Source organism: Schistocerca gregaria, chromosome 9 (genome assembly GCF_023897955.1).
Source record: "Schistocerca gregaria isolate iqSchGreg1 chromosome 9, iqSchGreg1.2, whole genome shotgun sequence".
Classification (NCBI taxonomy): domain Eukaryota; kingdom Metazoa; phylum Arthropoda; class Insecta; order Orthoptera; family Acrididae; genus Schistocerca; species Schistocerca gregaria.
In genome coordinates, this window is record NC_064928.1 from 168,396,080 (window position 1) to 168,468,168 (window position 72,089).

Genomic DNA, 72,089 nt, shown 5'->3' on the forward strand with positions numbered 1-72,089 from the left:
ACACTGAGCCGTGTTTATTTCCCCAATTCCCACGCCGCTGCAATCACCCACATAAAAGAAACTGCAACAACCCTCACACCACACCCCGGAACTAACAATCCTACTGCAAGTCGTAGACTTCTCACTCATGGCAAACAAATTTTAGCTTCAGTCAAAACAGGAATAACTTTGTATACTGCTCAATTAATATATTAAATTTCTTAGCCAATTTAGGCCTAAGGTTAGGATAATAATTCAAAACTTCTGGAGAAACAAAAACGATATAAGCTGCATTGTTTGCGTGAAGAAACAAAAACTAAACAAAGAACTGAGCCTACACTATACAAAGTTTAAACTTATTTCGGTACTGTTCACTTCGATTACTTGCTAGAGAATGAAATGGACAGCTTATAAGAAGGCACTAACAACACAAGCTTTACTTCATTGAAATAATCACGTAACTTACAGTATATCACAACGTAAACAAATCCTAGTCCAAAACTCGCGCCTATAAAGTGTCTTTTTTCAGAAAATACGCAAGAAAATATGAATCCTTCAATTGATAGCTTACAATGGGTATTAATTTACTTAATTATGATGTAATATTGCCTTGATTAATTAATTAATTCCTTCCGGAATTGGAAACTGTGTTGGGAGCGGTGTATCAATTGTGGAGGAGAGTATTTCGAAGATTATACACAATAAGTGGAAAGTAAGCGTTGAAAAATTATGTGGGCAAAGTTCTGGAATTTTTAGAACAGGCCTCGTACGAGGATGTGCTGAAAAATAGCGCCTAAGAATTTATTATGTCAAAAGTTGTGAAAGTTTTTCTAGTAAAATAGATGCTGTTAACATTGTACATCTTTACTCTTCTTATTTACATATTCGCAGCCCTATGCCACTAGAGGGATCGGAATTGTGGCGTATAACATGGCGGTCTGTAACGCAACTACTGTAAATCGGTACGTGAGAAGCAGCGCACAGTGAACGGATTTCGAATACGAAGAGTTCTTCCGTACGTGCAGCACCTCTTCTTCAACACGCCAACGCCAGAACACAAACAAGCGCTGTGACATTTGCAACAATCCGATTCCTTGGGTCCATTGTCGTTGATCATCCTCCATACAGTACCGACTTGCCCGAATCCGATTTTCATCTTTCCCCGCAACTTATAGAACACCTGCGAGGACTTCACTTGGACAGTGTTGAAGTGGTGCAAGCAGAGGTAAAATTGTGGCTCCGTCAACAGAGTTAAATGTTACACAGTTACGGTACGAACAAACTAGTCTCTCGTTGGGAGAACTATATCTGTTAACAGGGTAACTATGTCGAGAAATAAATATGTAGGAATGAAGACTAAAGACGTAGAATGTCAATATCCCTTGTATTGTTTACGAACATATAAGAGTTTTCACGTTAAGAAATATGGTATCATAATTTTTCAGTAAGCCTTCGTATCTTTAAAACCATTGCTCTGTGTAGTGTCTCAAAATTTCATTCCTCCTCGATTACATAAAATATTCAAGGCAGTCGCCGAAGCATGAATTTCTTTTGTAAGAATCTTCCGCCATTTGACTGTTAATTGTTCATTTATTTTACACAGCTATGATTTCGGTTTTATAGCCGTTCTCAAGTGCGTGTTGAACTGAAAGTTAACACTGCACCGTACAGGGCATGAACAAGAAGTCGTTATGTACTTCAAAACCTTCTTACATGTTAAAATATATCTGACCTGTCTGTGACATGTCATCATAGTAAATACGTATTTCTGATCCTATACACCAGTTGTATTACAGGAAATGAGTATACGTCGAATATATGCCGTATTTGGTATGTACTCGTATCCTGTAATACGACAACTGGTCTTTAGGACGACATGCCACAGACAGGTAAGATATATTTTAATGTGTAAGTAATGTTTTCAAATACATAACGACTTCTTGTTCCTATGCTCTGTACTGTTATGACATGTACACTATTAATTGTCAGTTCACCATGGAAACTATAAGCGAAAATCATGATTGCGTGAAATAAATTAACTGTCAAATGGCAGAAATTCCTTTCAAAGAATTCTAGGTGAGTGAAGTCTCCCACGCAGGAAAGATTATCAGATGTTTTGTTCAATTTTTTTTTTCTTTAATGTCACTCTAGATACTAGGAACAGGAAAAACAGCATCCTATCTCCAGATATCTCATACCATTAGACTGTCTTTTATCTCCTACTGAATCATATGACGTGACACTTTTTTCTGTGCTTCGATAAGTGTCTGTTATCAGTCGAACTGAAGATTTATCAACAAGCAGGCAGTTTGCTACCCGAACCCGTCTGCTGCACAAAATATTGGCAGTAAGGAATTTTGTTACATTTGCATTCGTTTTAACATCCTTATTGCAATTTTAGCTCATGCCACCTGAAAAAAGTACAGTAATGTGAACTTGTGTTTTGGGAAATTTAAGAACAGTGGACTGCTTTTGACACGCGCAACATTGGTGTGCTTCAGAGAATTTTTGCGCCGTTTTCGGGACAAGGAACTGCACATCAAAAGCAGTGCTGAGGCCGGAGAATACAGCATCTGAGCCATACGTAATCAGAGGTGATTCTGGACTGGAAAACGACTCACTAACAGCCGGTCGTGAAATAGGGGTAAGGTAAAACTAACAAGAACTTTTTATATATTTTTCATGATGATTGGGCTAGCAGTGAAATATATATCATGAAAGGACATTGTAAATAAGGTTCCAGTGTGACAGCTCAAAACATTTAATGATAATTACGACAGCTGTTACGAAAGATTTCCTATTCAAGTGCGTCTACGTTGTTCTGACGTGTATTTCACCTGAAATTATCGATTTCACATCGATTTTATGCTGTTTTATCCAGTGTGTGCGTAATAGTTTGAAATGATATTATAGATATTTCCTGTCATTTTTGACAGGATACTTCCTGTAAGCCTTTTGACAGCAAATATCTACAATATTATATAAAAATATTACACCGCACTGTAATATTTTGATATAATATATTTCCTGTCATTTCTTGAGAGGATATTTTCTGTAATTTTTTGATAGGAAATATCAGCAATATTATATATCAAACTATTATGCCACACTGTATAAAACTGCACTAAATCGACTTGAAATCGATATTTCAGAGCTTCACTTGAAATATAACGAGAACAATAACCAGATACAGTCACATCAGATGTTAGATATGCGTCAGGAACAAAGTGAACGTACTAGAAAGTGGAAATCTTCAGAAATAGCTGTCGTAAGCAGCTGTGTTAAGCGGGGATACTGGAATATTACTTACTTTTTATATGCTTTCAAATCCCTTTGTGTTGCGTGTGTAGAAATGATTCAGACTGCCGAGTTAGGAACTGAAAATGTTTCACTACCGAGCTGTTATCGGACATAGCAGAATAGCTCCAGGCAATACATCTACATCTCCCTCGAACAGTTATTTCTGTACCGTTCCAATCTCTAACAGCGCGCGAGAGAAACGAACACTTAAATTTTTCAATGTGAGCTCTGATTTCTCTTACTTTATCATGATCGTCGTTTCTGCCTATGTACATGGGCGCCAACAAAACATTTTCGCACTCGGAGGTGAAAGTTGGTGACTGAAATTTGACGCGAAGACTCCGCCGCAACGTAAAACGCCTTTGGTTTAATGACTATCACCCCAATTCACGTATCACGTCTGTTGTAGTCTCTCCGATATTTTGCGATGATACAAAACGAGCTGTCCTTCTTTCAACTTTTTCTATGTGCTCCGTGAACGCTATCTGATGTGGATCCCGCGTCGCACAGCTATACTCCACAAGATTGTAGACAAGCGTTGTGTAAGCAGTCTCTTTAGTAGACCTGTTGCATTTGCTAAGTATTCCGCCAATAAATCGCAGTCTTTGGTTTGCAGTCCCCATAATATTACCTATGGGATCGTTCTAATTTAAGTGATTCATAATCATAATCCATAAGAATTTAGTTGAAGTTGCAGCCTTTAGATTTGTGTGATTACCGTGTAACAGACATTTAGCGGGACCCTTATTGGTACTCATGTGGATGATTTCACTCTTTTCATTATTTACAGTCAATTACCAGTTTTCGCTGCCATACAGGCAATACGTTTAAATTATTTTGCAATTGGTTTTGATGGTCAGATGAATTTATGTGATGAAACAAGGCAGCAGCATCTCCAAAGAAATGTAAGAGGACAGTTTTGATTGTCACCTACATCGTTTGTGTGGATCAGGAACAGCGGAGGGCCTATAGAACTTCCTTGGGGAATGCCAGATAGTACGTCTGTTTTACTCGATGATCTTCCGGCAGTTACTACGTACCCTGGCTTTCTGACAGGAAATCACAAATCTAGTCGAACAATTGAGACAACATATGTATATGAAGGTGGTATCTGTACTTTCGGACATGTCTGAAAGAACAGTTAACATCTTCATATACAGGGCGTTACAAAAAGGTACGGCCAAACTTTCAGGAAACATTTCTCACACACAAATAAAGAAAAGATGTTATGTGGACATGTATCCGGAAACGCTTAATTTCTATGTTAGATCTCATTTTAGTTTCTTCCACCAACGCTGAATGGAGCATGTTATCATGATTACGGGATACTCCACCTGTGCTGCTAGAACATGTGCATTTACAAGTACGACACATGTGGTTCATGCACGATGGAGCTCCTGCACATTTCAGTCGAAATGTTCATACGCTTCTCAACAACAGAGTCGGTGACCGATGGATTGGTAGAGGCGGACCAATTCCATGGCCTCCACGCTCTCCTGACCTCCACCCTCTTGACTCTCATTTATGGGGGCATTTGAAAGCTCTTGTCTACGCAACCCAGGTACCAAATGTAAAGACTCTTCGTGCTCGTATTTTGAACGGCTGTGATACAATTCGCCATTCTCCAGGGCTGCATCAGCGCACCAGGGATTCCGTGCGACGGAGGGTGGATGCATGTATCCTCGCTAACGGAGGACATTTTGAACATTCCCTATAACAATGTGCTGGAAGTCACGCTGGTACGTTCTGTTGCTGTGTGTTTCCATTCCATGATTAATGTGATTTGAAGAGAAGTAATAAAATGAGCTCTAACATGGAAAGTAAGCGGTTCTGGACACTTGTCCACATAACATATTTTCTTTCTTTGTGGTGAGGAATGTTTCCTGAAAGTTTGGCCTTACCTTTTTGTAACATCCTGTAGATAAGGCTTACCGACCAATGATCTTCTTCAGTGCGGATGCAGTCAGATTGCCCGAACTCCTTACGGAAAACGGTAGACTGACGTTTGCGAGTAATGAGTATAGTGGGCAGAGACACTACAAGTGTAGTGTGTGGACAGTAAGTTGGAAGTGTGGGTCTCTCGTGGAGCGTGCCAGAGATAAGTCCCTACAGTCGCACTATCCTCTGTATCCTCGGTGGCTCAGTAAGATAGTGTTTCTGCCATGCAAGTACGAGATCTCGGGTTCGAGTCCCGGCCGGAACACACATTTTCAACTGTCCCCGTTGATACGAGGGTGGGTCAAATGAAAAGCTTAAATATTTTTTTAAATATTATTTATTGTGCAGAAGTGGTACAAAGCTGTTTCACTTTTCAACATAATCTCCCCCACGCTCAATGCAAGTTCTCCAGCGCTTACAAAGTGCATAAATTCCTTTAGAAAAAAATTATTTTGGTAGTCCGCGCAACCACTCATGCACCGTGTGCCGTACCTCTTCATCAGAGCGGATCTTCTTTCCTCCCATTGAGTCTCTGAGTAGTCCAACATATGGAAATCACTTGGGGCAAGGTCTGGTGAGTATGGTAGATGAGGAAGACACTCAAAATGCAAGTCTGTGATTGTTGCAACTGTTGTACGGGCAGTGTAGGGCCGTGCATTGTCATGTTGCAAAAGGAAACCTGCTGTCGGCAGTCCACGTCGCTTTGATTTAATTGCAGCCCCCAGATGATTTTTCAGGAGATCTGTGTATGATGCACTGGTGACAGTGGTCCCTCTAGGCATGTAATGCTCCAAAATGACGCCTTTTTCGTCCCAAAAGAGAGTCAGCATAACCTTCCATGCTGATGGTTCTGTTCGAAACTTCTTTGGTTTTGGTGATGAGGAATGGCGCCTCCTTGCTCGCTCTCTTCGTTTCTGGTTGGTGGAAGTGAACCCAGGTTTCGTCCCTAGTAACGATTCTTGCAAGGAAGCCATCACCTTCTCGTTCAAAGCGCCGAAGAAGGTCTTCACGAGCATCAACACGTCGTCCTCTCGTTTCAGGAGTCAGCTGCCGTGGAAGCCATCTTGCAGACACTTTGTGAAACTGGAGCACACCGTGCACAACGTGGTGTGCTGACCCATGACTAATCTGTAAACATGCTGCAATGTCATTCAGTGTCACTCTGCTGTTTTCCTTCGCTTCGACTTCAACTGGTGCAACGTACTGTGGATTCACGACTCGTTGTGTCTGACCTGGACGATTAGCATCTTCCACTGAAGTCACGCCATTTGCGAACTTCCTACTCCATTCGTAGACTTGCTGCTGTCACAAACATGCATCACCGTACTGAACCTTCATTCATCGATGAATTTCAATAGGTTTCACACCTTCACTACGCAAAAACCGAATAACAGAACGCTGTTCTTCCCTGGTGCAAGTCGCGCAAGTGGGGCGGCCATCTTTATACTGATACTGCGCCGGTACGTGTGCAGCTGCACTACGCTGCCACCTACAGGTTATTCTGCGAGCTGTTTCTAGCACGCTTACCAACTTACAGGATAACGGCGCGAAATTTCGATTTGTCATAACAAATTTATGGTTTTCATTTGACTCGCCCTCGTATTTATCAGCGCCTATAAGCAGCTAAAGGTCTGGATTTCATTGTAATTTCAATTGAGGCGGCAGACCGTAGGCACGCAATTTGACTGGAAGTCGCTTGTGAGGAATCGTATCAAAAGCCTTGTGGAACTCTAAAAACATGGAATCCACTATCGATGGCACTAACTCTAAATGCGAGCCCGTTTCTATATTAAAGACCAGTGATCATTTGAAATTCAAACTAGAAGCAGACACAAGGATAGATGTGTAGGCAATAGGAGTATGTCCAGCCATGACATAAGATACGTAAGATTCCAGTAGGTGTTGTTAGCTATGAAACAAATTTTGCTAGTACTGTGCAAAACTAGTACCAAAACTTTTCTGCTATGAACCGAATATTTGTTAGCAGTAAGCAAGACTCGGACCGAAAGATTTCTAACATTAAACAAGACTGAGACGTAAAGGTTTCTGCTACAAAACCAAACATCTGCTAGTACTAAACAAGTCTCAGACCAGACAGTTACAAATCTGGCAGTCCACATAGATCATAAAATGTCTTCAGTGACAGACAGACACAATAAAACCTCTTGGTGTGATGAGCTAGAGCATGATTTAGAAAATCTGAGAACTAATTGGGAACATTATGGCTGAAATGATAAAGGATCATTATAATGGACACATAAGAAAGATTGGCGATATCGTAGCAGCAGGCAGAGACAGATACAGGTGCCGTGTGTAGAAATTAATTCATCTCCAGAAGACCAGTTAATTCAGGTGCAGTTGCAGTATGTGACATAGCATTAATGTCTGGAAGCTAATTATACTGAAGGGCTGAATGACTTTAAGCAAAATACGGAGCAGTGTGTCAGCATGTCAGAGTCTGAGTAATGTACTGGTGAGAGTGTAGCTGAGGAAAATATTCGAGTTAAATTTTAGAATTTTTAGAAATTTGACCCATTGAGATCAATTCACCCTGTAGATTTTTTAGAAAATTTTACATACATTTCATCAAGTTACTGGAACGAAAGGGAAAAGATATTCTTCATCAAGAGTCATCTGAGTGGCGAGTCATTAGAATGGGGGGCCATAGCTGCAGAGGCATCTCAGACAATAAAAGAGTTTGAAGCAAAATTTCTATTTAAGTACTGGTCAAAAAATTGCGAAGCAGTTGTACTGAGGTAAATTACAACAGTAGAGAAGCCAATGGCACTGTTTATGGTAAGGGGGCACAATTAGTTTCTACAATATTTCAGAAGCACAAGGAAAATGGTTTATGTGTTCAGATCTCTGTGTACCTTCTGCATAGTAACATTATTGATAGAGTATTGCAACAAATAACAAGTTCATGCAGTATACACTGTAACAAAATATATTCAGCTTGGGCTATATTCGTTTCTTTGAGGAAAGTATGAATAACCTGTGGTATAAACCCACAGGATTCGCCCCATGTGGCCTACGTTAAATGAAAATAAACACAATTTTGTTACGGAGGAGGTACAGTTCTCACTGATTAGGGCAGTGGACTTTGAGCAAAACAAGAAGTCTACGGAAAAGATAAGAAAGAAAGCGGGAGAGATGATAACGAAACACGACAAGAAGGTCAAGCTTATCGGCTTCGAAGTAGGAGACTTAGTTTTGATAAAGACTAAAGAGAAAGCCAAGTGAATAAATACTGCGGTAAAAAACTTTTTGGTAGTTTATCATAGTTTGTTGAAGGTGGTAGGTAAAACTTGTTACAATACCTATAGGCTGACATTTTTCAAACCAGAGAAACACTTTGGACTCAAAGCCGGAGCCTTATGTGTATAGAGATAGAGATGAAATTCCTAGAGAACATACCACTCCATCACGTATCAATGAGTAGGGGTTCTCGGGTTGACAGTGGACTTCCTTACGTTTCCTGATATGCAGACATTTTCCTTTTACTGTCCTACCAAGATCTACTATCTCATTGATTAGTGAGTGTGCATTATTATGAGCCAAGAAGATGTAAGTTAAAGGAAAGGAAATATTTTTAGTATGATTCCTTACATTTGTGCATTCTTATGTCACTCATTTCTGTGATTCCGTTGTGTAATGACAGTTTTTTGCTGTTTGTGTTTGAAAGTCTTTATTGTGAGAGGGTGTTGTTTTACCAGAGAAGTATAATACGTTGGCTGTCATGCGCTTAAGTCGTCATTACTTGCAATTTAAAAGACTGGCCGCCTTGAGGTTCAAAACTGGTTCAAATGGCTCTGAGCACTATGGGACTTAACATATATGGTCATCAATCTCCTAGAACTTAAAACTGCTTAAGTCTAACTAAGAACATCACACAACACCCAGTCATCACGAGGCAGAGAAAATCCCTGACCCCTCCGGGAATCGAACCCGGGAACCCGGCCGCTGGACACCTTGAGGTGTTGCGGCACTTCTTAAGGTCGGTTTGCAGCTCTTTCTTCTTCATTTTATTAAAAAATGGGAGATTAATTTTAGTAATTTATTTCCAAGACGGCAATCTGATATAAATGTTACCATTTGCACCTTGTGAAGTAATATCTGTGACTCCTTCAATACTATAAATTCTGTGTTTATTATATTGTTCTTTTCTTTCTCATGTACTGGAAGTTACACTCCTGGAAATGGAAAAAAGAACACATCGACACCGGTGTGTCAGACCCACCATACTTGCTCCGGACACTGCGAGAGGGCTGTACAAGCAATGATCACACGCACGGCACAGCGGACACACCAGGAACCGCGGTGTTGGCCGTCGAATGGCGCTAGCTGCGCAGCATTTGTGCACCGCCGCCGTCAGTGTCAGCCAGTTTGCCGTGGCATACGGAGCTCCATCGCAGTTTTTAACACTGGTAGCATGCCGCGACAGCGTGGACGTGAACCGTATGTGCAGTTGACGGACTTTGAGCGAGGGCGTATAGTGGGCATGCGGGAGGCCGGGTGGACGTACCGCCGAATTGCTCAACACGTGGGGCGTGAGGTCTCCACAGTACATCAATGTTGTCGCCAGTGGTCGGCGGAAGGTGCACGTGCCCGTCGACCTGGGACCGGACGGCAGCGACGCACGGATGCACGCCAAGACCGTAGGATCCTACGCAGTGCCGTAGGGGACCGCACCGCCACTTCCCAGCAAATTAGGGACACTGTTGCTCCTGGGGTATCGGCGAGGACCATTCGCAACCGCCTCCATGAAGCTGGGCTACGGTCCCGCACACCGTTAGGCCGTCTTCCGCTCACGTCCCAACATCGTGCAGCCCGCCTCCAGTGGTGTCGCGACAGGCGTGAATGGAGGGACGAATGGAGACGTGTCGTCTTCAACGATGAGAGTCGCTTCTGCCTTGGTGCCAATGATGGCCGTATGCGTGTTTGGCGCCGTGCAGGTGAGCGCCACAATCAGGACTGCATACGACCGAGGCACACAGGGCCAACACCCGGCATCATGGTGTGGGGAGCGATCTCCTACACTGGCCGTACACCTCTGGTGATCGTCGAGGGGACACTGAATAGTGCACGGTACATCCAAACCGTCATCGAACCCATCGCTCTACCATTCCTAGACCGGCAAGGGAACTTTCTGTTCCAACAGGACAATGCACGTCCGCATGTATCTTGTGCCATCCAACGTGCTCTAGAAGGTGTAAGTCAACTACCCTGGCCAGCAAGATCTCCGGATCTGTCCCCCATTGAGCATGTTTGGATGAAGCGTCGTCTCACGCGGTCTGCGCGTCCAGCACGAACGCTGGTCCAACTGAGGCGCCAGGTGGAAATGGCATGGCAAGCCGTTCCACAGGACTACATCCAGCATTTCTACGATCGTCTCCATGGGAGAATAGCAGCCTGCATTGCTGCGAAAGGTGGATATACACTGTACCAGTGGCGACATTGTGCATGCTCTGTTGCCTGTGTCTATGTGCCTGTGGTTCTGTCAGTGTGATCATGTGATGTATCTGACCCCAGGAATGTGTCAATAAAGTTTCCCCTTCCTGGGACAATGAATTCACGGTGTTCTTATTTCAATTTCCAGGAGTGTATTTTTCACTAGCAGTTCCATTGAAATTCACGTACTTCTGTTGTAACTGGAGTGATGGAGAAATGTGAAAATAAGAATTGTCTGAATAGAAATATTATTTACTTTTGTATAAGAGATTTATATGGAATTGGTGTCTTTTAGTAATGCATTTTCACATATGGAACAGTATATTTCACCGGTTGAAGATTTATGAGTAAGTGAACACTTTACCAACCGATTGCAATTCCAGACTTTGACGGTAGGAGTTTTGTTAGATTTCTATTTTTTAACCTGCTTGTAGGAAATGGTGAATTGTTATCACAACATTATAAGATGTAAAGGCCAGCTTGTCGTAGCTGATACAAGAATTCTGAAATAGGCACTGGATTCAGGGGCAAATTATGTTAACAGAAAAAGTGTGTGTTATTCTTGTAACTTAAAAAAAAGATTTTCTAGTTCATCGTTGAGCTTCCTACATGCACTGTATGTAACAGAAAATTCGATACTGAATAAGAGAATCAAATACCGGTAGGTAAGAACTTATAAAAATTTTCGTTAATCGTTAGCAAGGTCCTTACCAAACAAATATCTATAACTGTCGCTTTGCATTGTGGATTCTTCCGTACTAAGAGAGTACAAGTTATTTTCTTCTTCGATCTGCGGAAGTTCTCCTGATTTAAATTCGAGAATAGTTCCATTTGTAGCCGACCGGAGTGGCCGAATGGTTCTAGGCGCTACAGTCTGGAACCGCGCAACCGCTACGGTCGCAGGTTCGAATCCTGTCTCGGGCATGGATGTGTGTGATGTCCTTAGGTTAGTTAGGTTTAAGTAGTTCTAAGTTCTAGGGGACTGATGACCTCAGAAGTTAAGTCCCATAGTGCTCAGACCCATTTGAACCATTTGAACCATTAGTTCAATTTGGGTTCTCCAATACTGCGAACTATGCCGATAAACAGTTTGTATCCATGCCAGATTCTGTACCTTGAAAACCATTGCTCTGCACAGTACCTTCAAATTTTACTGGCCGTTGAGTGCGAAAACAATTGAGAAGTACAACGAAACATTTTGTGGTGTCTTCCACAATCTTGGGGAAGACACTAAAACGTCGATAGTAGTGTATCAATGGTGACTTTAATACGCAGCTCAAGTGGCTGCCATTAGTCCGTACAGCATTCATTGGTAGTGGCAGAAAATTACGAACTGCAAGGTGGTCGATGGCAGGAAATTCAATAATACGAGGTGGTGCTGATGGGAGATTTAAAAATACAAAATGAGGGGGTCTGGAAACTAAAAAAAACATAAAACAAAAATAAAACTGGAGTGAAATTAAAATAAAATTAAGAAAATTTTTAAAAAAGGATGGTTTAACTAGCTCAGTTGTGGTTTACAGCTATATATCCCTCCCCTTCATCCTGACCCTCTCCTCCCCTCCCCATGCCTTCCCTCCCCTCCCATCCAAGCAGCCTAGATTTTACCCAGCATTAAAACGAAGCAGCTAATCACAGCCTAGTATCTTAATGAACATTAAAATAAAATAATGCAAGTTATGACGACTTAGGCGTATGACAGCCAACGTATTATACTTCTCTGGCAAAATAGCACTCTCTCACAGTAAAGACTTTCAAATAGAAACAGCAGAAAACTGCCATTACGCAACGGAATCATAGATTTAACCCAGCATTAAAACGAAGCAGCTAATCACAGCCTAGTATCTTAATGAACATTAAAATAAAACAGACAATTACAATGTAGCCCCCGTGTAGCTATTTTGACCATGCTCAAGAGTATCCAAACGAACTACATTTTTTGGGCAGTTTTCGAAAGCATTTATCCAAAAAATTACTTAAAGTTTGAATTGGTCAACAAAAGCACGGCATACATTACTATAGCCACAGTAAACACAAGTCAGATGGAAACATGGCATCCTGGGCTCTCAACCAACCAGTGTCGATATCACCAATGGCCACCCTCTCACTCACTACTGTAACCTTGTATGATGCAACACACCTGATGTGGGTATGTGTGGTACATCACAGTCGCTTTGAATCTGTCACTCTCGTTCTTTCCACCAATTCTCTCATTATTTTCTTTTCCTCATCCCAACTTAACTCATTCCTAACTAGGAAAAATAGTTTCTCCTCCACAAAACATAAAGCTCTCTCACCCTTCATAATTTCATAAGCAGTAAATTCCATTACATCATAAGATATTCTATTTATTACATCCTCCTTGTTCTCCAGAATGTTTATCCATGAGCTACGATCGTTGCTGCAGTATGAGGAGAATTTTCCTCGTGTAATATGCCAGATGATAAGGTGATGTGCATATCACTGTATAACATCCCAGCTTCCTCAACCAAATTATAACGTCCCAGGACTTTCTGCACCAAATTATAACATTTCAGCTCCTCAACACCAAATTAAAATGTTGCATTAGGAGGTGTCTGCTTCGTGCAAAAGGTCTTGAGTTCATATTGACGACAACAAGTAATTCTTCATTACAGACGTTTATTTACAAACAGAACTGACAGACTTCACAGACTCAACAACTGACTGTCAGAGCTAACCGCACTGCATATCCGCACTGGCAACTGACAACTCCTAGGTGTATTAATATCTTTCCAAACAATGAGAGTCTTTGACAATGTTTTGTTTACAATACGATAGCAATTCACGACTTAAAACTAAATTAGACATTACAGAATTTTAGTACAGATTAAAGTAAGTAAAAGGATCTGTACATATAAATTCTTACAAGCATAATTTCCAAATAGATTTTATAACATTTTTCTACCAGCTTCTGGATAACCTTCACCAGATTTGTACCGATGTTTCCAGAAATATCTTGACATTTGATTCTGGATATTTCTTGAGTGATTTAGAACAACTATTTATATGTAAAATGATTTAAATCGCGTTTCAAAACGCAAATAAATCTTTTTAGCAATATTTCTTGATACAAATCGTCCTTCGAAATTAGGTTATGAAACAGTTTTCACAAGTTTTCGTATTTTTGCGATCATAATATAAAACTTCTCCATAGAAAGTTCCAGAAGTGGGCATCAAACGCTCATTCACAGACTTTCTCTTTAGCTGGTGAGTTTCTAAAAGTATCTTGTCCATATTATACGAAATAATTTAGCTCAAAACTGATAATTTATACAATTAATCAGAGCTACAGCAAACAGTGAGTCTTTCTTTTACAAAATGAAATATAATTACAATTGAATGAAAATAGGTTACTAACACTAATATATATATTTACATTAATTCTGTTTTTGTTCTTTCTGTGCAAAATGTCCTAATATTGACACAGTACAATATTTAAACATCACCAAAGTTTCCCTTTACATTTTGCATATCTGTATCGACATCCCCTAAAAGTCTACAGTATCGAATACTTCAATATGTCCCAATATGTCCTGTAATGTTACAACTGGTACTCCCTGATTGGCAATACCAAACTTCCATATTTCCATGCAAATTGTGATCTGTTATGGAAATATATGGCTTTAGGTCTCCTAAGTTTTACAAAAATATCTTAACTAAATATTCTAGGTTAGCCAAAATGGTTTTGCCAGGTGACGTCTCCACCGGATAAAGCTTTATAAATCTAGAAAGCACCTCCAGCACTAGAAAACTATAGGCAGAACCTCCCTTCTTCTTCGGAAAAGGGCCATAGAAATCCACGCTGGCACATGACGATCACCGGGCACTCGCCATACCCACACCCTGCCATGAGATCTGCACATTGTGTACCGTGATTCGTCACAACGTTTTTCCGCAGTTCAGTCGTCCGATATTTACGCTCCTTACACGAAGCGAGGCACCGTTTGGCATTTACCGGCGTGATGTATGGCTTATGAGCAGCCGCTCGACCATAAAATCCAAGTTTTTTCACCTCTCGCCTGTCATGGTACTTGCAGTTGATCCTGATGCAGTTTGGAATTCCTGTGTGATGGTCTGGACAGATGTCTGCTATTACACATTACGACCCTCTTCAACTGTTGGCGCTCTCTGTCAGTCAACAGACGAGGTCGCCTGTACGCTTTTGTGCTGCACGGGTCTCTTCACGTTTCCAGTTCACAATCACATCGGAACAGTAGACCTAGGGATGTTTAGGAGTGTGGAAATTTCGCGTACAGACGTCTGACGCAAATGACACCCAGTCACCTGACCACGTTCGAACTTCGTGAGTTCCGCGGAGCGCCCCCTTCTGCTCTCTCGTGATGTCTAATGTCTACTGAGGTCGCTGCTATGGAGTACCTGGCAGCAGGTGGCAGCACAATGCACTTAATAAGAAAAACGTTGTTTTTGGAGGTGTCCGGATACTTTCGATCGCATAGTGTATCCGTTCGTCGTCGGTGCTACAAGACTTCAGCAGGGACTCATTGGTGCTAACGGAATAACTGAGCTGACTCCATCAATTGTGTAATTGCAGCACATATGTCCGCATGCTCGGTGTGTGTTTCTCCTGGCAGTAATTTTATCCTCCTCTTGTCACAGACCGATCGAACATAATTATTGCCGTATATGTCCCAGATCGTATGTGTAAGCCTAAAACGTTTGTTGCACACATGTTTCAGTAATCGTGCTGTACACGATTTTGAAACGGTATGAAGTTCGCTTTACACCGCTGATAGCGAAGTCATATTCTGTCCGCTTTTAGCGCGAGTACCACGCTCGCGAATTCGTAGTTCCATCGAAAACGATCCTCACATAATGAGCAGCTTAAATGTTTCCACAGGGGCAGTTAATGCTTTAATGCTCACGGCTACTCATTAAGTTGCAAATAAAAAAAAGAATTTTTTAAAGTAAATTCGTCTGCGCAGTTCAGTTAGATGCAAACGGTTTGTTTCTGACAATAACAATTGCTACTCACCCACATCTACTGTTTCACTACTGTCCATAACATTCTGCAAATTAATCATTATTTAAACACTCATCCTTTTGTTTCGTCATGATGACGTCGAAAATTAATTCTGTGTCAAAAAAAAAAAAAATGCTCGGTGATAAAGCTTCGAGTGTCTTCGTCTGATGGACTACCAGCACAGTTCACAACAGAAGACCAGTTCTGTAGAGTACGTTTAGTATTACTCGGTGCCTTTAACAAAAGTGTTACTAAGACGATGAGACGTAAGCTAACGTTGTCCATACGCAGTTAATAACAGATTTCTTGTAGCAATATGTACACCGAAGAGCCAAAGAAACTGGTACACTTGCCTAATATCATGTAGGGCCCCCGCGGGCATGCAAAGTGCCGCAACACGACGTGGTATGGACTCGACTAATGTCTGAAGTAGTGATGGAGGGAACTGACACCATGAGTCCTGCAGGGTTGTCCATAAATCCGTAAGAGAATGAGAGGATGGAGATCTCTTTTGCGCAGTCCTCCCCGATAGCTGAGTGGTTGCCGACACGGTAGCTCAACGTGTTTGGCCTCTGAACACAAAAAAACTGAGTTAATGTATCAACGACGAACTTGAACAAGCGTCATTAGACGTCCACCCCGAACTAGTACAACGACCAATAACGAACAAAACGAGATTTTTTTAAAAAAAGTGGTCAGTGCGAGGAACTGTCATGCCAAGTGGCCCGGGATCGATTGCCGGCTGGGTCGGAGATTTTTACCCTTAAGGACTGTGTGGTGTGTTGTCTTCATCATCATCATCTCATCCCCATCGACGCGCCAGTCTATGAACGGGCGTCAAACTCTGAAGACTTGCTCCAGGCGACCGGTCTACCTGACGGGAGTCCCTAGCCACACAACATTTCCATTTATTTCTTTTGCACAGCATGTTGCAAGGCATCCCAGGTATACTCAATAATATTCATGTCTGGGGATTTTGGTGGCCAGCGAAAGTGTTTAAATTCAGAAGAGTGTTCCTGGAGCCACTCTGTAGCAATTCTGGACGTGTGAGGCGTCGCATTGTCCTGCTGGAATTGCCAAGGTCTATCGGAATGCACAATGGACACCAATGGATGCAGGTTATCACACAGGATGCTTAGGTACGTGTTACCTCTCAGAGTCGTATCTAGACGTGTCAGGAGTTCCATATAGCACTACGACTGCACACGCCCATACAACCATTATAGAGCCTCCAGCAGCTTGAACAGTTCCCTACTGACATGCAGAGTTCGTGGATTCGTGCGGTTGTCTTCATACTCGTAAAAGTCCAACCGCTCAATACAAATTGAATCGAGGTATTGTCCCGCACTACATTCGTAGAGCCCCCACCCATTATACTCATTACTCGTGGCGTGTTGCCGATACCCGTGAGAGTTCAGGCTCTGTTTGTGCATTCGCACAGAAGAAGAAGATGGTCAAGTGGCCGGTGAGGCGTCACTATATATATACCAAGATGGTATCTGTTCTTTCGGACATGTCCGGTGAGCCTCAACTATATATATACTATGATGGTATCTGTTCTTTCGGACATGTCCGGCCACTTGACCATCTTCTTCTTCTGTGCGAATGCACAAACAGAGCCCGGACTCTTACGGAATCGGCAACACGCCGCGAGTAATGAGTGTAATGGGCGGAGTCACTATGAACGTAGTGCGGGACAATACGTTGAGAATGTGGGTCTCGCGGGAGGTGTGCCAGAGATAAATCCCTGCAGTCGCGCTATCCTCTGTGTCCTCGGTGGCTCACAAGGGGAAGGCCTCAGGCACGGGCAACCGATTCGGCTCAAATTTGGCAGGTAGCTTGTGTACAGCCTAAAACGAAGGACTCTAAGATATTCTGGGTCAACACCCCCCGCGTTTTTGAGAGAATCACCCCTAAAGGTTATGACGAGCAATCGACTCAAAATTGGCGGCATCGATAGATAATTGTAAATAGAGCATTTTTCATCATCAGGTATAGGATCCGAAAACGCATACGTTTCCAGAAATCGAGGTAAGACTCTTATACAACTGCCGCTCCTATCAATCTGGAACGCCGACAAACATAACTGCCTGCTTCCGGCAGTGCATTGATAATGCATCTGTCTTGCAACACTTTTACAAAACAAAACACAGCGTCGGTGACTTACCGTTTGCTATTGTTTGTGACAGGCTCCCAACTATATATTACAGCGCTAGTCAAAGGGTGTACATCCTCCATTATTCAGATTGTGTTCCTGAAAGATATGACACAACAAACAGTAACTAGTTACTACGGCATAAACAGACGAGCTAATTACTGCAAAGAGCTTACAGTGCTCGTCATATGTTACTTACGGAAGAACACTGTATTCATTCACAAAACGTATTTCATTCGGCGCATTAACGGTGGAAAAATCACTACATGTATCCGCGCGGCAGCCTAATGACGGAAAACAACTCTTTCCGATTGACTTCTATAAGGCTCGTGCTGGACACCTTCACTCTTCCAGGTTCACAACTATGATATGACGAAGAGGCAACCGGGCCAACATAACTCTGTCCCGTGCCTTGCTGTAAACAAGCGTCGCGCGGTTGGCTGTCTGTGATCCCTCGTGAGGGATTCGCAGCTCTCTTACTCGGAGTTGTTTTCATGTGACAAGGCTTAAAAGTTTAACACTTTACTAACTCACGGCGTTTGAGAAATTAGTTTGCCTACCTTATTATCATCATTCGTTATTGATTTACTTACCTTATTAACCCTCCTATCCATATCAGTGGAGATATGGAAAAATACAAACCAAAAGAATAACATCAGCTAGGTTTCTTTGAGATTCGAACACGGGTTCTCCGATTCCCAGCCAGTTACCTTGGCCGTTGCTCTATCTATGATGGCAACGAGACGTGTTTACAGAAAAGCGGCAGTTGTAAAAGATTCTTACCTCGATTTCTGGAAAAGTTTGCGTTTGCAGACCACATACCTGATGATGAAAAATGCTCTATTTACAATTTTCTATCGAACCGTCCAATTTTGAGTAAGCAGCTCAGGGTATTCATTTCATTGTAATTTCATTCTAACGAGCTGATGGTCACCGATGATATCACTTCTTTCGGACACGCCCTAGAGACTAGATACCCTCTTAGTATATACAAATTGAATCGAGACTAATCCAACGAGGCTACATATTTCTATTCATCAACAGTCCAGTGTCGATGTTGACGGACACAGGCGAGGCGTAAACCTTTGTGTCGTGCAGTCATCAAGGGTACACGAGTGGGCCTTCGGCTCCGAAAGCCCATGTCGATGATGTTTCGTTGAATGGTTCGCACGCTGACACATGTTGATAGCCCATCGTTGATATCTGCAGTAATTTGCGGATCGGTTGCACATCTGTCACACTGAACGACTCTCTTCAGTCGTCGTTGGTCCGTTCTTGCAGAGTCTTTTTCCGGCGGCAGCGATGTCGCAGATTTGGTGTTTTACTGGATTCCTGATATTCACGGAACACTCGTGAAATGGTCGTACGGGAAAATCCCCATTTCATCGCTACCTCGAAGACGCTGTGTCCCATCGCCCGTGCGCCAACCATAACACCAGGTTCAAAATCACTTATATCTTGATATTTTGCCATTGTAGCAGCAGTAATCGATGTAACAACTGCGCCAGACACTTGTCTTATATAGTCGTTGCCGATCGCAGCGCCGTATTCTGCCTAGTTACATATCTCTGTATTTGCATGCACACGCCTATACCCGTTTCCTTGACGCTTCAGTGTATAAAGCAAACCATAGTGACATTTCATATATATATATATATATATATATATATATATATATATATGTGTGTGTGTGTGTGTGTGATGGTTTTGATAGCGACCGGGCCAAATATCTCACGAAATAAGCGCCAAACAGAAAAACTACAAAACTCGTCTAGTTTGAAGGGGGAAACCAGATGGTGCCATGGTTGGCCCGCTAGATGGCGCTGCCATAGGTCAAAGGGATATACACTGCTGATTTCCTACGTAATGTTCTACCGATGTCACTACAAGATGCATGACAGAATGGCGATGTACTTCCAACATGATGGATGTCCGGCACATAGCTCGCGTGCGGTTGAAGCGGTACTGAATAGCATATTGCATGACAGGTGGATTGGTCATCGAAGCGCCATACCATAGCCCGCACGTTCACCGGATATGACGTCCTCGGATTTCTTTCTGTGGGGAAAGTTAAGGATATTTGCAATCGTGATCCACCGACAACGCCTGACAACATGCGTCAGCGCATTGTCAATGCATGTGCGAACACTACGGAAGGCGAACTACTCGCTGTTGAGAGGAATGTCGTTACACGTACTGCCAAATGCATTGAGGTTGACGGAAATCATTTATCATCATTTATTGCATCAATGTGCTATTTACCGGTAATCACGCTGTTACAGCATGCGTTCTCAGAAATGATAAGTTCGCAAAGGTACATGTATCACATTGGAACAACCGAAATAAAATGTTCAGACGTACCTACGTTCTGTATTTTAATTTAAAAAACGTACCTGTGTTACCAACTGTTCGTCTAAAATTGTGCGTCATATGTTTGTGACTATTACAGCGAAATCTATCACAAAGCGAAAAAAGTTGTCCAACTAAAACATTCATATTTCTTTACGTACTACACGAATATGTGATAAAAATGGGGGTTGATATCCGTTTGACCTATGGCAGCGCAATCTGGCGGGCCAACCATGGCGCCATCTGGCTAGACGAGTTTCGTTCTTTGTAGTTTTTTCATTTGACGCTTATTTCGTGAGATATTTGGCCCGGTCGCGATCAATGGACAACCCTCTCTCTCTCTCTCTCTCTCTCTCTCTCTCTCCCTCCCTCCCTCTATCTCTCTCTCTCTCTCTCTCTCTCTGCGTGTGTGTGTGTGCGTGTGTGTGTGTGTGTGTGTGGGTGGGTGGGTGGGTGTGGGTGTGGACATTTCATTGTTCATATCTTCCTTTTTTTCAGAATGTCTGCACTACGGAACATAGCAACTGCAGTGGCCTCTGCTCGTGATGAGTGAGTATTCCGTTTATTATTTAAAATCATTCCCAAAAGCTCTCTTGTACTTAATAACAGGTGATTAACTTCTGCAGACATTCTCTGACCTCCACCATGAAAACACTGCTTACAAAGTAAGATTCTCTAACAGCATGCACATCCCTGTGGACGAGCTTGTTTACACATTGCTTTGGTATTTCACTCGTCTCAGAGATAGGCGATTCAAATCCTGATAGCGGAATAAACTTTCTTCACAGATATTTGGCCGATAAGGCGAGAAAATGGAGTGAATTGTTTCGGGTCACCCGACTTTTCTCCAGTGTCCTGCATTAAAGCTACTAACTCAGCCAAGTGTTTCGTGGTGTGTGGTGAAGTTGAAGGGTAACATTAGATTCAGAAGCTGTCTTGATGTCGTTGGACACATTCAGACAATGGTTCTCACTGTCTTCTGTAACAGGTTTTTATTAGGTCGCTTCTTTCTCTGTCTTAAGCTTAAAACTGGATGATCGGGTAATATTAACTCGCTGTTTGGTCGATCTTCTCGACAAAGGCGGGAAGAGTGAAGAAGTTCGGTAATACCTGTCACATGAGTTGCTGTCCAGGACCACATGTTGTGCGGGTCGTATCAGAATGCATTTCAGGCGATGTATGAGCGTACAGACAGGACTGAGTGGGGTGAGAAGAGAAGAGCAATGGACAGAGAGAGAGGGGGGGGGGGGGAGGAGGTGTGTGCTATGTATGTGACATACACGTACGTAGGCAAAGCTGTGGGTAAAAAGCTATCAGAAATTATATATATCACCGAATAATGTAGATAGAGAGGTACAAATTAACACACATACTTGGAATGACATGGCTGTAACCACGCCACAACACTTAGGCACGCCAGTCCACAACAGCTCCCGAGCCGACACAGTGCGACAGCATATTTGGTAGCTATGGGACGGCCATCGACTTGTGTCAACAACTTCAATGTAAGACGAGGACCCACAGTCCAATATACTTTTAATTCTGTTTTACTCTATGGACTTCCCAACCATTTGTGATGGTATTTTGTCTTCTTAGTCCGTTTAATTTCATGACATAGACTTTACAACCTGATCATGAGAGCATTGTCTCTTGAAACGCGTTGTAAAAATATATGTATAACAATCGCGGTTGAATGCTAACAGTGATAACCACGGCTCAACGTGTTCTTGGCATCAAAATCAGGTGATTTATACAGTTGAGGAGTCGTAAAGTGGCGCCAGCTTGGCAGATTGTGTCAGTATGTGGGTATTATGTTGACGAGTTGCGCATCTGATTGATCTGACAGGTACCCTTTGGCTCCTGCAAGAAGCAATTTCCACCCCACACTACTACAGAAGTCAGACATACGCTCCTAACGTACCAAAAAGAAATGCCTGAAAAACTTTCAGTAATAAACATCTTCTGGAGTCGTCCGCTTTAAGGAAAAGACACAAAAATATTCTATTTTCTTGCGTAACTAGTGGGTTACTTGGGTACTGGAGTATTGCTAGTTAGTGTAAGAAAAACATTAAAAGAATGGAAAATATTATTTATTGCAAAATCTGAGAAAATCAAGTGGAACTTTAATCTATAAACCGATACATAAATTTGCAGGCTCTTTTCGGAATAGGAGGTTACCTCTGATGGTTAGGAATCCGGTTCGTGAAATTTATGTAAAAAGTGTGGGAAAGCTGTTTTATCTCTTTTCTTTAAGAATGTTATTTACTCAGCAGAATGGCTGAGAGCCACGCCTACTCAACTTGAATAATTATCCGATTCAATTTCTCTAAGTATGGTCGAGGCTGTCGCATGAGAAATTTAATCGAGTGACGTGAATGAAGTATGTTATTTGTAATGGTGGGGCTCGCCTATGCTGTAGCGCACAATACTGCGAGCTGAGACGACTGCTGCCTGCGTCGTTCGCCACTGAAAAATAACAAAACTGTCTCTTTCTATCTGGATTGACCTTCGCCAATTGAACTCTCACTATGGATGAAACAGAAATGCGACGAAATAGAGAAAATGGAGAAAGAGGGAAAGTATGAAATGATGTATAGACTGGCTAGTGAGATAGTTTTTGAACGTAAAAGAAAGAGAAATAACATGGAAATAGAAAGAGCGGATGGTACTCTAGCAGAAGAACCACAGAAGGTTTTGAACAGATGGAAAGAATATATTGAATGTCTGTATGAGAGGGATGAAATGCAAAGCGAAATTAAGGTTGAAGAGGAGCAATATGTGCCGCAAGGTGGAAAGGGATTTACCATCTTGGAAGCAGACGTAGAAAAGGCGCTGAAGGAGATGAAGAATAGGAAGGCATGTGGAATAGATGATTTGCCAACAGAACTGTTGAAGAGTCTGGGAAACAAGGCAAGAAAAGAAGTAGTCTACCTCTGTAACGAGATATATGACAAAGGGGAATGGCCTGAAGACTTCTCTGCAACAGTTATGATATCAGTAGAGAAAATGAGAAATACTAAAAAATGTGAAGAGCACTGGACCATCAGTCTAATTTCTCATGCAGCTAAAGTCTTGCTGATAGTGTTGAACAGAAGGTTATATGGCAAGCTAGATAGAGGGATTGCAGAGGAGCAGTTCGGATTTAGAAGGCAAAAAGGAACAAGAGATGCTATTGGCTTGCTAAGAACTGTAGGGGAAAGATATATGGAAAAGGGTAGAGAAATATTTGCTGTCTTTATAGATTAAGAAAAGGCTTTTGACAGAGTTCAGTGAAACAAGCTGATGGATATCTTAATGAGGAAAGGAGTAGATTGGAAAGAGAGATGACTGAAACAGAATCTATATTTACACCAGAAAGTAAGGATAAGGATTGGAAATGAAATGTCAGAAGGAAGCAGTATTGGACGAGTTGTTAGAAAAGTTTGTTGCCTTTCCCCACTGTTGTTTAATGTATACCTTGGAGAGATTATTGTGAAAAGTTTAGATGGGAAAAGAGGAATATGTATTGGTGGAAAGAGAATAGAATGTACAAGATTGGCTGATGACATGGTATTAGTTGCAGAAAGTGAGCGGACAGTGAATAACATGCTCAAAGGTCTGAATGAAGCTTGTGTGAAATATGGGATGCAAATAAACACAACAAAAACAAAGAGTATGGTCATCAGTACAAGACGCAGACTGTCCAATATTAGGGTAATCTACCGTTAGGCAAGTAAGTCAATTTAAATATCTCGGAAGCACAATAACTGAAGACTCGAGATGTCACCAGGAGGTGAAAACCCGAATTGCCATAGCAAAGGAGGCATTCAAAAGAAAGAGGAGACTCTTGTGTGGCAAATTAAATAAAGGACTAAGGGAAAGGCTTGGCAAATGTTTTGTCTGGAGTGTGGCACTATATGGGGCAGAAACATGGACACTGAGACGAGAGGATGAAAAAAGGTTAGAAGCATTTGAGATGTTGATGTGGAGGAGAATGGAGAGAATAGGCTGGATGTAAGGAGTGAGTAACGAAAGAGTATTGGAAAGGGTTGGTGAGAGAAGATGTCTGCTGAAGTTTGTAAGAGAAAGGAAAAAGAACTGGTTGGGACACTCATTGAGAAGTAGATGCTAGTAGGGGCTTTGGAAGAATTGGTTTGTGGGAGAAGACAGAGAGGAAGAAGGAGATACAAGGTGATAGATGACACAAAGGGAAGAGGAAATTATGCAGACCTGAAGAGGATGGCAGAAGACCGGACAGCCTGGAGAGCTACCATATTAAAACCTGCCTTTAGGCAGAACACTGATGAACACTGATGATGATGATATGCCTCGATGAAGTCAAGGGCTCCTATCTGCCCTTAGTCTAACTATTGGCGTGGTACACCTGTCAGATGACCAGTCCACCACGATGCCACTCAGTGTTCACTCGCAGGCACTCACTAATACTCTGTGTTCACACCGCACATTAAGTGTCGCGGCCTACACAGTGAACAAATGCTTAATCGCAAACGACTCAATATAGAGTACCACTTAAATTCACTAGCGACTGAGGTGCACTCTCAGTGCAGTACTGAGTAGAGACTTTGTTCCTCGTTCTCTGGATACACACACAAGCTCACTCGCTCCTGCTACGTGTTCCCGCTTCAAGAGCGTCACTGGAACAACGCTTCTCCACACAAAAAGCGAAAGGGTATATCATACGCTATCTTTCCCTCACTTCTCCAGCTCATTGGGCCAGAAATAGCTTGCCAATCGGGGCTATACTTACAAACTGGAGAATGGTGCTCCGTTTAAGCCAACCAATCTGTTAATATATAGCATCTGTGTTAGGCGTATGCTGTCCACATGTGAGAACTGTGAAACTGCGCACTAGATCCGTCAAAAATGCGTATGCGGGGATTCTCCGAAGCAATAAAGCGGGTTTTGCTCTTAAGGTGAACACGCAGGCTATTATCCCTTTTCTCTGGCAAAAAACTGTTTTGGTCTGTGGGTGGTCGGCCTGCTGGCGCAGCTGCGTGTTAACTCACCCTCCTACAGACTTTCCAGCAGTCTGGTTGCCTCCGCCAAACTCCTGTGGCCGTCGTGTCTTGAATGTTTGTGTATGCCAGCCTCGACTTTTTAATCTTGGTACGCACTTGCGATTTATTTATAAGATTTGCACATCGATTAAATGGAAATATGTAAAATTTACTCTACCCTATCGAGTTTGGGATCGAATGAAACGTCTTGATACGCAGAATACGATGGTGAGGTCGGAATATGTAAGAAATGAAGGTCAGGAGACCACGCAACGTTACAACTGTTGTAAAAAGCATAGGAGAATATATTATTGATGACTTAAGTCTCTGTTACGTGTATCTGTTGTGTTTACAGGGTGTCCAGAAAAGGGCTCCCTGATTTTCAAAATTAAATATCTCGAAAACAATGATCGGTAGAGGGATGCAGTAAACGGTATGTTTATTGTGAAAGCTATAAGAAGTTTACACAGCAGTTTGAAATAATAGTTACAAAAGCTGCCGACAGATGGCGCTGTACGCTGTACAGCTCATATCAGCATACATAAGTGAAATAATCGTATGAAAACAATCTTTGCAAACAATCACATCACAGTGTTTTCCAAATGTTCACCATTTGCACTACAGAGGTGGCGCAAACGAAGAATGAAATTCGCCATCACATTTTGTAGTGTCTCAACCGAAATGGATTCACATGCCACAGAGATCGCAGATTCAAGCTCGTCTAGCGTGACGGGATGCTTCGGGTAGACCATGTCTTTCACTGTGCCCCACAAAAAAAGTCAAAGGGAGTCAAATCCAGCGCATATGGAAGCCAATCCATGCCTTCACCAGTAAATTTGGGATATTCCAAAGCAATGACTCGATTCCCGTAGTATTCCTCAAGAAAGCGAAACAACTGTTCGGTCCGATGTGGTCGGGCTCTATCTCGCATAAACCATTCAGTACCTGGTCGATCCTCTAACGCTTGCTGTGTGGCGACAAGTTGTTCCAAAGTTGCAACGTAACGTGCACCTCGAATGAAAAAAGGGCCAATAATGCCTCTGCTGCATACTGCAGCCCACACAGTAACTATAGGAGAATACAGGGGTTTCGCTTCACACCAATATGGCTTTTCGGAACCCCAAAATCGCCAGTTCCGCTTATTTGCGTATCCATTCAGGTGGAAGTGTGCTTCATCTGTAAACCAGATGCAGCCAACATCAAATCCTTCATTATCAATGATTGTGAGCATCTGATTAGCAAAGGCAACCCTTTGTTGCACAGCTCGTACGGGTATGGCCTGGTGCATTTGAATTTTGAATGGAAACATGTGTAGGCTCTTTCTCAGTATTTTCTGTGTCCTGGAATGCTTCAAACCAGTCTCAGATGCAATTCTACGGACGGATGACATTGGATTTCGCTGAATAATTCCAGAAACTGTGGCGATATTTTCAGGCGTAACTGCGGTTTGCTTGCGGCCAACATGCTCCAATAGATCATCAGTTACGCTGCCTGTTCGTTGAAATTCTGCGAAGAGCGTACGAATGGTTTTCGCATCGGGTCCTTTTGGAACATTAAATCGTGCTTGAAAACTTCGCCTTGTTGCCGTAGGACTCTCTTCTAACCTGTGGTACTCTAGCACCAGAAAAACGCGTTGTTCAATGGAGTACATGGTTTTAATCTCTTTCTTCAGTACGCTAACCTCCTTTCACGTTTCAATAGTGGAACTGATCGCTTTGGGCTTCGGATCATTATTTATACTAGACATTACGTATGGCGATTAGAGCGCCATCTGTTAGCATCTTTTGTAACTATTATTTCAAACTACTGTATAAACTTCTTACAGCTTTCACAATAAACATACCGTTTACTGCATTCCTCTATCGATCTTTGTTTTCGAGATATTTAATTTTGAAATCAGGGAGTCCTTTTCTGAACACCCTGTATTATATTTGTGGAATAACACTACAAACTATGCACCTACTAAATAGCTTTAAATTTTTGTGGTATTGGCAGCCTAAATAGTTGTTTGGTTTAAGAGGCTATCAGTTGACCTTCAATGAGAAAGAGGTAAAGGAAGTGTGTGGTGCATGCTCTATGGAAAAACCTGTTTCTAAAGATACTGGAAAATTTGTACAAAGAGGGAGCAGCGAGTGCATTGACAGCCACAGTGACTATGTCAAAATATGATTCTGTAAATTTTACACCACTGTTGTAGTATATTGGAAAAATGATATGGAGATAATTTTTGACTTGTCCTCATACTAAATGGATACATTCACATTCTGAATGGATGTTGGCACCCTTACTATAGAGCACCCTAAAGCCATCGCCATCTTCATCGTCATCATTTGCATCTTGTTTGTTGCAGGTATGCTGCCCTGGAATACAAGAAGGGAGCACACAATACAGGGGAGGGTGACCGGTACGAGGAACGCGTGCTGGCACTGGTGTTCCTCCGCTGCCTGAGGCGTGGAGTGATCTTCCAGTTGTCTGCCAACAACGGCGAAGCAGGAAAGTTCGACGATGTGGTACTGGTGTGGCGACCTGAGGGACATTCTGAGGCACACACCATTCTCGTCCAGCTCAAGCACAAGACCTCCCCCAATTACATGACTATCGACAATGAGCAATGGCTGTCTGAGGCCCCCAACCGCGACTTCGGTCTCGGCAAGTACTGCACTTCCTACGAGGAAATTAGCAAGTCACTGGGGAGGGACAGAGTAGTATTCGTCTTGTTGACGAACGCCTCTCTGGCAGCCAGTAGTCCCAACATATTTGAGAGTCAGGAAGTGGACGGTGTCCTAGGGTCGGAGCTGCTACGGGCTGGTGGCGGCCTGTACAGTCTCAATCGAGACAACCAAGGGGTGCTGAAGGCAGTGCGTGGCAACGACAGGTTTGTGGAGAATTTCTACCTTTTGTGCCAGCAGAGCAACTCTGATGAGATTGTGGTCGACATTTACAAGGAGTTGGAAGAGCTGCTGGGTGCCGGTGGCCTGTGCGAATCCATCTGTGACAGTTTGTGCAAGAGCCTCCGGCACTGGATGAACAAGGAGAATGTGTGTTTGACGAGTAGCTGGAGCAAATGGCAGGTACTTGTAGACGATTACATCAAGAAGAATGTGACCCAGTGCAGAGCAGTGACCACAAGACTCAAGTACTGCAACGTGGCAGCTGTTCGAGGCTATGTGGAGTCCTGCAGCACGGCGTGGGTGAAACCTCCAGAAAGAGGAACGGCAGCTCTCACTGCTACGAAGATACACCAAGCGCTGGCTCATGAAACACATATCATGGTGGCCGTAGACCAGTTCAGAGAGCTGAAATACCAGATTCTCCGCTGTTGGGGGCGATTTTGCCCATGGCTGGTACGCTTTATAGTGATGGCTTATGAAAGAGATTAATTTTTGTCAAATTATGCATTTTTCTCTGAAGCAATCCAGAAAAAATGTTATATCATCAGCCTTCTTTGGCCATGATCAGAACTTTTGAGCATTGGTTCAAATCAAAGATAAGCTACATGTCTATTTGGGGTGACAAAGCATGGCCGGCCGCTATGGCTGAGCGGTCCCAGACGCTTCAGTCCGGAACCGCGCTCTTGAGTCCTGGGCCTTGTGTCTTCAGAATTTGGATGGGATATATTAGATCTACTGAGTCATAAGCTTATTTGTAAACTAAAGACGAGGAAATGTGTTCCAGATAGACATATATTTTATTTCTGAGAAGTACAAGGGTGATAAACAAAGACTCCGTTTCAGTGTTTACGTGATCTTTTTCAAAGTACTCCCCTCCTCACCAATCAGCTTTATATAGCGTCTCTGCCAGCCCTCGATTATACACTCCTGGAAATGGGAAAAAGAACACATTGACACCGGTGTGTCAGACCCACCATACTTGCTCCGGACACTGCGAGAGGGCTGTACAAGCAATGATCACACGCATGGCACAGCGGACACCATGCCGCGACAGCGTGGACGTGAACCGTATGTGCAGTTGACGGACTTTGAGCGAGGGCGTATAGTGGGCATGCGGGAGGCCGGGTGGACGTACCGCCGAATTGCTCAACACGTGGGGCGTGAGGTCTCCACAGTACATCGATGTTGTCGCCAGTGGTCGGCGGAAGGTGCACGTGCCCGTCGACCTGGGACCGGACCGCAGCGACGCACGGATGCACGCCAAGACCGTAGGATCCTACGCAGTGCCGTAGGGGACCGCACCGCCACTTCCCAGCAAATTAGGGACACTGTTGCTCCTGGGGTATCGGCGAGGACCATTCGCAACCGTCTCCATGAAGCTGGGCTACGGTCCCGCACACCGTTAGGCCGTCTTCCGCTCACGCCCCAACATCGTGCAGCCCGCCTCCAGTGGTGTCGCGACAGGCGTGAATGGAGGGACGAATGGAGACGTGTCGTCTTCAGCGATGAGAGTCGCTTCTGCCTTGGTGCCAATGATGGTCGTATGCGTGTTTGGCGCCGTGCAGGTGAGCGCCACAATCAGGACTGCATACGACCGAGGCACACAGGGCCAACACCCGGCATCATGGTGTGGGGAGCGATCTCCTACACTGGCCGTACACCTCTGGTGATCGTCGAGGGGACACTGAATAGTGCACGGTACATCCAAACCTTCATCGAACCCATCGTTCTACAATTCCTAGACGTGCTCTAGAAGGTGTAAGTCAACTACCCTGGCCAGCAAGATCTCCGGATCTGTCCCCCATTGAGCATGTTTGGGACTGGATGAAGCGTCGTCCCACGCGGTCTGCACGTCCAGCACGAACGCGGTTGGGACTGGATGAAGCGTCGTCCCACGCGGTCTGCACGTCCAGCACGAACGCTGGTCCAATTGAGGTGCCAGTTGGAAATGGCATGGCAAGCCGTTCCACAGGACTACATCCAGCATCTCTACGATCGTCTCCATGGGAGAATAGCAGCCTGCATTGCTGCGAAAGGTGGATATACACTGTACTAGTGCCGACATTGTGCATGCTCTGTTGCCTGTGTCTATGTGCCTGTGGTTCTGTCAGTGTGATCATGTGATGTATCTGACCCCAGGAATGTGTCAATAAAGTTTCCCCTTCCTGGGACAATGAATTCACGGTGTTCTTATTTCAATTTCCAGGAGTGTATGATGCTGGCCATTCTCTCTGTCTCAGGTCCTTGAGAATCGCCAAACTTTTCTTGACCACTGTTTTGGGGCTCTGGAATACAATGTTCAAAATCTTTGCCCTTAGTGATAGGAATTTAAAAAATAGGGTACAAACCGGGACTCTGAAACGGGATGTGGTTCGCAGGTAATACTGAACTGAGCCAGTAACTGCATGACTTGATTTGCTAGGTCACGCCGCGTACTGTGATGATGAGTCCTCACACAGTCCGGAAGATATCTGGTTGTTTCCTTGCCATGTGCTTCCTCAGTTTAGCCAATGCTGACGAGTAGTATGCATCTGTAACAGTAGTGTGAGGGGGAACTGCATGCTCGTAAATCTTTCCGTAAGAGAGGAAAAATGTGATCACCATCACTTTCCCTGCAGATGGAACAACTATCGCCTTTTTCTGGTGCAGTAGAACTTGGCTCGTTTTGCTTCAGGATCACAGTGATGCAGTCGTGACACATCACTGGTGATAATCGATTCAAGAAACGCATTCCCTCCGTCAAAACCTCATGACTTATCTCCATTCGCACAGCGTTTTGTTTGCGAGTCAACAGGCGTGGCACCCAACGGTCACAAACGCAGGCCATATGAAGATGATCAGGCATAATGGTAAACAGTCTACGACATGGAATTATCAACACTTCACTGAGGTTACGTAATGTTATCCGCTGATCCTTAAGGATAATCACAACATCTGTGTTGACACTGACTTCAGTCACAGCAGAAGACGAAACACCAGGCCCACCTTGTTTAACACAGATAAGTCCCTGAACCGCCTAAACACGGTAGCACGAGGCAGTGTACTGTACGATTGCTGCTGCTTTTCGTGAATTTCAGAGGCTGTGTGGTTGAAACGAACACAGAATTTTATTTTGCCGTACCGCTCCTCTCTCGCCATCTTCATTGTTTGGTATGCGAAATGCAAAATGCGTCTACAAAATAGAGCATCACTAGCAGCCTACCGATACAAGAGTGCTGCCGCCCACATGCATCATACATAAAAAGAACTTTTTTTTCAAATATTCATGATAAAGATAGGAAATATCACGGAAGATACAAGAAAAAATCAATCTCAGTCTTTGATGGTCAGCCCTCGTAGTTTCAAAAGAAGCACATTCTGGGCAGTATGTCAGTTGTCCTAACACCTATTTAATGCGAGGTTAATCCCAAAAGTAAGGTCTCCTATATTTTTATGAGTACATAGACCTGTTTATTTCTACAGTGGTTTACATCAGTTTACAGCTTGAACATTTAGCTATTTTTCCACATAATCACCATTTCTGTCGGTGCATTTTTGTGGACGCTGCGGCAGTTTTTGTATGCCCGTGTCATACCAGCTCGCCGCCATGCTGTTCAGAAACTTATGAACCACTTCTTTCACCTCGTCGTCGGAGCTGTATCGCATTCCGGCCAAATGTTCTTTTAACCTAGGGAACAGGTGAAAGCCACTGAGCGCCAAGTCAGGACTATAGGGTGGGTGGGTGCTTATGTTCCAGTGAAACCGTTGCAGGAGAGCAACGGTTTTTCCGAGCGACGTGTGGGCGAGCGTTGTCATGGAGAATGTGCACACCCTTGCTCAACATTCCTCTTCTCCGGTTCTCAATTGCCCGTTTGAGTTTTTTCAGAGTCTCACAGTAAATGTCAGCGTTAATTGTGGTCCCAGCGATTCAGCTCCGACGACGAGGTCAGAGAAGAGGTTCATAACTTTATGAACAGCTTGGCGACGAGCTGGTATGACATGGGCATACAAAAACTGCCACAGCGTCTACAAAAATGTATCGACAGAAATGGTGATTAAGTTGAAAAACAGCTAAATGTTCAAGCTGCAAACTGATGTAAGCCATTGTAGAAATAAACAGGGCTATGTACTTATAAAAAATTTGAGGACCTTACTTTTTGGATTACCTTCGTATTTACTAAATTTGTATTAACTTTATTGTTGTTCTGTTATGTGAGGAAAGAAAGTAAGTGTATCAGAGCAGTTTTACCACCAATTATTATTAAATATTGCGCACTGAAAGGATCTTTGCAGTTGGCAATGACACAGTGTGACAATTTTTTTGTGTACTTCCGTGTGCCACAGAATACGACATCTTCAAGCATTAAATCATGCTGGCAAAATACTAATTCTATAGCCTGACATGAAAGCAGCAGCATTACAAGTGTATAAAAATTCTCTACAATATTCCTAAAGTGGAATGATACAGACAAGCATGTCAAACTATGCCATTTGTTTGATGTAGGGAAAATGAATCAGTTACATCAATTTGCCTCGAAAACGTGAATGGGAAGTAACGCAGGTTTCATATTATTAATGCTAGTTAAGATGGAGTGTTATGTGGTAAATAGCATGAATCGAAATATTTTAACCTCTTGCTATGGTCCAAATAATTCAGTTTCTTCAATGATGTGTTTCTAAACTGCACCTAATACTAATCAGAGCAGTTCTGTAGACTTGTAAGTTTCGTGTTAGTAGTCAATGACGGTAGTCCTCGACAAAGTCTGTTGTTTCACTTGGAATAAGTTGTAATTCTTACTACCAAAACACCTTATCAAGCTTAGGTTAATTTTCTGGATAGGAAACTAAAAGAGAAAATACAGAGGGGTCCAAAAAAATGTATCCACTGTTTAAAAGTCCATAACTGGCAAACTAATTGACAGAGTTGTCTCAAAAAAGAATGGTTAAAATGGCTCTGAGCACTATGGGACTTAACATCTATGGTCATCAGTCCCCTAGAACTTAGAACTACTTAAACCTAACTAACCTAAGGATATCACACAACACCCAGCCATCACGAGGCAGAGAAAATCCCTGAACCCGGCGGGAATCGAACCCGGGAACCCGGGCGTGGGAAGCGAGAACGCTACCGCACGAGGAGTTGTCTCATCTTTGGTAGTGTAAGATATTGTAGTTCCGGCAATCGCCACACAAGCATTGTATTACGTTGTTTTGTTTTGTCAGTTGACAGCCGCCATATAGTCAGTGTTTTGTTCTTAGTTGCACCTAGTTACTTGAGTAAATATTGCTGGCGCAAAGCTTACATTCGATGAAAGGAACTCAGTTTTGAAGTGGTATTTTAAGTACGAAAACATTGACGAGGTTCAACGGCAGTGGCAAAATGAGTATCAAACAGAGCCACCGACACGTTTAACGATTTGTCGCATACGAGACAAATTTGAAGCCGAATGCTACACAAACAACAATCTGGACGACCTGTAACAGTAACAAGTCCAGCTGACTCCCGCCGTGTGTTACAATTCACTCGCTCACCACAGAAGTCTGTGAGACAGTGTGCCCGTGAAACTGGAGTGAGTCGCTCAAGTGCTCGGCGAATTTTGAAGACAGCAAAGTGGAAGTGCTACATCCCACGATTGCTTCACGCAATGAACGAGGACGACCCAGATCGTAGAATGGAGTACTGCGAGTGGTTTACAGAGTGCGCAATGATGAAGGGTTTGCAGAGATGATTGTGTGGTCTGATGAGGCACAGTTCAAACTAAATGGTACAGTAAATCACCACAATTGTATCTACTGGGCCGCCGAAAATCCGGACGTCCGTGTAGACAAAGCCGTGAATTTGCCTGGAGTAAATGTGTGGTGTGGGTTGTCCTACCGGGGCTTGATTGGGCCATTCTTCTTTGACGTCACAGTTACCGGTGAGGTGTACCTTCAGAAGCATTTTACCTGCCATTTTGAGACTTGTATGGAGACGGAAGAGTTTACGTTCAACAAGATAGTGCCCAGCCCACTACCAAAATCGTGCCAGGGCGTATCTCGACGAAAATCTACCAGGAAGATGGATAGGCGGTAGAGGTGCTGCGGAGTATCCACCACGTTCCCCAGACCTAACTCCTCTGGACTTTTACCTGTGGGGAACACTAAAGGACGTCGTTTATCGGCAAAAGCCACTCACATTGGATGAACTTCGAGAATCCATCGTACATTCATGTGCAAATATCCAAGTGAACACGTTGCAGTCAGTAGTTCGTGCTGTGGTTCGGCGGCATCTTTTGTGTGTGGATGTTAATGGTGACCATTTCGAACACCTACAGTGAGATATTTAAGATGGACTTTAAGCTACACTTTCACCAAAAATGAGGCTTCTCCGTCAATTAGTTTGCATGTTATGGGCTTTTAAACAGTGGACACATTTTTTAACCCCTCTGTAGAATCATGTGAAGATGGCCGTGCAGTTCTAGGTGCTACAGTCTGGAACCGAGCGACCGCTATGGTCGCAGGTTCGAATCCTGCCTCGGGCATGGATGTGTGTGATGGCCTTAGCTACTTAGGTTTAATTAGTTCTAAGTTCTAGGCGACTGATGACCTCAGAAGTTAAGTCCCATAGTGCTCAGTGCCATTTGAACCATTTTTTGAAAATAAGTGATAGAATAAGTAACTGTAAAAATGATTCCTATGAAAACAAACAAGAAATTTCGAGCTTCTTCATCTTGCAATCAGAAGCATATGTTTCAATACTCGTAAACGTGAGTTGCATTTCATAATTTCTGTAATAATGCTGTGTTTCATGTTTCTTTTTTTAAAAAAAAAAAAAAAAGCTGTTGAAAATATTTGAGTTTAAATAAGCTGTTTCAATCGTTTACAGGTGATTGTAGACGATGATAGAGAATGTAATTCTGACATTTTGTCTGAGCTGCCGACACAGATGCCAACAGAATGCCGTCTCGTGATTGTGTCATCAAGGGGAAGTGACTGCTTTCATGACACATGCCGATCATCCGACGTCAGTGACGAAAGCTGGAACAAGTGCCTGGACGTCAAAGTCATGCTGAATGGGCAATCTTTCGAATGCTGCCGTCTGCGAGACCTAGTGGCAGATGCGGATGCCATCAAGTCACTGCTGGACAATAAGCCGGGTCTCTTGCTAGGCCTGGCACGACTGACGCAGCCTCTGAGGCTGGGTCGAGATCTGGAAACGCTGCCCGTGTACTACGTGCCCAGGGAGCTGGTGGACAAGCAGCTCTTGACGGGCGAGTTCTTCTCGACTTTGGACAGCAGTCGAGAGTACGACGGCGAGTGGGAGAAAGTCCAGCCCGAAACCGCTGCCCACAATACAATAATTGTGGTGGGGAGACCCGGAGTAGGGAAGTCGAAGGTGCTGTCGCATGTGGCGAAGAAAATAAAAGAAAGGTTCTCCGGCTGCTGGCTACTGAGAGTTAACCTGTTGGAGTTCTACACAGTTTTGGATGACAACGACAGAGCCGCGAGTGCTGCGAAAGACATACTGCGGCGGACGGTCTTCAACGAGGGTGTGCTCGGCGAACTGGAGTACGCTCTGCTTCGACACAGCCTGGTGCACTCCCCGAGAGTCGTCTGCCTGGTGGACGGCTTCGACGAGGTGTGCCCAGATTACATGAAGAAGTGTCTCGAGGTGTTGCCGCTGCTGGCGCCACGTAAGGGCAAGTTCCTCGTGACTACAAGGCCGGAACCGGTGAGGCTCTTGGAGACCTGGACTGGTGTCTCGGCCCAATCGCTGCTGCCTTTCGGTGACTCGGAGCTAGAGGACTTCTTCAGACGCCACCCTTCGAGGGAAAAGATCCGGCGCATCAGCGGTCTCAACAAGAGCTTGAGGGACCTCCTGAGAATCCCTCTCTTTGCTGAAATGTTTGCAAATCTGTCACAGGAAATAGAGGAGACGTACGACATCGTGACTCTGTACGAAGCCTTCTTCCGACACAAGTTCAGGCGGCTTTACAAAGAGAAGTGGGGCGACAACTTTTCGGCTCCCGGGAAGAGGAGAGAGATCGAGGAGGCGCAGCAGAGGCACCAGGAACAGTTGATGGTCCTCGCGGCTTCGGTTCTGCTCCGCGGAAGGGAAGTACCGGCGAAGCCGTCGTTCGACAGGGAGTACCTCGTGAAGGCCGGAATCGTGTACGAGTTCGCCGACGGGAAACCCGCGTTCCTGCACAGGACTTTCGCCGAACACTTTCTCGCCAAGTGGTGTTTCCTCCGGCAGGGGAAACGGAGTCGTGCGACGGTGTACCGCAAAGCGTACGTGAACGAGAGGCTGGAGTTCTTCCTGGAGTCCTTCGACCGCATGGCGGCGAGGGGCTGCCCGTTGCTGGAGGCGACGCTGGACGGCGACGCGGGCAGGGTGAGGGCGCTTCTGGACGAGGGTGTCGACCCGAAGCAGGTTGACGCGTTTGGGCGCAACGTGCTGCACCTGGCGGCAGCCAACCGCGCGTTGGGCTACGATCGGCGGTGCCCCCTGTCCCTCCTGCGGCGACAGTGCTCTGACGACGCGTGGAAGGGCATGCTGTCTGCAGAAGACGGCCTGCTGGGCTGGACGCCGATGAAGTACGCAGTGGAGGGCAGACGCTGGCTCGTCGTGTACGAGCTGCTGGAGACGGGTGGTGACCTCAGCCAGCTGGGGGACTTCCTGACCAGACTGCCTGAGCCGGCACAGCTGCAGGCCCTGCTGGAGCAGAGTGGCTACCTGGCTCTGTACCGGCACGTCATCGAGGCGAAACATCCCTTAAAAACGGGCACCTACATCTGCATGATGGAAGACGAAGTCGAGGTAAGTCAAAATGCTCTCCCTGTGACGTGACACATACTTCTAATTAATTAAAAATTCTGGTAAATGAAAACTATGTGCTCGCCGGGACCCTGATACCAAACCAATGCCTTTTTATGCACATATGCCCTCACCAGTGTGCTACTCAGCCACGGCTCACGATTAGCCCGAGAATATCTCACTGCTACATTCCAAACCTCACTGGTATTCTCCTACATAACTACACTACTGGCCATTAGAATTGCTACAACAAGAACAAATGCAGATGACAAACATATTATACTAGAACTGACATGTTATTACATTTTCACGTAATTTGAGTGCATACATCCTGAGAAATCAGTACCCAGAACAACCGACTCTGGCGATAATAACGGCTTTGACACGCCTGGGAATTCAGTCAAACAGAGCTTGGATGGCGTGTACAGGTACAGCTGCCCATGCAGCTTCAACACGATACCACAGTTCATCAAAAGTAGCGACTGGCGTATTGTGACGAGACAGTTGCTCGGCCACTATTGACAAGACGTTTTCAGTTGGTGAGAGATCTGGAAAATGTGCTGGCCAGGGCAACAGTCGAACATTTTCTGTATCCAGAAAGGCCCGTACAGGACCTGCAACATGCGGTCGTGCATTATCCTGCTGAAATGTAGGGTTTCGCAGGGACCGAATGAAGGTAGAGGCACGGGTCGTAACACGTCTGAAATGTAACGTCCACTGTTCAAAGTGCCGTCAATACGAACAAGAGGTCGCCAAAAACAGATGCGACCATCAAAAAGCTGTAAACAGAACCTGGATTCATCCGAGAAAATGTCGTTTTGCCACTTGTGCACCCAGGTTTGTCGTTGTGTACACCAACGCTGGCGCTCCTGTCTGTGATGCAGCGTCAAGGGTTGTTGTTGTTGTGGTCTTCAGTCCTGAGACTGGTTTGATGCAGCTCTCCATGCTACTCTATCCTGTGCACGCTTCTTCATCTCCCAGTACTTACTGCAACCTACATCCTTCTGAATCTGCTTAGTGTATTCATCTCTTGGTCTCCCTCTACGATTTTTACCCTCCACGCTGCCCTCCAATGCTAAATTTGTGATCCGTTGCTGCCTGAGAACGTGACCCACCAACCGGTCCCATCTTCTTGTCAAGTTGTGCCACAAACTTCTCTTCTCCCCTATTCTATTCAATAGTTCGTCATTAGTTACGTGATCTACCCATCTAATATTCAGCATTCTTCTGTAGCACGTCAAGGGTAACCGCACCTATGGTATCCGACCTAACAGTCCGTGCTGCTGCAAACGTCGTCAAACTGTTCGTGCAGATAGTTGTTGTCTTGCAAACGTCCCCATCTGTTGACTCAGGGATCGAGACGTGGCTGCGCGATCCGTTACAGCCATGCGGATAAGATGCCTGTCATATCGACTGCTAGTGATACGAGGCCGTTGGGATCCAGAACGGCGTTCCGTATTACCCTCCTGAACCCACCGATTCCAAATTCTGCTAACAGTCATTGGATCTCGACCAAGGCGAGCAGCAATGTCACGATACGATAAACCGCAATCGCGATAGGCTACAATCTGACCCTTATCAAAGTCGGAAACGTGATGGTACGCATTTCTCCTCCTTACACGAGGCATCACAACAACGTTTCACCAGGCAAGGCCGGTCAACTGTTGTTTGTGTATGAGAAATCGGTTGGAAGCTTTCCTCATGTCAGCACGTTGTATGTGTCACCACCGGCGCCAACTTTGTGTGAATGATCTGAACAGTTAATCTTTGGATATCACAGCATCTTCTTCCCGTCGGTTAAATTTCGCGTCTGTGGCACGTCATCTTCGTGGTGTAGCAATTTTAATGACCAGTATTGTAGCAACACTAGAAGTCTGGAAGGTGGGATATTGTGGAAAGATGGCGCAGCCGCGTCTTAAGAATGAATGGTTTCCAGAATGAATTTGCACTCTGCATTGAAGGAGTGCACTGATACGAAACCACGTTTCTTCCAGCTGTATTAGTTCCACAAGGCGTGTGTGAGCAGCAATCAATAACTTATGCAACACTTTTTTCTGAATGCATATTGGTTTTTTTCAGGGTTCCACTACACCACTCATTCCCCAGTATTTTGGATTCAAAACACTTTTTTTCCAACAGAATCTGCGTTCAGTGTGACAGCCTTACGTTATCTTACTGGGAGGGTATATATGACACATGGTAACATCCTACTGGTCGACGTCGGACCCAGGGTTTTGTTGCGTCAGTAACCGACCCGTCATTCACTTACTGCTTCCTTGATTGGGTCAGACAGACGGAAGTCAGAAGTTACGAGATCCAGGCCAAGCAGGAAGAACGGTCCATTGAAGCTTTGTGAACTCTTCTCAGTTGTGCCACCTACGTGAGACCTTGCTTTGTCATGGAGAAGGAGAAGATAGTATGCTTATTTCTTACAACACACATAGTGAGGTCGTTTCTTCCTCACAGCAGCACAATGCACTTTAGAGTTAAACGTGGCATCATAGAGGAGGACACAAAACGGAATAATCCCTTCAGTCCCAGAACACCATCGCCATCACTTTACCGGTTGACGTTGCGACTTTGAACTTTCTCTTCGGAGGAGAGGTGGTATGGCGACAGTCCATGGAATACCGTTTTGTAAAGAGCAAGCAGTTCCGCCTAGATGGTCCTTCATTACCCCTTTTTGGTCTTCTGTTAGGTCGTGAAGAACGCATCAGGCACGCACCTTTGAGTACGCCAAGTGGTGGACGAGTGCGTCAACACTACCAACGCCGGCCGGTGAGGCCAAGTGGTTCTAGGCGCTTCAGTCTGGAACAGCGCGACCGCTTTGGAGGCAGGTTCGAATCCTGCCTCGGGCATGGATATGTGTGATGTCCTTAGGTTAGTTAGGTTCAAGTAGTTCTAAGTTCTTGGGGACTGATGACCTCAGTGCTCAGAGACTTGAACCATTTTTTGAACACCACCAACAGGGTCATTCAGTTGAGCATCGAGGTGTTTGATTTTGACCAGTCAATCACCTCGAATGAGAGTGTTCACACGTTCCGACATTGCAAAGCTGCAGCTGGACAGCACACGAGAGGTCGAATAGCTCTCTGTACACATTCTGGAGATGACGGTGATCTGGACACCGACTAGACTGTGTGAATTTTCGGCGGTTTCCCAAGCTCATATGCGCAAAAGCTGGGCTGGTCACAGAATTCAACCTCAGAGAATACGATACACCGATACTTGCAGAACGAAGTTTACAAGATTCATGTGCAGTTGACGCAAACGACTTTCCTTCCTTAGGTTATCTTGACGTCTGCACTATCAAGAAGATCATTCGACTTCTAAGTTACAGAATGACTTAAAATTTCCCAAATACTGAAAAAAGTGCACCTGTACAAGACAGGTTACACGCTACGGAAAAGAAATAATAATGACTAGCACAGCTTGGGCCTTTTGTAGCTCTTATCTGTATGTGGCGTAGAATCGGCAAAATTAACCTTGGGTGCTGAAATTTAAGTAATGTAGATACCTTTTTAAAATAAATTCGCTTCCATATATTGTGACCTACAGAAGAATGCTGAAGGTTAGATGGGTAGATCACATAACTAATGAGGAGGTGTTGAATAGGATTGGGGAGAAGATAAGTTTGTGGCCCAACTTGACTAGAAGAAGGGATCGGTTGGTAGGACATATTCTGAGGCATCAAGGGATCACCAATTTAGTACTGGAGGGCAGCGTGGAGGGTAAAAATCATAGATGGAGACCAAGAGATGAATACACTAAGCAGATTCAGAAGGATGTAGGTTGCAGTAGGTACTGGGAGATGAAGAAGCATGCACACGATAGAGTAGCATGGAGAGCTGCATCAAACCAGTCTCAGGACTGAAGACCACAACTACAACATACTGTGAGCAGGCGTAATTGCAACCTTAGGAATGGCAGAGAAACGGGACCGATCATGCAAAACTCAGGTATGTCCGTATATTAACCAACAACAGAAACAGATCAGCTGTCCTATGGAAAGACCTACATGTTGTTAGTATAGGCAGAATAAAAGCTGGAGCTGATCTTATTCTCTCAGTTCAAGCACTGAACGAGTACTTCACTTTACTCGCAACCACTATTGAACCACAAACGAAACAGAGATTCATTGAGCACTTCATGGTGGTAAACAACTCTAGCCACGTAAAGTTTTATCTAAAACGTATCAGTGGACAGTGCAAGACAAGATGGCACTAAAGTCCAAATAATGAAGCTTATTATTGACCTCTTACTGCCCAGTATAACAGATATCATCAACCATCAACCAAACCACTCCTTAACCACTAGAGTTTCCCCTGAGGCCTAGAAACAGAGACTAGTTGAGCCACTGCCTAAAAAGGAAGTGGCGACAGCAGCCTCTGATAACCGGCTTATATGAATCCTTCCTGCACTTTGCAAGATCTTAGAGTATTGAGTCCACAACCACCTAACGATCAAAAACAACTTAAGAGACGAATACGAACCAAGTTTCCGTAAACGTCGCAAAATAGCATCTGCTTTGATGAAGGTAACTGATGACGTGAATTGTAGTGTATTGTATTGTATGAAACTGGGTACCTAGAAACGACGGAGAGGCTTCGCCCCGCCGTAGCCCTCAGTTGTTCACAACCCCACAACAGGCCACACAGCAGTCCACCTACTCCACCGCCGCCCCACACCGAACCCAGAGTTATTTGCTGTTCAGCCCCCAGACGAGCGTCACCCCAAATGCTTGCCTGGTAGAGTAATTATGGTGTACGCGTACGTGGAAACAATGTTTGCACGGCAATCGCCAACATAGTGTAGCTGAGATAGAATGAGGGGAACCAGCCCGCATTCGTCGAGGTAGATGGAAAACTGCTTTAAAAACCATCCACAGGCTGGCCGGCACACCGGACCTCGGCATTAATCCGCCAGAAGGATTCGTGCTGGGGACCGGCACGCCTTCCCACTCGGGAAGCAGCGCGTTAGACTGCATGGCTAGCCGGGTGGGCTGATGACGTGAAGCTTGCCATGGATGCACAAAAGGCGACCAGTATGTGTTTCTTAGGCTTCAGCAAGGCATTTGACAAAGTAGCAGCGAAAATTTATGGCAAAGTACAGTTCAATGGTTTCGCTCATACTTGACCTCTCACCAGCAATGCTTCATGTCCGGCACCATGAAGTCGTAATGGAGGCACACAGTGTGAGCCGTCCGCCAGGATTCGGTGTTAGGTCTTATATTCTATTCATGATTTTTGTCCTACTGCAAACACTACAAGTACACTGATGATCTCTAGCTGTATCTAAGTGCGAAACCAACAAACCTGAGAACAGCTATCGAGATTCTCAATACCGACCTGGGTGCACTATGAAAATGGGCGCAGGATATAGGGTTAAAACTCAATCCACCCAAAACTCAAGCGATACCAGTTGGTCATTCTAAGCTCATTAGCTAGCAATACCGGGAATCGCTACCACATTTAACCGTAATTGGTACAAATATCAACTTCTTTCTCTCAGTAAAGAGCCTAGGAGTGAAAACAGAAGACAATCTTAATTGGACTGAGCACGCGAATGCAATGATGGTTCAAATGGCTCTGAGCACTATGGGACTTACCATCTTAGGTCATCAGTCCCCAAGAACTTAGAACTACTTAAACCTAACTAACGTAAGGACATCACACAACACCCAGCCATCACGAGGCAGAGAAAATCCCTGACCCCGCCGGGAATCGAACCCGGGAACCCGGGCGTGGGGAGCGAGAACGCTACCGCACGACCACGAGATGCGGGCGCGAATCCAATGAGCAAGAAGGCATCACCATCTCTCCATGCCCTGCAAAAATTTAAAATTGTCGTCCGTCCTGATCTGAAAAAGAAACTTGTACAGTTCCAGTTGACCGATATTTCCAGGGACTGATGACCTCGTTGTTTGTTCCCCTTCCCCAAACCAACCAACCAACCAATCAGTTATTGATTACAGCAATGTTGTCCTGCAAGTTGTTTCTCAGGAAGGATCACGGTGCCTGGAACTTGTTATGAATGTTTGTGTTCGTTATATCTGTTATGCTCTACTCTTGGATCACATTTCACCGTCATATGCAGAGCTATCCTGGCTGAGTCCACATAAGCGCAGACATTTCCCCACCCTCTGTCGCCTCTGCCGTATTTTCAACGTACACGGTCGCTCATCTCTCTCTTCGACCTTAACACGTTTGTCTTAACGTCATGGCAGAAACGCCCGTTTCCATCAGAGCAATACCCTTTTCTATCCCACTCGACTGTTCAGCCACTTTCTCCAAGTCCTTCTCACTAGCAGGAACCCGACTCTGGAATAACTACGCGCATTACGGAACTGAAAAACATCTCTAGCTTCAGAAGACAGTTAATGACATATGTACTAAAGCAACAACAGACATTAACATTGTCCCTGTACGCACTCGGTGCCCCTGTACATCCTTCTTTCCAATCAGATCTTCCTCATTTCCCAGTATTCTTAGCTGGTGCAGTCTCCTTAAATTTCCATTTCCCAGAGCTCGATACATCAGAAAACATATATTGAGTACATCTAAAAATTCTTGTTGTATCTGCCACTACCAGTATTGCTTTGCCGGCCGTTGTGGCAGAGCGGTTCTAGGCGCTTCAGTCCGGAACCGTGCTGCTGCTACGGCCGCAGGTTCGAGTTCTGCCTCGGGCATGGATGTGTGTGTCCCTAGGTTAGTTAGGTTTAAGTAGTTCTAAGTCTAGGTGACTGATGACCTCAGATGTTAAGTCCTATGGTGCTCAGAGCCATTTGAACCATTATTGCTTTTATTACTGTTATTATTGTTGTTATCACTGTTCTACCAGTATTAACTTTACTAGTTCATAAACAGTTTTATTTACTCACATTGTCACTGGAGATACTCAAATCATTTTAATACTATTTATCATATTAAAATTGTTATTTTTTTACGTAACTGTGATGTAAAAAAGGTAGTGTATGCGTGATACCCTGTTCCCATGTTAAGATAGAGCGATCAGGCTCTAATCAGATAAGGTTAAATAAATGAATAAATAAAAAAAATCCACTTGTGTTATAACTCCTTATCATTGACAACTTCGGTTAACTCAATATAGATAAATGGTAGTAAGTAGCAAATACATACTATTAAGCAGCAAATCACTACCTTCAACAAATATCGTCAAAGGCTGACTCCTCATAGTTTTTGTTGGAGCAAAATCTGATCAAAGTAGTGTTAGCTACTGCTAGCGCGTCAAGAAAACTGATACGAGACAAACATCAAATTGGATGGAAAAGTTGGATGAGTCTAGAATATCCGATTGGACCAGGGTACAAAATGAATTATCAATCCAGAGTTAGTAAATTTCATTAAAAATACACAAGATGTGGTCGGTATCTAATCACAAAATTTCGCCGGTTTGTGAATCTTCATTGACACAAGATGTCATTCGCGGAATTGAGAGAGTCTTGCATTACATGTGACCCTCAATCTTAATGTGTTTCAAAGTAACTTACAACTATTTTATTTATTTTTGTGGGACATTCATAACGACTACCTTCGCGGTCTACAATTACAGATCAAAATCTATTGCAGTGCTAATAAGAGCGTGCGCTCATTTCACAGATGCAAGATTTATTACGCACGTCAGTTTGCTCCCCTTGGTTACCTCAAAACCTAACTCTCTTTCTAATTTATATAATAATATTGCAGTTTACGTTCAAATTTTATCTTGATTAATGAAATATAGTACGTATCTCGTAGTTTTAGTTTTTTGAGTGCATTTTCATTTCAGTGTTGTTCTTGACATACGGACGCATTTGTGAAGTAGTGGTCATTCCACCAGAGAAGGAGTGTACATAACATAATCTTTTTGGATTTTGGCATGTGTTTGTACGGGAAATTGTCGCAATGCTTGGGCTAAACCATTTGTTTCTTTCCTTTACGTTAGCGTAAAGACGACATTTCTTGCCACCACTAACGGCACTGGATAGGAATGCTCGGTGTTGCTAACAAATAAATTGATGAGGAAGCAGAGATGCACGTACGGCCGCTCGCTCATTCTTGTGATTTTGGCGTAGAGCGTGTGGTACCCGTAACCAGATTTTTGAACCTTCTCCATTGTGTGCAAATGTCGCACTAACATGGATCATTGTGGATTAATGCGTATAAAGAATATTCATGAAACCCTGAATATCTTCCTAAACGTGGAGAGGCACTAGTGTCAAAACAAGCCTCCTTCAGCCGAGAAAACCATTTTCTTGTCGTCTTCAGTGCAATTCCATTATCCTCATACACGGCGCAAAAATTACTGGCTGCCTACGTTTCTGTCACCCCTCCATTGAACTGAAACGGAAGGCTGTGTCGGAAATGTTCTGGTTTCTCCACTTGGCACTCCATGTTCCAGTGGCCACAGCTCCACTCACTATATCCGAATGATAAAATGTCAATATATAAACTCAAACAGCAACAGTGAACTACAAACAAAAACTGACAATCGATAAATAAAACAGCAGCCGCCGGAGAAGCAAAAAGAAAAAAGAAAAGAAAAAACGCTGCGAAGCTATGCACCAACCTAATATTACGAGCAGCAGATTCACAATCATAAATAAGTCATTATTTGGAAAGAAAGCTTAGCATTTGCTTTAACCTGTATACGTTAACACTTCGTTCTAGATTCATGGTTGTCTTTCCGAATTTTGCTGTGTTCTCGAAGTACTAAATGCGGAGTTTGTATGAATGATCAAGACGAAAAGGAATGGCGCAGTAGTTATACGTACTTGACAAGGTAAATCTGTTGACACGTTGCATAATTTTCGGCGTACCTGCGTAATAGTAGTCCAGTATACAAAACGTCTCTGGTCGCTTTACCACATCGACCTTTGCGATGTTTTACTTACACATTCTGTTCAAGGGTGGTTTGTAACGAGGTTTGGGCTAAAAATGTGTATTCATTAATGAAGGAAAAAAAGCAGCTGAATAATCTACTGTTCTGTAAGCTACTATGTTTTATGTTTGTCACCATTTAGTTGTAAAAATATCAACTCTACTGAAATAGTTTCCTGTTTTTCAGTTCGCTCTATCCTTGATCTTCGCAAAAGTGCCACGAGAGTGCCTCAAAGTCATCGCCGATGAGGCTTCGGAGAGAGGTCACATGGTGGTAAGTACGACGATTGTTCATAGTAACTGCTGCTTTAACTATGTTTGGGGATGAGGCGCTAACACTCCCAGTACCACGGGAGGAGGAGTCTCTATGGCCACCTTTTGAAAATATTGTAATCCAGTCAGTTCCTTTATATTTTGAACAAATTATACTTGGGGAAGCAAAATTCGCGGACTCGGGATTCGCAGTGCGACTTCTCACATGCGAGCAATGTGTCTGTCTCAAATTTTCGTCCAGCGAGCACGTCCAGCAGAAAAAGGACGTTAAAGAGTGGCAATCTGGCAACACTGTAACCTCATGTACGGTAACTATCTCGGTAGCACGTATCTGTTGTGTTTTACAGTAGGTGCAGTGGGTATAGTCTTGGGTTACCATGCTAGATGTCGATGAATGAGATTTTCACTCTGCAGCGGAGTGTGCGCTGATATGAAACTTCCTGGCAGATTAAAACTGTGTGCCCGACCGAGACTCGAACTCGGGACCTTTGCCTTTCGAGGGCAAGTGCTCTACCAACTGAGCTACCGAAGCACGACTCACGTCTGGTACTCACAGCTTTACTTCTGCCAGTATCCGTCTCCTACCTTCCAAACTTTACAGAAGCTCTTCTGCGAACCTTGCAGAACTAGCACTCCTGAAAGAAAGGATATTGCGGAGACATGGCTTAGCCACAGCCTGGGGGATGTTTCCAGAATGAGATTTTCACTCTGCAGCAGAGTGTGCGCTGATATGAAACTTCCTGGCAGATTAAAACTGTGTGCCGGACCGAGACTCGAACTCGGGACCTTTGCCTTTCGCGGGCAAGTGCTCTACCAACTGAGCTACCGAAGCACGACTCACGTCTGGTACTCACAGCTTTACTTCTGGCAGTATCCGTCTCCTACCTTCCAAACTTTACAGAAGCTCTTCTGCGAACCTTGCAGAACTAGCACTCCTGAAAGAAAGGATATTGCGGAGACATGGCTTAGCCACAGCCTGGGGGATGTTTCCAGAATGAGATTTTCACTCTGCAGCAGAGTGTGCGCTGATATGAAACTTCCTGGCAGATTAAAACTGTGTGCCGGACCGAGACTCGAACTCGGGACCTTTGCCTTTCGCGGGCAACTGCTCTCCCAACTGAGCTACCGAAGCACGACTCACGTCCGGTACTCACAGCTTTACTTCTGCCAGTATCCGTCTCCTACCTTCCAAACTTTACAGAAGCTCTTCTGCGAACCTTGCAGAACTAGCACTCCTGAAAGAAAGGATATTGCGGAGACATGGCTTAGCCACAGCCTTTCTTTCAGGAGTGCTAGTTCTGCAAGGTTGTGGATGATGCTTTTCCGAAAGTCAGATGGTATGTCGCCAGACTCATATATTCTACACACCAACGTGAATAGTCGTTTTGTTGCCACTTCCCCTAATGATTTTAGAAATTCTGATGGAATATTATCTATCCCTTCTGCCTTATTTGACCGTAAGTCCTCCAAAGCTCTTTTAAATTCCGATTCTAATTCTGGATCCCCTATCTCTTCTAAATCGACTCTTGTTTCTTCTTCTATCACATCAGACAAATCTTCACCCTCGTAGAGGCTTTCAATGTATTCTTTCCACCTATCTGCTCTCTCCTCTGCATTTAACAGTGGAATTCTCGTTGCACTCTTAATGTTACCACCGTTGCAAGAGCTGACAAGTGCGAGAATTATCGCACAATCAGCTTAACAGCTCATGCATCGAAGCTGCTTACAAGGATAATATACAGAAGAATGGAAAAGAAAATTGAGATTGCTCTACGTGACGATCAGTTTGGCTTTAGGAAAAGTAAAGGCACGAGAGAGGCAATTCTGACGTTACGGCTAATAATGGAAGCAAGGCTAAAGAAAAACCAATACACGTTCTTAGTATTTGTCGACCTGGAAAAAGCATTCGACAATATAAAATGGTGCAAGCTGTTCAAGATTCTGAAAAAAGTAGGGGTAAGCTATAGGGAGAGACGGGTCATATACAATATGTACAACAACCAAGACGGAATAATAAGAGTGGACAATCAAGTACGAAGTGCTCGTATTAAGAAGGGTGTAAGACAAGGCTGTAGCCTTTCGCCCCTACTCTTCAATGTGTACATCGAGGAAGCAATGATGGAAATAAAAGAAAGGTTCAGGAGTGGAATTAAAATACAAGGTGAAAGGATATCAATGATACGATTCGCTGATGAGATTGCTATCCTGAGTGAAAGTGGACAAGAATTAAATGATCTGCTGAACGGAATGAACAGTCTAATGAGTACTCAGTATGGTTTGAGAGTACATCGGAGAAAGACGAAGGTAATGAGAAGTAGTAGAAATGAGAACAGCGAGAAACTTAACATCATGATTGATGGTCACGAAGTCAATGAAGTTAAGGAATTCTACTACCTAGGTAGTAAAATAACCAATGACGGACGGAGGAAGGAAGACGTCAAAAGCAGACTCGCTATGGCAAAAAAGGCATTTCTGGCCAAGAGAAGTCTACTAATATCAAATACCGCCCTTGTTATGAGGAAGAAATTTCTGAGGATGTACGTCTGGAGTACAGCATTGTATGGTAGTGAAACATGGACTGTGGTAAAACCGGTACAGAAGAAAATCGAAGCATTTGAGATGTGGTGCTATAGACGAATGTTGAAAATTAGGTGGACTGATAAGGTAAGGAATGAGGAGGTTCTACGCAGAATCGGATAGGAAAGGAATATGTGGAAAATACTGACAAGCAGAAGGGACAGGATGATAGGACATCTGCTAAGACATGAGGGAATGACTTCCATGGTACTAGAGGGAGCTGAAGAGAGCAAAAACTGTAGAGGAAGACAGACATTGGAATACGTCAAGCAAATAATTGAGGACGTAGGTTGCAAATGCTACTCTGAGATGAAGAGGTTAGCACAGGAAAGGAATTCGTGGTGGGCCGCATCACACCAGTCAGCAGACTGATGACAAAAAAAAAGTGCTATGAATTGAAAATAATTCGAAAAGGTGATGTGAATGGGTGAAATATAAATAATATAACGGTTCATGAATTGTTTAAAAGCACTGATAAAAATGTGGACAGACAGCACAGTTAAAAACACTTGAAGAACTCTAAACACTTGAAACAATACTTAAAAAACACTGCACACAACAGAAGATACACTGTCCATTAAAAAAGGGGCGCCATGCACTGTCACTAAAACTGGGAAAGGACTTGCCCTGGGATGGTGGATGTTGGATGAAAAGAAGGCTGGCGATGGAGAGAGATAAGAGCACGATGATGATGAGGATGGAGAATGTAAGAGGTAGTGAAACGACAGGGATGGCATTGAGGGGGGTGGGGGGTGGGGGGGGGTGGAGTAGGCAGGGAGTGAGGGGCAACTGGTATTGAAGAGCTATAGATTGGAGAGTAAAAGGGGGTGGGGGTTACAAGGAAGGGGGAAAATAAGAGGTGTGGTAGTGGGAAAGGAGGAGGAGAGAGTTTTTATGAGGGACGGGGCAGACAGGGTAGGATGGATTCAGAGCTGGTAGGATAGGCAGATTTCGTGGTCTGGAAGAGAGAGCGGTGAAATTTATGCGGGAGAGGATGTGGAGGGTGTGCAGATGAAGGGTTGGTGCGGTGTGTAGGTAGAGGTGTGGCAGGACACTGAGGCTGGAAAGGAGAGGGGACACAATAAGGTTGTTGGAGACGAGTTCACAGGTGGTGTAGATTATTCAGAGGTGTTCAGTGTGAGTGAGGAGAGGAAGGAATCTGATAAGCTGATAAAGTATCCTTGTGGGCAAAGGAAAGCGGATGTGGAAAGAGTCATAATGCATGGTGTTTGAGGATCTGTAGGGACTTGTAGAAGTTAAGAGGGATGGAGATCCATACAACATTTGCATAGAAAAAGATGGGGCAGATCTGGGAAGCGTACATGGGAAGGACATTGCTGGGCAGTTATCTGTTTTAGTCTGCTGAGGGATTTCTGTTCGGTGGTTAGTAGGTGAGTTTTCCACGTTAGGTGGCTGTCAACAGTTGGTCCAAAGTAATTTAGCGTGCTCGTTAGCTGGATGCAATGGTCATAAATGGTTAAGTCGTGGAGACAGAAGGTGCAGGTAATGCATACTATAATTACTACCTGGGTTTTGGAGCGGTGAATTTTACGGAGCCATTGGTTATACCAGGAGGTGAATTTGAACGTATAGTTGGGATTTCTGGAACGTAGGAGGTTTGAGCATATTGGCCGTGTTTAAAAGGAAAAGGAGAGGGGAGAGGTCTGAGCCTTTGGACACTCCTACATTGGGGTGGAAGGTATGCAACACTTTGAACGATTAGAGCTAGGACGTTCATATTCACAGGAATGTACATTAATATGTCCTGCAGTAATGATTAGCATTTGAACCATGACGGCCCGCGAGTTCAAAGTCAACATCGATATCGCGGCGCAACGCCACCTACTGGCAAAATCTGCCCCTGGCTCTCCTTGTCGCTGTGTACCGTAGGCAATGGATGGGTGTGATTTGAGCAGACGTGAAGGATGCCTCGCAGGCGTATGCGCGAACCGTACCGCCAAATCAATGAGTCTGAAAGAGGGCGCATTGTTGGCATGAAAGAATGTGATGCATCCAGCTGGGAAATTTCTGTAGTGTGGGACGAAGTGTTTCGGCAGTGCAACGGGTGTAGGCAGAATGGTTCACAGATGGCCGTAGAACACGACGAGATGGGTCAAGTCTCACCACCCGGACCACCCTCTAAGAAGATCGACACCTCATCCAAATGGCGTTGCAGGACCGATCTGTGCCCTCCTCGGATCTGGGGCAGCAGTCGAACACATCGTGCGCTATTAGGGTGACAGTTCATCGCTGTTTATTACAGCATGGGTTATACGCGGTTCGTTCATTTTGACCTATGTGCAGAAACATGAAAGACGGCAGTGGTGTGTGGAACGACATCACTAGGGACAGGAATGGCTTCAGATAGTGTTTTCGGATAAATCCAGGTTTTGGTTGTTTGCAAATGATGGCTGCACTTTGGTTCGCTGCAGACAGGGGGAGCGCCATCACAGTGACTGCATCCGCACAAGACATGCAGCGCCAACAATAAGGCACCTGGAGAAGATCAGGTCCATGCCGAACGTCTCAAATATGGTGGAGAAACGCTGTGGAAAACAATTCATAAAATAATACTGAATATCTGGCAAGAGGGGAGCACGCCAAAGGAGTGGAAAAGAGCTATAATGTGCCCCATACATATAAAAGGAGATAAATTAAACTGCCAGAACTATCGAGGAAGCTCCCTACTAAATAATACATATAAAGTTTTCTCCAAGATTCTAACCAGCAGGCTTACTCCATATGTGGAAGAGAGAGTTGGAGACTATCAGAGTGACTTTATAAGAAATAGGTCAACAACCGATCAGATATTCACTTTGTGAATACTACTTGAAAACTGTTACGAACATCAAATTAACATACACGAGCTTTATATCGACTTTAAACAAGCCTATGATAGCATCTCAAGAGAGGCATTGAAGAATTTAATGGAAGAGGAATACCTAAGAAGCTCATTAAACTTTCTATGATGACCCTCAGCGAAACCAACTGTAAAGTAAAAATACAGGGCGAAATCTCCAGAGAAGTGGAAGTGACAATATCTCCTCATTGCTATTCAACTTTTGCCTAGAAAAAGTCATAAGTCAGACAGAGTTCAATAAAGGAGGAATCTTCTTAAATCGTTCACTACAGTACCTAACCTGTGCTGACGATGTGTCATTAATCGCATGAAACACTGCTGTGCTAGGCGAAGCCTATCAACAACTGGAGAAAGGTGCAAGGGAACTTGGCCTGACTTGGCCAACATCGAAAAGACCACGTATATGGCAATGACCAACCAACAATACCTCACAAATCTCAGGATAGCCGACAGGGAGTTGGAGTTTGAAAGGGTGAGAGACTTCAAGTACCTTGAGTCGACTATCACTGAGACAAATGACGTTGGCAGTGAGGTGAAAGCCAGAGTAGCAGCAGGTAACAGATGCTACTTTGCCGCATTACCCATGCTTAGGAGTTCGCTTCTATCACGAAAATCCAAAATCATCATTTACAAAACAATTATAAGACCAGTTGTTAATATATGGTGTCGAAACGTGGACCATGTCTGTGAATGAGGAAAGGATCCTTAGCATATGGGAGAGAAAGGTGCTACGTAAAATATATGGCCCATTATATGAGCAAGAAGGTCGGCGCATTCGTACGAATACAGAACTACAACACCTTTTTGAAGAACCTGACATTGTCTCTACCATTAAAATAAGAAGATTGCGGTGGTCAGGACACGTGGTCGGAATGGAAGAAGACAGAGCATGTAGGAGGATTTTTGATGGCAAGGCTGGAGGCAGACGGCGGAGGGGCGCCCCAGAAAGAGATGGGTGGATGGAATTGAAGAAGACGTGAAAAAGCTGGGTGTCAGAGGATGGAGACGCAAAGTCACGGATCGGATTGAATGGCAGGATACTGGGACGCAGGCCAAGGCCCTTCAAGGGCTGTAGAGCCGAGGAGAAGTAAGTATACAGCGACAACTCCAGGCCTTATGGTGTGGTACGATATAATGTAAACCACAAATCACAGTTGGTGCTTGGCCAGAACACTGCGATCAGTGTGAGCTACATAAAGGACTCCCTGCGACCCGTAGCCATAACATTTCGGCTCAACACCCCAGACGCCATTTTTCAGCAAGACAACGCACGAATACACGTCGCTGCACGAACACGTGCCCTCTTGGTGTCACAGGACGTCAACTTTTTGCCCTGGTCCGCCAAATCACCAGACGTGTCGCCAATCGAAAAAATCTTTGGGATATGGTGAAACGACGGGTGCAGCTCTGTGACCCAACGCCAACCTCCACAGATGAAATTCGAAACCAGGTAAGTGCGGCATGGATGGCTGTATCACACGACGCAATTCGCGGCTTATGCACGTCGGTGCCACCATGCATGGAACAAGTTATCAGGGAGCATGGCAGAGCCTGTGCCTACTAGGCAACAGGACACATACTGAACTGAGGTGACTGAAATGCTAACCATTTCTGCAGAACATACTAATGAACATGTCCTGTGAATATGAACGTCGTTCAGGGTGTTCTATTTTTTCTTAAGTGTATTTAGCAGTTCCTAGGTTTCTAGATTATAATAAAATATCGACCCCCCCCCCAGAAAAAAATTTGCTCATTTATATTATCAAAGATAATGATATCGTTAAAAGTCTGAAACGAAATATTTGAACTAGTAAATGATATTTAACACCTGGGAACCGGGAGTTTCCAAACTAACGACTTATAATGTAAAAGTTAAGACTAAAATTAGGATTCAAAAAGTAAATGAAAAGTTTTATGCCTTCTGCTATGCCGTCAGGAGCAAACATAGGTATGTGAAAATTGAAACGGGCTTCTATCGGTCACTTATACGCCAATTTAAACAAGTGCGTATGAAGTCTGGGATATAAGGGATATGCGAGAAGAAAATGGTGCTCAAAATTTTTGGAGCAGTGAAAGGCCATGCCAGTGGAGGATGAAACATTCTAAAAAGGCATCTGACGTATTTAAAGAACCTGACATTACAGTAAACATAAAAGCAAGAAGGACTGAGGGGACTGTTCATGCAATGATATTATAAGGTGACAGAATCTTCAAGATTGTGATTAAAAATCCTCATTTTTAATAATATCGTGAAGGACGTAATATTTTTGAAAATTGCTGGTTTTAGTGAGTATAGGAACAACAGACAAGCCTGGCAAAACGCTGTCACATCACCTACAAAGGGCTTATGTGGCTTATAATTCATAATAATAATAATAATAATAATAATAATAATAATAATAATAGTAACAGTAAGAGTAACATTAATAGTTTTGGCCGCCCTGCAAAAAAACAAAGTGCATGTGCGATTTCAGTCATATATCCGGACACGAGAAAAATAACAGTTCCAATCACTTACCAGTGGCTGAAACCCTTTTCGTCTCAGTTTTAAATATTACTTTAAATCGCCGAATAAAGGGGAACAATTTTTCATGAACACTCTGCTATTGGCTAGAAAATGCTGTTGCAATACTTTTGTTGGTCATTGGGACTCAGTTCGATGCACTTAAGACAATTTTACTCCAGTCAATGAGATTCCATGACGAAGACGTTTCTGGAGACGCCCAGGACAGTGGTAGGACACCAAAATGACTGTCGCCCACCATGGTGAGGTGCCATTTCTTTTCATAGCAAGACCCCTTTAGTCGACATGTGCAGCACCTTTCCAGCACACAGGTACGTTGAAGATATTTTTCGCATGGTTTTGCTGTTCTTCGTGGCAAGTCGAATGCCCGCCCACACACGGCGGTGGGCTTCGTCCTTGCGAGATTCTATCTGTAGACCGGCAAAGTCTCCGGCTTTCTCTCAAACTGAGAGCGTTCGGAGCTTTATGGGCAGCACCCTCGAGGGATTCTGACGATATAACGCACCAGTCGGGCAGAATTTGGCACGATATCCCTCATGAGGACACCCAAGAAATCTATTAATCAGTGCCCCTCCATAAGGGCCAATGTGGACAACGCGTTATTGACTTGCTCAGTTTGTGAAGCTCTTTCCCTTGAATAAACCATCCAATTTTGCTGAAATTGTAACCATTTGCTTGTCTGTCCATGTACGTCACATCTACCGATTTCCGTCCTATTAGTCTAATCCATTGTTGGTGTGTTGGTTTTTTGTTTTCTTAGTGTGTATTTGAGAATTATTATGAAATTTAATTAACTGGTACTATCGCAGTTTATTAATCGAAAACATTTATCTGAGGGCTGTAAGAATAGGGCGTTATTTTAAGAGCATGTTCGTACTAGGCTTTTTTTAAAGTAAGTACCGTTTTGAAATTAAAAGAAAGACGTTCTAAGATATCTCATTAATTTTATTTTTACTTGAAAGCCTGTACATTAATCTACTTTTCTACATAATTTCCGTCAATATTGAGGCACTTGTCATAATGTTGTACCAGTTTTTGAATACCCTCCTCATAGAAGTCTGACGCCTGACTTGTTAACCACTGTATCATCACTGTTTTGACTTCGTCATCGTCTTGAAGACGCAGACCGCCGAGGTGTTTCTTCAAGTGCAGGAACAGATGGTAGTCACTGGGCCCAAGATCGGGGCTGTACGGAGGATGATCCAGAGTTTCCCATCGAAAAGATGTGATGAGATCTTTGGTCTGATTCGCCACATGCGGACGGGCATTGTCTTGCAGCAAAACGATGCCCTTGCTCAACTTCTATGGACTGTTGCTTTAATTCTGGTGTGACGTAGGCCACCCATATTTCATCGCCCGTAACAATTTGGCTTAACAAATCATCACAGTCGTTGTGGTACCGCTCAATGAAAGTCAATGCACCCAACGTGCGCACAATTTTCGGTAATTCAGGTGCTCGGTCACAATGCCATACAAAACACTACGAGAAACCTTAGGAAAGTCATCCCGCAAGGAGGAAATCGTAAGGCGTCTGTTTTCTTTCCTTATTGTCCACTTCCTGCACCAAACTTCCATTAACGACCGAATGACGCCCACTCCGTTGTTCATCATGCACATTCGTGCAGCCATCTTTAAATGCTGTCACCCACTTTCTTACCATTCCATCACTCATAAAGTTTTCTCCGTAAACTGCACAGATCTCACGATGAATATCGATCGCTTTTAGGCCTTTAGCACTAAGAAATCTTATAACAGCCCATACTTCACAGTCGGCGGAACTCACGATTATCGGAGGCATCTTAAACACTCAGTACACAACGTAAACAAGGAAGAATCAGACTGTAATGGCGTCAGCGCGTAGATTAAGGTACAGGCTTTCATGTAAAAATAAAATTATTGAGATATCTTATTGCAATGCACTCCGTCTTGAGGCCACAAGTGGCCCATCGGGAACATCCGACCGCCGTGTCATCCTCACTGAGGATGCGCATAGGAGGGGCGTGTGGTCAGCACACCGCTCTCCCGGTCGTTACGATGGTTTTCTTTGACCGGAGCCGCTACTATTCGGTCGAGTAGCTCCTCAATTGGCATCACGAGGCTGAGTGCATCCCGTACAATGGCAACAGCGCATGGCACCCTGGATGGTCACCAAACCAAATTCCGGCCACGCCCGACAGCGCTTAACTTCGGTGATCTGACGAGAACCGGTGTATCCACTGCGGCAAAGCCGTTGCCATTGAGATATCTTAGCACCTCTTTTATTAATTTCAAAACGGCACTTACTTAAAAAAAACACACGCCTCGTACATAACAGCACTACCAACAGTACAAAACAGTTATATGTATTGTTACACTTTCACTGTCTTGAGACTGTGTTCTTAAGACTGATGTTTTTCAGGTGTGGGGCTTGCTTTCACGTGTGTGCCGCTGAAGAGATGTAGATGAAACCTCGAAAAAAACAACAAAACTGGAAGGCAAAGATAATAGTCCAGACCGTTTAAGAAAACCTTCTGACGGGTGCGTAGCCAAGGAGAGGCGTTTGTGCAGAGAGAAGGAGCAGCATCCGGAGACCCTGTTGCACCACAGATGATCCAGATTGGGGTACCTCAGCCTGAGACGGTGCCGCCAGCACATCGATGGGAATACACAACCAGCCCGTGCCGCGTGTATCAGAGTGCTCCCGCGTGCTTCTGTGATGCGGCAGGCGCTGCTTTTTCTGTTACTATTGGTTAATAGTCTTGAGCTGACTGCAATTTAATTAAAGAGAATGCTTTATATATAGCATCTTCCATGATTGTACTGCAAACTGTATACATACGTTTGTACATCTTTTATTATTTTATTTTAAGAAGAGCGCTTTGTTTATAAAGTTGGTGTGCAAGTTACTTACGGTGTTTCTTGACATATTCTGCCCATTCCCTCCTTGCTAGTAGCGGTTGACGTCGAAAGACTTCCATTCATATTTGCACTTGGCAGTTAGTCCCTGTGGTATCAACGATCGATAACACACTTGTTACAGGTTGCAGGTATCGACCGCGGTCCGTACTGGTATCGCTGAACCCGCGAGTCGACTCCAACCGCTTCTTGTAACAAGTCTCTAGCGTGCGCTTGGCCACTCTTGCTCGGGACGTCAAGTAGGAAAGTAGTACAGCCTTCAGCTGATAGGAAGCAACCTCTAACAAGGCGCTTAGTTAAATTAGGGTGCATGTGATGCCTCTATACTTCTCTGTTTGTAATTATATTCCTCCTGACTATGAAGACTCCTGTACTACCATTTAAGAACAATACATTAATCTTTACCAACGATTTCTACGAGGGGCACTCCAAAAGAAATGCACACTATTTTTTTTTTAAATCCATATTTTATTCTACCTGTTTCAAAGTTTTACAGTGTGTAGATACATCCTTTAGGAACATTATTTTCATTTCTCCACATAATTTCCATCCCTCTCAACTGCCTTACGCCATCTCGGAACCAGCACGGTAAAATTCTGGACCAACCTGTTCGAGCCACTGTTTGGCAGCGTGCAGAAGGGAGTCGTCGTCTTCAAACCTTGTTCCAGGAAGAGTGTCTTTCAGTTTCCCAAAGCGATGATAGTCACATGGAGCCAGGTCAGGACTGTAAGGCGGGTGTTTCAGTGTTGTCCATCCGAGTTTTGTGATCACTTCCATGGCTATTTCGACTGACATGTGGACTTGCATTGTCGTGCAACAGCAAAACATCCTGCTTTTGTCGGGCTTGAAGATTCTTCAGTGTCATCACATATGCATCAGAATTTATGGTGGTTCCACTTGGCACGATATCCACAAGCAAGAGTACTTTGGAGTGGAAAAACACCGTAGCCATAACTTTTCCAGCAGAAGGTGTGTTTTTGAATTTTTTTTTGTTGGGTGAATTTGCATTATGACACTTCATTGATTGCCTCTTCGTCTCTGGTGAAAAATGATGAAGCCATGTTTCATCACCTGTCACAATTCTTCCAAGAAATCATCTCCACCATTCTCGTACTGTTCCAAAAGCTCGCTGCATACCGTTTTTCTTGTTTCTTTGTGAGCCACTGTCAATGTCCTGGGAACCCACCTGGCACAAATCTTTTTTAACGCCAATACTTACAGTATTCTGCAAACACTACCTTCCCCTATCCCAACGTAGCCTGACAATTCGTTCACTGTGATGCCTCTTTCAGCAGTCACCAGTTCGTTAACACTCTGCACATTGTCTGGAGTGTGTGCAGTACGAGGCCTGCCGCTGCGAGGACAATCCTCAATACTGGCGTGCCCGCTTTCATCACGTAACCTTTTTGCCCACCGACTAACTCCACTGCTATCGACAGCAGCATCTCCATACACCTTTTTTAACCTCTTGTGGATGTCTCTCACTGTCTCGTTTCCACAGCACAGGAATTCTATGACAGCACATTGCTTCTGAAGAAGCTAAGTGTAGCAGCCATCTTGAAGACATTCTGTGACAGCGCCACTCACGGGAACAGGTTGAACTAAGTTTGAAAACAAGCGGGAAGGATGTATCTACACACTGTAAAACTTTCAGACATGCAGAATGAAAACTGTATTTTTGCCAAAATAGTGTGCATTTCTTTTGGAGTGATCCTCATAATTATTTTAGTCATTGTAGAACCAAGCAATGGAACCAGCTCATTATATTTCACTGATAAACCTGCTGTATATGCCAAGAAGAGATTTGTATGTTTCTATTTAGCATTGGCCACTAGTCACTCACATTGGCGACCATTCATTCGTCATCGTCATTAACACTCCCATTCTGCAGTATTTCTTACGCTGCATTTTTTTTACACTTCACTCTTGTAAACTGTTTCTTATTCTGCACAGTAACAGTGTTTATATCTGTTCGTTTGTTTTTGTTCATGCTTTGAGAGTTGCCGACATGTGCAACTATTCCTTTTGTGTCCGTGCCTTTGTGTGTGTGTGTGTGTGTGTGTGTGTGTGTGTGAGAGAGAGAGAGAGAGAGAGAGAGAGAGAGAGAGAGAGAGAAACTTTGTGAGACTGTCTTGTATGTTACATAGAGACATGAGAGGAGTGGGAGTGGGTTGCCCTTCTTTCTTCTGGGAGGGGGGGGGGGGGGAGAGCAGGGATGGGTCTGGGCGTTAATTATAGGACAGAATTGCGAAGAGACGGTAGTGATAAATGAATAGTGTGGTTTTACGTGTAAATTTAGTGTCATAGTAAGTAACCACTCAGTTAAAAGAATGTGTGGTTTGCCGAGTTGGTCTGATCATTTAAGAGTTGTTTTTTTTCCTTTGTGGTTTTTTTGGATGTTTTAGTTTGCCTATAAGGTGCCTCTGGCTGTAATTTTATGTTGGTCTTGGTGTACGTGTTCTTCAAAAGTTGGATGATTTGTCCCACACTTCCATGCTCTTACATGTTCTTTGTATCTGGAGTCAAATGTCCTCCTGGTTTGATCTAAGTATCTTCTATCACATGTATTGCATTTCTGTTGGTATATTCCTGATTTCTGACGTAGATCGGGTTTTCCTAGTGGTTTTGGGAAGTACTTCTGAACTGAGTTATTGGCTTGGTAGGCTATTTTTATGCCTTGTTTTTGAAAATGTTGGGTATTCTGTGTGTGTATTTGTGGTTGTACGTCATTGTGTACCACGTTCTACTTTCTGTTTCTTTCACACTTTGTGTTGTTCCTATTCTTGTATTCTGGGTATTTGTTTGTGAGTGGTTTTGTCCTTGTGTTGATGACAGCTGGGTGTTTGTTCTTTTCTGTCTCTTGATCTTTCTTGTTCAGCTTTGTCACTAAGTTTCTTTATAGCCATTGTTAGATATTAACAACTGCTGCGGAAGATGGCCTCACAGACAAACGCAGCTTGGTTTTTCACTCAGTCAGTTTTTTTTTTAACCAAATGAAACAGTCTTTACCGCCATATCAGCAGTATTAATTTATCTCACAATATTCCGCCCCCCCCCCCTCCCCCCGTATCTGAGTGATTTCAGTGCATGTGCGATAACAGGTTATGTCACTTATATTGACAAACTGCTCGGACGTATTCCGACTGGAAATGGAGGAGAAAGGTCCTACGAACATGTCTAGAAATGGATGACAAACGGGTAACTGCAAAAAATCGTCCTAGAACTCAGTACAGAGGTGCGTGACATCCACGTCACAGCAGACGTTCGAAGCGTCCTCCATGCGATTGCGTCTGATAGGAATAATAGAGTCATGGAAGACAAACATAATTGTATTTTGGCTTGAAACGTACTGGCAGGCCACTTTCCTGCAGCTTTTACTAGGATTCGCGTCAACGCCCTGTACAACCCGGTTCCCCAAATCTGGAGTATGCACGGTCTGCAGCCTCCCTGCACCTTGATCTGTCTGTGAGGCCCCCTGATCACACAAACGCCCAAAATGGGCCTGAGATACTGTGTGATGTTGTTGATGCCTCTGAAGGTACTTATTCTACACTACTGGCCATTAAAATTGCTAAACCAAGAAGAAATGCAGATGATAAGCGGGTATTCATTGGACAAATATATTATACTAGAACTGACACGTGATTACGTTTTCACGCACTTAGGGTGAACAGATCCTGAGAAATCAGTATCCAGAACAACCACCTTTGGCCGTAATAATGGCCTTGATACGCCTGAGCATTGAGTCAAACAGAGCTTAGATGGCGTGTGCCGGTACAGCTGCCCATGCAGCTTCAACACGATACCACAGTTCATCAAGTATAGTGACGAGCCAGTTGCTCGGCCACCATAGACCAGACTTTTCAATTGGTGAGAGATCTGGAGAATGTGATGGCCAGGGCAGCAGTCGAATATTTTCTGTATCCAGAAAGGCCCATACAGGACCTGCAACATGCAGTCGTGCATTATCCTGCTGAAATGTAGGGTTTCACAGTGATCGAGTGAGGGATAGAGCCATGGGTCATAACACATCTGAAATGTAACGTCCACTGTCCAAAGTGCCGTCAATGCGAACAAGAGGTACCGAACGTGTAACCAATGGCACCACATACCATCACGCCAGGTGATAACGCCTCTATGGCGATGACGAATACACACTTCCAATGTGCGTTCACCGCGATGACGCCAAACACGGATGCGACCATCATGGTGCTGTAAACAGAACCTGGATTCATTCGAAAAAATGAAGTTTTGCCATTCGTGCACCCAGCTTCGTCGTTGAGTACACCATCGCAGGCGCTCCTGTCTGTGATGCAGCGTAAAGGGGCACCGCAGCCGTGGTCTCCGAGCTGATACTCTATGCTGCTGCAAACGTCGTCCAACTGTTCGTGCAGAAGGTTTTTGTCTCGGAAACGTCCCCATCTGTTGGCTCAGGGATCGAGACGTAGCTGCACGATCCGTTACAGGCATGCGGATAAGATGCCTGTCATCTCGACTGCTAGTGATACGAGGCCTTTGGCGTCGAGCATGGCGTTCCGTCTTACCTTCCTGAACCCACCGATTCCATATTCTGCTAACAGTCATTGGATCTCGACCAACGCGAACAGCAATGTCGCGATACGATAAACTGCAATCGCGATAGGCTACAATCCGACCTTTATCAAAGTCGGAAACGTGATGGTACGCATTTCTCCTCCTTAAGCGAGGCATGACAACAACGTTTCACCAGGCAAGGCCGGTCAACTGCTGTTTGCGTATGAGAAATCGGTTGGGAACTTTCCTCATGTCCGCACTTTGTAGGTGTCGCCACCGGCGGCAACCTTGTGTGAATGCTCTGAAAAGCTAATAATTTGCATATCACAGCATGGCCAGTAGTGTAGTACAGCTATGCTACGTCCCGAGCGTTTACGTCTGCTTGGCCGTTCAGAAACACTATCTCGGCTTGTTCCCGGCATGAATACGGGACCATTCTGCTGCTTACAGTATGCTGCGTCAATCACACAGCCTGCAACACACAAGGAACACTCGTCACATCGTCAGAGAAACTGTCGTTCGTCAGCACCCTCTACCGTGGCAACGCTGCATTTCCGGACATATGTTTAACGGACCTTTTCCCCTCCGTTTCCAATCAGGAACCGGTCCCCGCAGTGTGTCGGTTTTATTAATGCTCACCTTGTATGAATGTTCTCAGTGAGTCCCAGGGTTTCACTGATTCCACTTACACACATGTTCAGCCTTTGCGATTACACCGGTTGGTTATAATTAAGCTGATGGTGTTCCAAGGGCGGCAGTGTGGGCTGTATGCACCACAGTACGCTGAAACATCCTACGTACACTATCTGATCAAAAGTATCCGGACACCTGGCTGAAAATGACTTACAATATAGTGGTGTCCTCCATCGGTAATGTTAGAATTCAATACGGTGTTGGCCCACCCTTAGTCTTGATGACAGCTTCCACTCTCGCATGTATACGTTCATTCAGCTGGTGGAAGGTTTCTTGGGGAATGGCAGCCCATTCTTCGCTGAGTGCTCCACTGAGGAGAGGTATCGATTCGGTCGACGAGGCCTGGCGCGAATTCGGCGTTCAGAAACGTCCCAAAGGTGTTCTATATGATCCAGGTCAGGATTCTGTGCAGGCCAGCCCATTACATGGATGTTACTGTCGTGTAACTACTCCGCCACAGGCCGTGCATTATGAGCAGGTACTCGATCGTGTTGAAAGATGCAATCGCCATACCCGAATTGCTCACCAGTGCGAAGCAAGAGGATGCCAACATTTTTCGAGTTCAATCGTCCAATGTTTACGCTCGTTACACGAAGCGAGGCGTCGTTTAGCATTTACCGCCGTGGTCTGTGGCTTATGAGCAGCCGCTCGACTATGAAATGCAAGTTTTCTCACCTCCCCCCTAACTGTCATGGTACTTTGGAAGCAGAGAACCTAGGGATGTTTAGGAGTACGGACATCTCGGGTACAGACGTATGACACAAGTGACACCCGATCACCTGACCACGTTCGAAGTCCATGAGTCCCGCACAGCGTCCCATTCTGCTGTCTCACGATGTGTAATGACTACTGAGGTCGCTAATATGGAGTACCTGGCAGTATGTGGCAGTACAATACACCTAATATGAAAAACGTATGTTTTTGGGGGTGTCCGGATACTTTTGATCACTTCACGTGTATCTAATAAACACAAGTAAGTACACTTCCGTACATTTATCACTACCCACAATTACATCATTTAGTTATTGCTACTGAAATGTACTCTCAGGCTGTGTTTAATTTTGTCAGTGTAATTCGTACTTAAAAAACAAGAGGGATGCAGGCAGTATTGCTTCTAATGCAACAGTTAGTCTGCCATGTTAGAAAATTCAGTTGAGCAACTACTGAAAATAAATACAATTAGAGGTTTAAGTCAAGCCAAATCAACTTGAACAAACGGAGAAAAGGGGGACCAGTGCCTCAGCGTTACTTTCAGTCCCGTTTAAGTGGACAGAACTTCACAAAACACTTGAATAAGATATATTGTGGCATGAGGAGGTACGTTTGTTTGTCATCATAATATTAATCCTAGTCATTTACTATGATATACGGCATACAAAGCACGACTGTGATTTGACTCAAGGTTAAATAACTTACGAAATACTATTCACATTATGTTCTGTTCAACACCCGCACTAATAAAACTGTCATTCCATCTACAAACGTAATTTTAAGAAATAGTGAAAAGTCTTGCTTGGTTGCCAGTGAGCGATCAGAACAGGTTGTGGTAAAGAATTCTGTGTGGTTTCTTCAAGTCTCTGACAAAGTGAATGAAAGTGGTCCTCCATGACCCATTCCAGAGCCATTGTTCCTGTAAAAAATGGAAATGAGCGTTTGGCGTCATTGGCTGGGAGGCCCCTTACAGCGCAGGTCCGGCCACCTTGGTGCAGGTCTTATTACATTCGATGCCACATAGGGTGACTTACCGCCGGATGCGGAGGAAATGATGATGAAAACAACACAAACACCAGTCCCTGAGCGGAGAAAATTCCCGACCCAGCCGGGAATCGAACCCGGGACGGCAATCCGTCACGCTGACGACTCATCTATCAAGGCGGACGTTGTTCAGTGGGGTATCACATATCAGTACCACCTTATTGGCATTCTACAGCTGGTAATGGAATGGCAAGCTTCCTATGGACGCCAACGGTGGTCGCGCGAAAGCTGGCGGACCCAATTGTGCGTGCATGCAGAGCCACACTCCAGCCACTCTGTACCATGAGCGCCGTCTGCCGACGCAATACAGAACGGCCAGTTGGGGACGCTCAACCACTTGCGCCTGGAACCACTTCCTAGTGACAGTGATATGTGGACTGTGTTTCGTGCTACAAGATTTGTAATGAGTCTTGATTCGTTTGGAGAAATACAAGTTAAGTAAATCTTCTGTTTGTTGGCTTAAATTGTTCACTAATCTTTCTACTCCTGTGCAGCTTTCCTATGACGACAGTTGCCACACCATTCTGTATCCCACCTCACCTAACCATTGTATACAAAGTCGTATGCAACAGTTTCCCTTTCAGCCATGGCTCAGTAATCTTGAGAACATCACAAGTCTGTAAACTCTTGCACTCCCGACCAAAGAATTTGAGAGAAGAGCAATAAACAAGTAATAGCCACAAGAATTTGCAAATAATTCGATGCAAAATTAATTACAATATTAAATATGCACCTCCAGCCATTAAAACGCTTCCACTCGTGGCCGTCTCCCTACAGCTTGCTGTCTGTCTTTTCTTGGCTTACTGCGAGTGCCACTACTAGGCACGTCGAATGTTCAAATGTGTGTGAATTCCAGAATGAGATTTTCACTCTGCAGCGGAGTGCGCGCTGATATCAAACTTCCTGGCAGATTAAAACTGTGTGCCAGACCGAGACTCGAACTCAGGACCTTTGCCTTTCGTGGGCAAGTGCTCTACCATCTGAGCTACCCATGCACGTCTCACGTCCCGTCCTCACAGCTTTACTTCTGCCAATACCTCGTCTCCTACCTTCCAAACTTTAAAGCATCTCTCCTGCGAACCTTGCAGAACTAGCACTCCTGAAAGAAACGAATTCCTAAGGGACCAAACTGCTGAGATCATCCGTCCCTACACTTACACACTACTTAAACTAACTTATGCTAAGAACAACACACCCATGCCCGAGGGAGGACTTGAACCTCCGGCGTTAGTAGTCGTACAATCTGAGACATGGCGCCTCCAACCATGCGGCCACTCCGCAAGGTGGCAAGTCGAAGTCATTCAGACATAGCGCCATTGAGATTTCCTAACTGATGTGGCTGAATGTCTGAAATTTTGACTTCCATAAATCATATGAGCAACGGCCTTGCCGCAGTGGATACACCGGTTCCCGTGAGATCACCGAAGTTAAGCGCTGTCGGGCTTAGCCGGCACTTGGATGGGTGACCATCCAGCCGCCATGCGCTGTTGCCTATTTTCGGGGTGCACTCAGCCTCGTGATGCCAATTGAGGAGCTCCTCGACCGAATAGTAACGGCTTCGGTCAAGAGTACCATCATGACGACGGGGAGAGCAGTGTGCTGACCACACGCCCCTCCTATCCGCATCCTCCTCTGAGGATGACACGGCGGTCGGATGGTCCCAATGTGCTACTTCTGGCATGTAGACGGAATGATGGTTATAAATAATATGAGGGCCAATTTCGGCTGAAAAAAATTTAGAATTTGTTGTGGGACATCGTTGGAATACTCCCGCTTCAGTCCTTACTGTCTGATGAAGTTTCCATAGCTGGCGGTGCTATACGGAACCTTCAAAGTGGTGTGTGTAACGAAGCTGCAATCCAAGCATAGAGCTGTCCTTTAATTTCTTTTGGAACATTTTGAATTTCTTTCGACGGAAAACAAGTGCATCGCAAATATTGTTAGGCTTTTCCAGAATGTCTACGGGGACCTGTCACTGAAACAAAGCACGGTGAGTCGTCGGGCGAGGCATCTTTCGTCGTCGCAACGAGGTCGCGCAGGCCGGTCCAATCTCCTGTGTGACGGCTAACCGCACACAGCTGTGACACCCACAGTGTTGGAACGTGCGGACACTCTCACTCGAGGTGAAACACCTCGCTGCTCAGCCTCTGTTGGCAGTGCTGTACACTTGTACAACAGTTTGCATGCTCACTGTGTTATTCTCCCCCTAACTTCATACGATATGTAGCAACAAAGGAGCGTCTGCGTGGAATTGTTTGTGTGTTACGATTTCTGTCGAATGTCGTCACAGGCGATCAAAAATGGATTCATCAAGTGCGCTTTCAATAAATATGACGTGGTGTGATGGCCCTCAACTACGTACCCACCGACTCACAGTTGCAATATTAAAAGTTTCAGGTGGTTTCGTCCTGTAGGGGCTGCGATATGTAGTCGCCGCATTACAGCCCATATACTGCTGAGTCTACAGTATATGATAGGAATCCACACATGAAACGAATGGCCGAAGGTTTCTATAACTCGGGAATTGCGAATTATGACTGAAACATATAAATTTATAAATGAAATATTGCAATTAAATAAAATCTGCAGGTACTTTTGAGAATGTGGTATATTTCTGCAAAACACTCATTGGTGTCGATGATCCAGGAATTAAATAAAACATAAGTTGAATAACAGGCAAACAATAGATTCCTGCTGCACGTAATTAGCTATGAACAACAACATGGCTCGCGAGACATTCACTTCTAAACACACTCTACGTCTTCACTGTAGAAGCCACGGAAATCTCACAAGTGCACAAGTCGACACTGCGAAGTAAACTACTGGCCATTAAAATTGCTACACCACGCAGATGACCTGCTATAGACGCGGAATTTAACTGACAGGAAGAAGATGCTGTGATATCCAAATGATTAGCTTTTCAGACCATTCACACAAGGTTGGCGAAGGTGGCGACACTTACAATTTTCTGACATGAGGAATGTTTCCAACCGATTTCTCATACACAAATAGCAGTTGACCGGCGTTTCCTGGTAAAACGTTGTTGTGATGCCTCATGTAATGAGGAGAAATGCGTACCATCACGTTTCCGACTTTGATAAAGGTCGGATTGTAGCCTATCGCGATTGCAGTTTATCGTATCGCGACATTGCTGCTCGCATTGGTCGAGATCCAATGACTGTTAGCAGAATATGGAATCGATGGGTTCAGGAGGGTAATACGGAACGCCGTGCTCGATCCCAACTACCTCGTATCACTAGCAGTCCAGATGACAGGCATCTTATCTGCATCGCTGTAATGGATCATGCAGCCATGTCTCGATCCCTGAGTCAACAGATGGGGACATTTGCAAGACAACAATCATCTGCACGAACAGTTCGACAACGTTTGCAGCAGCATGTACTATCAGCTCGGAGACCATTGCTGCGGTTACCCTTGACGCTGCATCAGAGACAGGAGCGCCTGCGATGGTGTACTCAACGACGAACCTGGGTGCACAAATGGCAAAACCTCATTTTTTCGGCTGAATCCAGGTTCTGTTCACAGTACCATGATGGTCGCATCCGTGTTTGGTGACATCGTGGTGAACGCACATTGGAAGTGTGTATTCGTCATCGTCATACTGGCGTTTCACCTGGAGTGATGGTAATGGGCACCAGTGGTTACACGTCTCGATCACCTCTGGTTCGTATTGACGGCACTTCGAGCAGTGGACGTTATATTTCAGATGTGTTACGACCCGTGGCTCTACTCTTCATTCTATCCCTGCGAAACCCTACATTTCAGCAGGTCCTGTATGGGCCTTTCTGGGTACAGAAAATATTCGACTGCTGCCCTGGCCATTACATTCTCCAGATCTCTCACCAATTGAAAACGTCTAGTCAATGGTGGCCGAGCTACTGGCTCGTCACTATACGCCAGTCACTACTCTTGATGAACTGTGGTATCATGTTGAGCTCTGTTTGACTCAGTGCCCAGGAGTATCAAGGCCATTATTACGGCCAGAGGTGGTTGTTCTGGGTACTGATTTCACCCAAATTGCTTGAAAAAGTAATCGCATGTCAGTTCTAGTATAATATATTTGTCCAATGAATTCCCATTAATCATCTGCATTTCTTCTTGGTGTAACAATTTTAGTGGCCTGTAGTGTAACTTAATTGGAAAAATACTGCCTGCCACGTACGAGACTCCAACACTGATGCGTGCGCCGGCCCCAGTGGCCAAGCGGTTCTAACCGCTTCAATCTGGAACCGCGCGACCGCTACGGTCGCAGGTTCGAATCCTGCCTCGGGCATGGATGTGTGTGACGTCCTTAGGTTAGTTAGGTTTAAGCAGTTCCAAGTTCTTGGGGACTGATGACCTCAGATGTTAAGACCCATAGTGCTCAGAGCCATTTGAACCAACCCTGAGGCGTGCGATCTATCTGACTTTGACAGAGGGCAGGTTGTGATGTCCCAGACGCTCGGCACAAACATTTCGGAAACTACTCGACCCGTCAGGTGTTCGAGAATTGCTGCGGTGAGTGTGTACACGTGGCGATAAAACGGTGAAACCGCGTGCGGACGTCATCGGGGTGGGCGGCCAAGCCTCATTATGGATGTCGTACGTTGTAGGCTGGACAGACTGGTAAAACAGGACAGGCGGCGAACTGTGGCGAGACTTCTACGCTGGGCAGAGTACAAGTGTGTCCGAACACAAAGTGCACCGAACACATCTAACGATGGGTCTCTGCAGCCGACGACCCACGAACGTTCCAGTGTTAACACCATGACATCGGCACCAGACGTTGGTGCCGTAGCAGAGCGTTGCATGGTTTGATGATTCGCCAATTGGAGGTCGCGAATCCGTCGTCTTCGGCCGAACTGCTCCTTGATACTTGTACTGCGGGACAGAGACAAGCAAGCAGCGGCTTGGTTATGCTTTGGGGAATAATCACGTGGGCATCCATGGGTCTAATGGAGATGGTGCAAGGAACCATAACGGCCTAAAAGTATCGTACACTAGCTTTGCAGACCACGTACACCCCTTCATGACGATCATGTTTACTGATGGCAGCCGCATTCAACAAGATGTCACAAGGCCTGGAGTTTGATGCTGTGGTTGGAGGAACACAATGTCGAGTTTGTAACGGCACCTCACCTCAACCTCTCGATACCAGCAATATTCTACTGTGTTTCTGTAAAGTAGTTAACACATTTCTGACTCAACATTCAGACTTGATTTCATTAATGTAGAGGTACTTTGATACATCGATATGTTTATATTCCAATGATATTATTCTCATGTGTATTCTTTCTTTTGTCACTATGATCTTTGTCGTACTTGTAACTCTGATTTTAGGGCGTGTAAGCTGTTATTAGAGAGTCAAGTCTTGGTCGTCATGTTGAAAAGACACAAATTGTAGTCAGTTCATAAAATGTGAGCTTTAACAGTGGGAAAGATGTTTTCAAGTATATTTTGTATTGTGAAGTGATGTTTTGGAATGACTTGCGTGATATTGCAACAAAAGCAATGAAAAAGAAGTTTAACTTAAATTCGGAGTGCTGATTACTTTTTTACATCACAATTGTCCTAACTTTTAAAGGATTAATCTTCAAGAATAGTTTATGAAATACATCTATAAAACTTTTGAATATCGCAGAATAACACATAGGCCTCTTTGCATCCAAGCTTGGAATCATCACCACCTAGATTTTCGACGAATGAGCCATGCGTTCACAACGAGACCAGCGTGGGAAACACGAAAAGATGAGTGCCTAGTTTATCCATTATTTCATGAAATGACTTCATTAACTGTGCTCTAATGACACCTGCCACATAATATAACTTTGTTGTTGCCCGAAAATGCAATATTTAGCAGCGTGAGCAACACTACAATCATAATTAATTTTTGACCTTTGTTGTGGTGGGGTTGTTAGAAGTTCCAATTCATGTGCTGGCCCTCAACTGGCTAGATCTGAACCCTATCGAACACATGTGGGATGTCGTTGAACGTGGCGCAAGATCTTATCGCCTTCCTCCACTGAATTTACTGGAATCATGTGACAAGTGTGTGCAGATGCAGTGCCATCTCCCTCCAAAGACCAATCAAGACCTCATTGCTTCCATGCCACGTCACGTCGCTGCTGCCACTCGTGCCAAAGGTGGACATACCGCCTGTTAGGTACGTGGTCATAAGGTTAGGGCTATTCAACGGTTATAAATGCACTCGTAGTTTTATAAGGCGATTTCCAATGTGCTCGTAGTCTTCTTATTCATAACCAAGTGTAAAATAGTTCTTAATATTTTGTCTAGAAGGCTAGTGGGTGTTCGCGTTTGTCCAATCAATAGTTTCAGGCGGGAGAGGTTGTGCACACGCATGGTTTTGCCTCTTTTTGAGTGAACTAGTTCCACTCGAGTAGGATTTACATTTCATTTCACCTTATAGGATGCTTGACATACGTGGAAGAACTAAATTGTCCCGCACCCTTCATTGGAGCTAGTGTGCCTCTTTGAGGGTGAGATCTATGGCCCGGTATTCACTAGGAACGTTTGTCATGGTTGGTAGTTCTCGCTCCGGCTGATTTTTCTACGTTTCCTCGATTCATCTTGCAGTTTACAGCAACATGCAGCCCTTTTCCAGCTGGAAATTCAGTGTATTCTCTTACTAAATCAGGGAGCTTCCCCTCAAAGAGGACCTTACAGTGAATGTAATTAATGAAATCATCTAGCAAGGAAATCAAAACGTATTTCAACTCACACACTTCATTCGCTCATGTGACGCAATTTCCGAGATAGTATTCTCCAAATAATCGGCCTGTTTCTCTCATTATTCTTTGCGACCTTCACCTCTCTTCTCTCTCTACAGTGTTACTCGTAAATACCATCAGAATTTCAGAAGATAACTGCGTGAGAGCTACAAACTATACACATATATCAGTGGATTGCACATCTCTCCAAGTTTTTAACTCACATCACGGATGCTAAATATGAGCACCGTTTGTGATGCGACAATCGTTAATCGATAGTTAATTTCTCGCCACGTACCATACATGTCCTAACACATCGTAGTCGATATCAGTGACAGTATTAATTATCCTTCCTTGTGGCAATGGAAGAAGGAACACCTGTCCGCATAGCCGAAGTCACTAACACATGTTCGGCTCAGAAGTAATCCGTATGAAATGCTGGTGGTGCCATTCTTTGCGCTAGTGACCTGGACAAATCCGCAACCTATTCGAAGTGTCTCATAGAGTGAGGTAATGTGACAACTTTTTGGGGCAGTAAGCTCCGTAGCCACCTTGGTGCTGTCCGAAAGGAATAGAGTGGTTCCACCCTCTCCCTTTCGATCATCCATAACACAACCCCAACACTACACTGCAGAATCGTCGACTAAGGCTTCGTTCACAGAGGCACCGACGACGGTCGTCAGACACCATCGCCAGAGGTCGCCCGATAACAAATGGTTTAAATGGCTCTGAGCACTATGGGACTTAACATCTGAGGTCATCAGTCCCCTAGAGCTCAGAACTACTTAAACCTAAATAACCTAAAGACATCACACACATTCATGTCCGAGACAGGATTCGAACCTGCGACCGTACCAGTCGCGCGGGTCCGGACTGAAGCGCCTAGAACAACTCGGCGGCCGGCGCCCGATAACATCGACCGACGGTGTGATCATAGTGCGTCCGATCCCCTTCCTCAGTTTTTGGTAGGGTCAAGGAGGTTAGATTAGGTTAGAATCTGTGTATGAAGTAAGTTAGATTTTAATCTCTTAGGATGGGATGGATACCACGACGCTTCTGTGCTTGGGTACGAGTGCTGCCTGGTGGCTTCGGCTATTAAAGATTTTGAATACCTACGACTCAGCTTTCCTGTCTCGTAAAGCACGTGGTGAGTACTGTACACTCTGTCCTCAGTTATCGGAATTACCAATCACGTTTTACGAATAAATATATGAGATGAGGGGAGAAACGTTCCGTTACAGGCTCTAAATAATTCGTGCTGACCTTGAAAAGCAAGTTATGAACACTCTGTTTCGCAGTACTTATTTAAAGTTGCACAGACGTACATCAGTTAACCTCCAATGACTGTCATTTTGTATACGGATGAAAGACAAGCCTACTTTTAAAAGTAGAAATACGTACCATACACATCGTTTGCAAGCCACCTACCCTACTGGAAAACGCCAGTAAGCAGTAATAATTTGTAGACAACCAATGACAACCTAACATAAAAAAGATCCAGTTTAGTAGTTACAGGCATATAAGAGACGCCACC

The 72,089-nt window shown here is 44.3% G+C and overlaps 1 protein-coding gene and 1 non-coding gene across 2 annotated transcripts; one reads left to right on the forward strand and one right to left on the reverse strand.

Moving 5' to 3' along the window:
- The first annotated feature begins 2,525 nt into the window (after positions 1-2,525).
- Positions 2,526-56,800, forward strand: LOC126291864 (uncharacterized). The gene is made up of 6 exons (XM_049985586.1): positions 2,526-2,623; positions 20,673-20,723; positions 27,522-28,515; positions 34,907-36,841; positions 45,905-45,991; positions 56,350-56,800. Exons 2-6 carry the CDS (start codon positions 20,674-20,676, stop codon positions 56,380-56,382), a joined length of 3,099 nt encoding a protein of 1,032 aa, XP_049841543.1. The 5' UTR covers positions 2,526-2,623; position 20,673; the 3' UTR covers positions 56,383-56,800.
- Trnas-cga (transfer RNA serine (anticodon CGA)) lies at positions 46,449-46,523 on the reverse strand. Its single transcript has one exon. It is a non-coding gene; the product is annotated as a tRNA-Ser (tRNA).
- Positions 56,801-72,089: the final 15,289 nt, after the last annotated feature.

Bases quoted from the DNA above. Each gene is read 5' to 3' on its own strand.
- LOC126291864 (XM_049985586.1), top strand. From the start codon at position 20,674: ATGTCTGCACTACGGAACATAGCAACTGCAGTGGCCTCTGCTCGTGAT. The intron at 28,516-34,906 runs GTACGCTTTATA...AATCGTTTACAG, and splicing joins GGCGATTTTGCCCATGGCTG to GTGATTGTAGACGATGATAG. The intron at 36,842-45,904 runs GTAAGTCAAAAT...CCTGTTTTTCAG, and splicing joins TGATGGAAGACGAAGTCGAG to TTCGCTCTATCCTTGATCTT.